This window comes from Archocentrus centrarchus, chromosome 16, assembly GCF_007364275.1.
Source record: "Archocentrus centrarchus isolate MPI-CPG fArcCen1 chromosome 16, fArcCen1, whole genome shotgun sequence".
Classification (NCBI taxonomy): domain Eukaryota; kingdom Metazoa; phylum Chordata; class Actinopteri; order Cichliformes; family Cichlidae; genus Archocentrus; species Archocentrus centrarchus.
This window is the reverse complement of record NC_044361.1, coordinates 29,926,803-29,993,146: the sequence shown is the minus strand read 5'-3', so window position 1 is coordinate 29,993,146 and position 66,344 is coordinate 29,926,803. Positions and strand designations below refer to the sequence as shown.

The 66,344-nt window shown below is 41.6% G+C and overlaps 2 protein-coding genes across 2 annotated transcripts; one reads left to right on the top strand and one right to left on the bottom strand.

Moving 5' to 3' along the window:
• The first annotated feature begins 15,622 nt into the window (after positions 1 to 15,622).
• Positions 15,623 to 28,337, top strand: sh3d21 (SH3 domain containing 21). Its single transcript, XM_030748875.1, has 17 exons — positions 15,623 to 15,827; positions 16,437 to 16,594; positions 16,706 to 16,763; positions 17,914 to 18,020; positions 18,736 to 18,826; positions 18,916 to 18,977; positions 19,059 to 19,098; positions 19,540 to 19,634; positions 19,964 to 20,065; positions 20,413 to 20,464; positions 22,678 to 22,734; positions 22,832 to 22,949; positions 23,766 to 23,934; positions 25,353 to 25,427; positions 25,567 to 25,718; positions 27,321 to 27,384; positions 27,525 to 28,337. The coding sequence occupies exons 1-17, from the start codon at positions 15,824 to 15,826 to the stop codon at positions 27,552 to 27,554; spliced, it is 1,434 nt and encodes a 477-aa protein (XP_030604735.1). The 5' UTR covers positions 15,623 to 15,823; the 3' UTR covers positions 27,555 to 28,337.
• Positions 28,338 to 31,427: 3,090 nt separating this feature from the next.
• eva1ba (eva-1 homolog Ba (C. elegans)) lies at positions 31,428 to 47,418 on the bottom strand. Its single transcript, XM_030750761.1, has 4 exons — positions 47,149 to 47,418; positions 35,046 to 35,206; positions 33,428 to 33,522; positions 31,428 to 33,347 (listed from the first exon to the last, which is right to left on the bottom strand). Exons 3-4 carry the CDS (start codon positions 33,492 to 33,494, stop codon positions 32,920 to 32,922), a joined length of 495 nt encoding a protein of 164 aa, XP_030606621.1. The 5' UTR covers positions 33,495 to 33,522; positions 35,046 to 35,206; positions 47,149 to 47,418; the 3' UTR covers positions 31,428 to 32,919.
• Positions 47,419 to 66,344: the final 18,926 nt, after the last annotated feature.

Genomic DNA, 66,344 nt, shown 5'->3' with positions numbered 1-66,344 from the left:
AGACACGAAGGGAAGGAAAAAATGTGGTTGAAAAAAGTGTACGAGCAATAGGGATAACCGCACCCTGGAGAGGACTGTGAAACAAAACCCATTCAAAAATGTGGGGGAGATTCACAACGAGTGGACTGCAGCTGTAGTCAGTGCTTCAAGAACCACCATGCACAGACGTATGCAGACATGGGTTTCAGCTGTTGCAGTCCCTGTGTCAAGCCACTGTTGAATAAGAGACGGCGTCAGAAGTGTCTCGCCTGGGCTAAAGACAAAAAGGACTGGACTGCTGCTGAGTGCTCCAAAGTTATGTTCTCTGATCAAAGTCAATTTTGCATTTCCTTTGGAAATCAAGGTCCCAGAGTCTGGAGGAAGAGAGGAGAGGCACAGAATCCATGTTGCTTGAGGTCCAGCGTAAAGTTTCCTTAGTCAGTGATGGTTTGGGGTGCCATGTCATCTGCTGGTGTTGGTCCATTGTGTTTTCTGAGGTCCAAGGTCAATGCAGCCGTCTACCATGAAGTTTTAGAGCACTTCATGCTTCCTGCTGCTAACCGACTTCATGGAGATGCAGATTTCATTTTCCAACAGGACTTGGCACCTGCACACAGTGCCAAAGCTACCAGTACCTACTTTAAGGACCGTGGTATCCCTGTTCTTAATTGGCCAGCAAACCCATCTGACTTTAACCCCAAAGAAAATCTATGGGGTACTGTAGAGAGGAAGATGTGATATGCCAGACCCAACAATTTAGAAGAGCCACTATCAGAGAAACCTGGGCTCTCAGAACACCTGAGCAGTGCCACAGACTGATTGACTCCATGCCACGCCGCATTGCTGCAGTAATCCAGGCAAACGGAGTCCCAAGTAAGTATTGACATCTGTACATGCTCATACTTTTCATGTTCCAGCACACTTTTCAGTTGGACAACATTTCTGAAAATCCTTTTTTTGTATTGGTCTTAAGTAATATTCTAATTTTCTGAGATACTGAATTTGGGGTTTTCATTAGTTGTCAGTTATAATCATCAAAATTAAAAGAAATAAACATTTGAAATCTATCAGTCTGTGTGTAATGAATGAATATAATATACAAGTTTCACTTTTTAAATGGAATTACTGAAATAAATCAACTTTTTTATGATATTCTAATTTTATGACCAGCACCTGTAATGAAGCATCTTAATGTGTTAAACCTGCAGCTTCAGGGACGGGACCACGTGATTACACACATGTATGATGCAGTGAAAGCTTTCAAGTAAAGTTGCACCTGCAAGAGGCGCAGATGCAAAAAGGGAATTTATGCCATTTTCAATGTTGCCATCCATCCATCCATCCATTCTCTTCTGCATATCCAGGGCCGGATCACAGGGGCAGCAACCTAAGCAGAGAAGCTCAGGCTTCCCTCTCTCCAGCCACCTCCATCAGCTCATCCGGGGGGACCCCAAGGCGTTCCCAGGTCAGCCGAGAGATATAATCTCTCCAGCGTATCCTGGGTCTACCCCGGGGCCTCCTCCTGGTGGGACATGCCCAGAACACTTCACCCAAGAGGCACCCAGGAGGCATCCTAGTCAGATGCCCGAGCCACCTCAACTGGCTCCTCTCGATGTGGAGGAGAAGCGGCTCTACTCTGAGCCCCTCCCGAATGGCCGCATTCCTCACCCTGTGTCTAAGAGAGAGGCCAGCCACCCTTTGAAGGAAACTCATTTTTGCCACTTGTATTTGCGACCTTATTCTTTCGGTCACTACCCAAAGCTCGTGACCATAGGTGAGGGTAGGAACGTAGATTGACCAGTAATTTGACAGCTTCGCTTTTACACTCAGCTCCCTCTTCACCACAACAGACTGGTGCAGCTTCCACATCACTGCAGATGCAGCCCCAATCCATCTGTCGATCTCCCGTTCCTTTCTCCGGTCACTCGTGAACAAGACCCCAAGATACTTGAACTCCTCCACCTGGGGCAGGAATTCATCCCTGAGCCGGAGAGGGCACTCCACCCTTTTTTGGCTGAGGACCATGGCCTCAGACTTAGAGGTACTGATTGTCATGCCAGCCGCTTTGTAAACAGTATGTATAAAATATAAAGAAAAATTAAATGTATAAAAAATATACAGAATTAAAATGTATTGAAAATACAAAAAATAAGAGGATGTATAAAAATATATACCGTATTTTTCGGACTATACGTCGCTCCGGAGTATAGGTCGCACCAGCCAAAAAATGCATAATAAAGAAGAAAAAAACATATATAGGTCGCACTGGACTATAAGTCGCACTTTTTTTTTTTTTGGGGGGGGGGGGGGTGATAGAATCCGAGACTCAGAGCAGAAATTCCATCTTGAACGGCAATTTAAAATAATAATGGATTAAAGAACAGGACGAACACGGTTACGCCTACGTTATGCTAACGTAGCACATTCAGCTACATGACGCACAACGAACACGTGTTCGGTATGTTAACGTAACATTAAGTTATTCAGATAACCATAGCATAAAGAACATACTAACAAGTTAACCAAACCATCAATCCATTGAATTCTTCATCCTCGGTGTCACTTCTAAACAATTCCGTACACTCCGTAGACGAAGCGCCGCTTCCTCTTCTGTGTCGCATTAGTCAGACTCGTCGTCAGCTGCAGTTCCAATTATTCCAGCCTTTCTGAATCCCAACAGGATGGTTTGTCACTGAAGCCCATGTTTTCTTGATCCATCCAATGACTTCCAGGAAAGTTGGGTGGCGCATTCTCCCAGTTGCCGTTAAGCTGTGCTCTCCATCCATCATCCACTGCGCCCACAGGTTACGCAAGACTGCCTTAAAGCTGCAGTTCACGGAGATGTCAAGTGGCTGGAGTATTTTGGTTCATGTGTTATAAATGTCACATATACGTCGCTCCGGAGTATAGGTCGCACCCCCAGCCAAACTATGAAAAAAAGTGCGACTTATACTCCGGAAAATACGGTACATTGTAAAAAATAAAATAAGTGTATACATATAATAATGAAGATGGTGAGTATTGCACTTGGTGAATGAATATTGCACTAGTGAATGAATATTGGATATTACACAATAGGAGTGATAGCTATTGTTCAGTATGAATAATATAATATTGCACAGAGATGTGGGTATTGCATAGTTAGAGTGGGTGAGTGTGTGAGTTCAAGGTGGTGATTGCTCTGGTGAAGAAACTGTTCTTGAGTCTGTCTGTTCTGGCTTTGATGCACCTGTAGCACCTGCCAGAGAGCAGCAGGTCAAACCGTTCAAAGCCAGGGTGGGAGCTGTCCTTAATGATGTTCCTGGCTCTGCTGATGCAGCAGGAGGTGTAGATGTCCATCAGGGAGGGGAGAGGGCAGCCAATGATTCTCTGTGCTGTCTTGACTACCCTCTGAAGCCTCACCCCTTCTGCCTCAGTGCAGTTGCCGTACCATACTGTGATACAGTACGTCAGCAGGGTCTCAATGGATGAGCAGTACAAGGTCAGCAGCAGGTTTGAGTCCAGGTTGTTCTTCCTGAGGACCCTCAGGAAGTGAAGTTGCTGCTGAGCCTTCTTGATAACAGCTGTGATGTTATCTGACCAAGAGAGATCAGCAGAGATGAGGACACCAAGAAACCTGAAGGTGTGGACCCTCTCCACATGCTCACCATTGATGTAGAAGGGAGCTGGGTCAGTCCTGTGCTTCCTGAAGTCGATGATGATTTCTTTTGTTTTAATGGTGTTCAGTGCCAGGTTGTTCTCTGAACACCAGGCTGTCAACTTCAGGACCTCCTCTTTGTAGGCTGCTTCATCTCCCGTTGAGATGAGTCCGACCACTGTGGTGTCTTCATCAAATTTGATAATAAGGAAGAAGCCTTCCGCCACCTGGCTCCGCCTAGAAATTCTGTCCATAAAAATTATGAACAGAATCAGTGACAAAGGGCAGCCCTGGCGGAGTCCAACACCCACAGGAAACGAGTCCGACTTATTGCCAGCTATATGGACCAAGCTTTCACTACAGTTGTACAGGGACTGAATGGCCGGCAACAACGGACCAGACACCCCATACTCCCACAGGATACCCCAAGGGACATGGTCAAATGCCTTTTCCAAGTCCACAAAGCACATGTAGACTGGTTGGGCAAACTCTCACGCACACTCGAATATCCTCAAGAGGATTAAGAGCTGGTCCAGCGTTCCACGACCAGGACAAAAACCGCATTGTTCCCCTTGGATCCGAGATTCAACTAACAGGTGGACCCTCCTTTCCAGCACCCTGGCATAGACCTTACTGGGGAGGCTGAGGAGTGTGATCCACCGAAAGTTGGAGCACACCCTCCGATCTCTCTTCTTGAAGATGGGGACCACCACCCCAGTCTGCCAATCCAGTGGCACCGCCCCAGATCTCCACGTGATGTTGAAGAGGTGTGTCAACCAAGACAGCCCTACGACATCCAAAGCCTTCAGGAACCCGAATCTTGTCCACTCCAGGGGCCCTGCCACCAAGGAATTGTTTAACCACCTCAGTGACCTCACCCCCAGTGATGGGCAAGTCATCCCCCTTGTCCCCAGACTCTTCTTCCACCTCAGAAGGTGTGTCTGTGGGATTCAGGAGATCTTCAAAGTATTCCTTCCACCGTCCGACTATAGCCTCAGTTGAAGTCAGCAGGACCCAACACGCACTATAGACCGTGTGAGTGGAGAACAGTTTTCCCCTCCTGAATTGCCTGACGGTTTGCCAGAATCGCTTCAATGCCATCCGAAAGTCTTTCCATAGCCTCACCATACTCCTCCCACACCTGAGTATTTACTTCAGCCACTGCCTAAGCTGCGTTCTGCTTGGCCTGCCGATACCTGTCAGCTGCCTCCGGAGTCCCACAGGCTAACCAAGCCCGATAAGACTCCTTCTTCAGCTTGATGGCTCCCTTCACCTCCGGTGACCACCATCTGTTTCGGGGGTTAACACCACAACAGGCACCAACCACCTTGCAGCCACAGCTCTGAGCAGCAGCCTCAACAATGGAGGTGTGGAACATGGTCCGTTCAGACTCAATGTCCTCAGCCTCCCTCGGAATGCTGTTGAAGTTCTGCCGGAGGTGGGAGTTGAAGATCTTGTGGACTGGGGCTTCTGCCAGGCGTTCCCAGCACACCTTCACAACACGTTTAGGTGCGCCAGGTCTGTCCAGCATCTTCCCCCGCCTCCTGATCCAACCAGGTGGTGATCAGTTAACAGCTCAACTCCTCTCTTCACCCAAGTGTCGAGAACATACGGCCACAGATCTGATGATACGATTACAAAATCGATCATCGACCTGCGACCTAGGGTGTCCTGGTGCCATGTGTACTTATGGATATCCTTATGTTCGAACATGGTGTTCATTATGGACAAACTGTGGTTTGTACAGAAGTCTAATAACAAGACACCATTCGTATTCATATCGGGCAAGCCGTTCCTCCCAATCATGCCCCTCCAGGTCTCACTGTCATTGCCCACGTGAGCATTGAAGTCTCCCAGCAAGATGATGGAGTCACCGGATGGAGCACTCTCAAGCACCCTGCCTAGTGACTCCAAAAAGGGTGGGTACTCTGAACTGTCATTTGGCGCATAAGCGCAAACAACAGTCAGGACCCGTTCCCTGGCCCAAAGGCGCAGGGAAACAACCCTCTCAGCCACCAGTGAAAACTCCAACGTGCAGGCAGCAAGCCGGGGGGATACGAGGATACCCACCCCAGCTTGTCGCCTCTCACTGAGGGCAACTCTAGACTGGAACAGAGTCCAGCCCCTCTGCAGGAGACTGGATCCGGAGCCCAGGCCATGTGTTGAGGTGCTTCGGGCTGCACTCGGCCGGGCACCACGGGCTAATGCCCAGCCACCAGACGCTCTCCCTCAAGCTCCCTCCCCAGGCCTTACTCCAGGGTGGGGCCCTGGTAACCCTATCCTGGGCAGGGTAAACTGTTTCCTTGTTGTTATTTCCACAAGGAGTCTTATGAACCACTCTTTGTCTGGACCCTCACCCAGGACCAATTTGCCATGGGAGACCATACCTGTGGGATAAGCCCCCGGACAGCATAGCTCCTGGGATCACTGGGACACACAAACCCCTCCACCACGATAAGGTGGCGATTCACGATTAAATGTTGCCCAAAAAAAAAAAAAAAAAAATCAGATCAGGTCTGCTCCTGTGTTTTTTGCAGAGAAAATGGAGACACTGCACAGTTAACACAATGTTTTTCTGACTTTGACGCGCAGAAATTAACATCGCAGCTTTTACCTGGAAAAAAATTGCAAATTTTCATCAGCTTGAAATATTCTCATTTTCCCTGATGTTATTTTTGAAGAAAAATAAAATTTTATATTTTATTTACTGTGTTGATGACAACATTGCTGTTTTCTGGCCATTCAGGCCTCTTTCCCACCAACAGGGTTCCGGTGCCGGTGCCTTTATTTGAACCGTTAGGTGGGTTTTCCACCGCGGAAGCACTCGGTGCTCGGCCAAAAAACGGGTTCAACTCCGGCCCCGCAAACTAGCTGGTCTCGAACCAAGAACGCGTGATGAAAGCGGCAGAAGGGCGTGACTCTGCCATCTCAACATCAAGTTTTCTACCATATTACATGTGTATTACATGAGAAAAGTGAAGCGATTTTTATGGCTGAGAATTAGGTTGGGCTCTAAGGCTGAACTTGCTGCTTTGTATCAGTTCATATCACAGATAAAAGGACACAAAGTGTGTACTTGTCGTCTTGCTCTAATTGCTGTCTGTGTTTACCTCTGTGCTGCACACAGATGCTACAGTAGTTTGGTTTGGACCTTAAAACGTATTTGCAGCACAAGAAAGGGGAGTGTGTTCTCCCACGTTTGTGCGCTTCGGCTTCCGTGTCCAGACGAGGACCCGCCCACACTCATACGTAAAGGAGCAGTTCACAGAAAAGCAGTGGGAATGCGGGCCCATTCTTAAGCGTTTCGCCGGTTAATTGGGAACAGCACGAGCACTGGCACGCGAACCGGCTCCTCGGCGGTGGGAAAGTAGCACCAGATTCATATTGCTGATTAAAATAGTTTTAGTTTTAGATATTCACTAAATGTTAATTCCTGTTCAGCCTGTGACTTAGATCGATTTTTCAAATTTGGCCTGTCCTGTGATTGAGTTTGACACCCCTGCTATAAAAGGTTACGTTTTCAGTGAAAACACAGCTTGTTGTGAGTGAACCACACTTTGCACTTGATTTTAATAATGCTCTTGGTAAGAGCATCAGCTTGTCTGATTTGGTTACAACCTTTTTTTTTTTTTGACTGAAGGCCATGATCACCTGCTTCAATCAAAGCAATTAAATCCCTGTGAGTCCCTGTAAGGTGAATATCAACAGAGGCTAAAGCCACAGAACCTGTGCGCTTCCCATACAGGTTCTCTCTATTTCTGAGTTATATATATTTCTATATAACACTCAGGGCAGTGACCCCCAAACTCCAGCAGATTCCTGAAATGATATCCAAGATCTCTGTGCAGAAGAATGCAATCCTGGAAACAGCTAAGATATTGAGCAGGACCCTCAAGCTCTCAGGCCTCTGGTAGAGGACCCAAGCTTGGAGGGCAAAAAGACCTTCAGTTTGCTCAATATTAAACTGTGAAGTTTTATTCATTTTATTTCATTTGTAGCTTAAAAGAAAGCAACCCAAAAATCCTGACCAGATGCAGTGGCTGACACATGCACCCAGACTGCTGAAGTTCCTGTATGAACTGAACAACTCTGAAAATCCCAGGAAAAGTTGAGTTTATTTTCTCCAAGGCTGAACATACAGACTGAAGGCTGCATTCAGGACTTTGTCACACTGGTATATGGAGAGAGTTACCAAGAACACACGTGTGCACATCTTGAGCACAGCAGAGAAAAAGGTGAGCATTGAGAGGGATTTTTTGAACCAAGGACTTTAAGTGTTGTCATTGCTGAGAATTTTTTTTTAATAGAAAATGGACACAAAAACTCCAAGCATGGACACATGGTGTCAAAGTCCTGTCAGCCTGAGAGGGCTGTGGCTATCCATCTGTCCTGCTCTATTAACGGAAGTATCCATTAATTGTACAAAAAATATGCTGTAAGTAGATAGAATTTTCCATTTTAGAGATGATGGCAATGTCCTTAAATAGTAAGGATATACTGTAAATCTACAGAATTTTTCGTTTTACCATTTATGGAAAAGTTCGTGAACTTTCTGTAAAAACACGGAAAATGTCCTGGCAGAAAATAACCAGGACATTTTCTGTTTTTTGTTTTTTTTTACAGAATTTATTTTTTTTTTTTTACAGTGTACAGTCTATAGGCATGGTTCCTGATGATGGCTCAGAAGGGCAAAATGACCCTAAGAAATACCCCAGCGCTCCTCACAGGCAGTGACAGGGTTCACTTAAAGACATACATTAATAATCTCCAGATCTTTTCAACTTTAGGAGGTTTCACAGGGAGTTTTTCGCTCACTGTTCAGACATTTTTCCATTTTCACAAGTGGCAAATTAACTGTTAGAGACAAGTGATGGGCTTAGAGCTTGTTTCTGCTCTCACCAAGTTAGACTCAGTTTTGGGAGAAGAATAGCAGAAGTGCAGCGTTACTTCCATTCAGTGGAAATAACGTAAACAACTATTGCTTAAACAGTTCCATAAATAAAATCAGAGACCAGCACTGCTTTCTCTATCGTTGCGCCTAAAGTGTAAAATAACTTCCCTTTGCATGTTAGAGAGGCCCCTTCACTTTCCACTTTTAAAGTTCGCCTTAAAGCCCATTTTTTTCTTTGGCTTTTGACCCCAATGAGACCTAGTTTTAAACTATGTTTTTGTTTTGTTTTCTTTTTGTATATTTTAATGTACAGCATTTTGTGTCAGCTGTGGTTGTTTTAAAGTGCTTTTATAAATAAAGATGATATGGTATGGTACCACAGATATTCACTTATGACATGTAATGTAATGTTTTCATGAATTGTATTTATTCTGTAGTAAGCAACTTCCCTACCCCCTTCATCCAATTCCACTTCAAATTCTGCTCCAATACTTCAAAATGTCAGTACTGATGACCAGATTGCAGAAATAAAACACTTTTTCATATTTGACAAGACAATAAAGCACAACAAAAACCAGAATGTATTAATAATTTGGACCTTTATTTGATGGTAAATTTTTTTTATGCCAGGTTAGACATTTAAAAAAAAAAGAAGTATACTTCAGTTGTTGATTTTGCTTTGATGCCATAATGGATATTCTTAAGATTCAGTTCAGTTTAAGATTATTCATATAGCATCAAATCACAAGTCTCCTCATGGTTCTTAACACTGTAAGATAAAGACTGTACAGTATTAGCAGGAAAACCCCAACAATTAGACGATCCGGTAGACTTAAAAAATGATGTCCAAGTGGCTCAGAAGAGTGTCGCCAAAAGATGAATCTTCTGTTGTAAATGCAGCATTTAAGAGTATTTCTGGAGAGCCAAACTCCCTGATAAGCAGTTTAGTCATGGCCTTGGCAAACACATCCATGTTTGTTTCAAGGATTCTCAGAGATTCCGCGCTTGGGACTTTGTCCAGCACTGTGTCTGTAAGTAAGCTGATGATGGCTAGGCTCTTTTCTCTATTCTGAGCATTTTTTGTGCTTTTCTTGCATTTTTTTGAAGGCCTTCAGAAACAGATTGTCACTGAGGTCATAGGCAATTCTCTCAGAAGGTGACACTGAAATTTCTGAGGGTTCCTTTTCTGGGTTTTCAGAGGTTGATGGCTGACTGTGACCCTCTGTAGGCCTTGTGTGAGTGATTGGTGCAGTCTCAGATCTTGTTTCTACAGACAGGTCCTGCTCTATTGCACTCACACAGGAGGTGGGCTCATTTCTGGGAGCACAAGTTGGACTTGACTGTGGGAATGATGTAGACAGTTTGTTGCTTTCTTCTTCCTCTGTTGTCATCATCGCTCTTACGATCACATTTTGGATCTCTTCCACAGCACCAGAAATTTTGTCACTTTGTACAGTTTCATCTAATGTTTCATTCTCCAACCACAGAAGAATCTTATGCAAGAACCTTTCCACTGAGTCTTCTACCGACACATAGAGGACCTCAGGAAAAAAGGGGAAGTTTCACGTTGGAGTTCTAGAGATGACAGAGTCTGAGAGATTTCTTCCCAGTAGCATCATGGGGATGGGATATGCATGAAGCATCTGGAGGTGGTCATCAGTCAACTCCCTTGAAAATGTCTTGATTTCCACTGCACTTATATTTTCCAGGGGTTTTCTGATAATGCCAAGGTGTTCTTTCAGGGTTAAATTATAAAACAGCTGATTAAGGTCAGGTTTAATGGTGTTGAAATCAATTGGCGAACACCTTTTAAATTTCATTTTCATAACTGGTGTGTTTAAAGTGCTACAGGAAGACTTGGGAGACTCTAGACAAGGAAGTTCTGGGACTGCACCTGGTTAATAAAAATCTACATTTTCATTAGAGTCTGGCCTTTGCAATTTGTCTGGTTCTTCAAGGCAGATGAAGAACCTGTAGTTTATCATCATTTGGTGTTTCATCTCTCAGACTAGTTTTTCAAATTCCTTTTTGACACATTTGAAGAAGTGCTCTTTGCATACTTTTTCTGTTTTGTGAGTGGGGCGCATGAGGCCAAAAAGTCTCTCACCTTTTTGATCAGTAACCCAACATCAAAATCAGGTTTGGGTGAGCTAAATTTCTCACTATGTTCAGTGTCAGGATGCTGGAGATTATCAATTATTGCATTTATAATATCGGCTGCAACTGTTTGTGCTGGCTGGAGACTTTCAGCTTTCTCCTCAGTTTTAATGCACTGCTCTAGAGCAATTTCGTGTCATTTTCAACCTTAATGATCTCTGGTTCTGCACTCCATTTGGTGAGAGCCAAACTCACCTCACTGACTGTTGCTTTCTCAGAGATCTTGGATTTAAGGGTCTCCTTGCTTGAATGAGGACTGGGTACAGCCCCCTTTCTCAAGCACAGGCAGCTCATTTTTCCTGCAGATCTTTTCAGATATGAGGCAACATGAAAAACCATGCGTCGAAGCTTTTTAATGTCCATCACTTTTACGCTGACATAAACAACAGGATCTAGCCATAATTTGGGGTTTTCTATGAGCAGAGACACAGCTGAGTTGACTTTATTTAAGATTTCCTCCTCAATCATCTGTGTCAGCTCCTCAGCACTGTCACATCTTTCGTGGGGGGATGCTGAGAGCGCTGGCTGAGAAAGAGTCTCCCAGTGATAAGCTTATGTTTCCCAAGGCTATTCTGATATCTGTTTGGGACTCTTCATCTGCCATCCGGCACTGAACAGCTGGAAGTGCAGTTTTCAGGATGCCTGCAGAAACCGACTGAATGATTTCAGTAATCATATCAGCGAACATAGTTTGGAGATCAGAGTCTCAATCTCCTTTTTTAATTATGCCTCACTGTAGTGCAGAGAGCTTAACAAAATACGTGTTGATAGTGGGGATAATAGCGTCTGGTGTAATAACAACAGGGCTTTCAGGCTGGGAGTCAGTCATTGTGGTTGTTTTTGTTTCACTATTAGTTGCTACACTGAAAATCAGGTTTGTGTGAAGCGTGTGAAGACTGCGGTCTGTACATCTCACTTACGAAGGCTTTGTAGCAGAAACATAAATGCCTGTAAGTGGTCTACTTATAAACTTCTAAAGGGCGTACTGTGATGTCATACCTTTGATGCGTCGCCTATCGCATCACTTTACCACGAACAAACCAGCTGCCACATTTTAAGAGACAGTGTGTGCACACGCGCCCACGTTATTTTTAAGAAATAAGGCTCCAGGAACATATTTTTCCCCCTCAATCAAGATGTGTTCCTTTATTGTTCTTGTGAATTTTGCTGTACCCCACTTCTCCATTCATGATTCACAGTTCTGAAGATATACATACACACACACACACACACACACACATATATATATATATATATATATATATATATATATATATATATATATATATATATATATATATATATGAACAGCAATAGGGAGCAGTACCCTCCATGGAAATGACGAATAGAGGCTAAGATCAAGGTGGGAAGGAGGGAAGTTAGCCAGCTCTCAGAGTTGCAGAAAGGTGTAATGAAGAAAGCGGTGCCTAAGAAGTACGATAGGCTGTCCATACCTGTGGCCTTAGAGACTGCCAAGTAAAGACTCACAGCCTTGGCTAACCACCTAAAGAGGTATACCAGAGAGATAGAAGCCAGGAAAATAAACCGAATGTTCTCCACCGAACTATCCAAGGTATATTCTCAGTGGCAGGGGAACAATATGAGAACAGCACCGCCACCAAGGCTGGAGACGGAGCAATACTGGGAGGGCATATGGGAGAAGGATGCGTCACAGTGGCTCAGTGGCTAGTGGATCTAAGAGCAGACCACAGCAACCTCCTTGAACAGGCCCCAGTAACCATCACAGTGGCAGACATCCAAGAAAGAGTCTCACATTTGGAGAGCTGGACAGCACCAGGCTCTGATATGATTCACACCTACTGGCTAAAGAAGCTAACTGCACTCCATGAGCGCTTGGCAGCACAAATAAACCAGCTGCTAGAGGCTAAGACACACCCAGAATGACTGATCCCCAAGGACCCCCAGAAGGGACCAATTCCATCCAACTACCGGCCAATAACCTGCCTCAGTACAACATGGAAACTCCTGTCAGGCATCACAGCAGCTAAGATGAGTAGGTATGTGGCACAATAGATGAGCGAGGCCCAGAAAGGGATAAGCAGAGAGACCAGGGGAGCAAAACACCAGTTACTAGTAGATAGAGCAGTCACTCGAGACTGTAAGACACGACTGACCAACCTGTGCACCACCTGGATTGACTACAAGAAAGCCTATGACTTGATGCCACACATGGATCCTGGAATGCCTAGAACTGTATAAGATCAACAGGACCCTAAGAGCCTTCATCAAGAACTCAATGGGAATTGGAGAATAACACTAGAGGCCAACTTTAAGCCAATTGCACAAGTCCCCATCAAGTGCGGGATTTACCAAGGAGATGCTCTGTCCCCACTGCATAGGCTTGAATCTCCTTAGCCAGATCATCAACAAGACTGGATACGGATAGCAACTACGGAATGGAGCAAACATCAGCCACCTCCTCTACATGGATGATATCAAGCTGTATGCTAAGAGTGAACGAGATATTGATTCACTGATCCACACCACCAGGATCTACAGCAATGATACCGGAATGTCATTCGGACTGGAGAAGTGTAGTCAGATGGTAACTAAGAGAGGAAAAATAGTCAGAACTGAGGGGATTGCACTACCAGAAGGCAATATTGCAGACATTGAGGACAGCTACAAGTACCTTGGAATCCCACAGGCAAATGGGAACCATAAAGAGGCCGCTAGGAAAGCTGCAACCTCCAAGTGACGCAGAGAGTAAGGCAAGTCCTGAAGAGTCAGCTGAATGGGAAGAACAAGATCCGGGCTATCAACACCTATGCCCTGCCAGTTGTCAGATACCCTGCTGGGATAATAAGCTGGCCAAAGGAGGGGATAGAAGCCACTGATGTTAAGACAAGAAAGCTCCTTACCGTGCATGGAGGGTTTCACCCCAAATCCAGCACCGTGAGACTGTACGCTAAGCAGGAGGAAGGTGGCCGAGGACTAGTGAGTGTCAGAACCACTGTCCTAGATGAAACAGTGAAGATCTGTGAATACGTCAGGAAGATGGCCACAAAGGATCATGTGCTTAGTAAGAACCTTAGGCAGCAGAAACCTGAGAAAGAAGAGGACGAAGAGCAGGAACCATCATGGAAGGACAGGCCTCTGCATGGCATGTACCACCAACAGATAGAAGACGTGGCTGACATAGAAAAATCCTACCAAGGGCTGGACAAAGCTGGACTGACAGACAGCACAGAGGCACTAATCATGGCAGCACGAGAGCAAGCTCTGAGCACAAGATCAATAGAGGCTGGGATGTACCACACCAGGCAGGACCCCAGGTGCAGGCTGTGCAGAGATGCCCCTGAGACAATCCAGCACATAACAGCAGGGTGCAAGATGCTAGCAGGCAGAGTATACATGGAACACCATAACCAAGTGGCCTGCATAGTATACAGGAACATCTATGCCGAGTATGACCTGGAAGTCCCGAGATCAAAATGGGACACGCCCCCAAGGGTGATTGAGAATAAAAGAGCTAAGATCCTGTGAGACTTTCAGATACAGACAGACAAACTTATGATGGCTAACCAACCAGACATCGTAGTGGTGGACAAACAAAGGAAGAAGGTCGTGGTGATAGACGTTGCAATACCAAGTGACGGCAACATCAAGAAGAAGGACCACAAGAAGCTTGACAAATACCAAGGTCTCAGAGAGGAGCTGTCAAGGATGTGGAAGATGAAGGTGACAGTGGTCCCTGTGGTAATTGGAGCACTCGGGGCAGTCACCCCCAAACTGGGAGACTGGCTCCAGCAGATTCCTGGAACAACATCCGAGATCTCTGTCCAGAAGAGCACAATACTGGGAACAGCTAAGATACTGTGCAGGACCCTCAAGCGCCCAGGCCTCTGGTAGAGGACCTGAGCATGGAGGGCAAAAAGACCGCCCGTAGGGCTGAGCTGGGATTTGATTTTTTTTTTTTTATACACACACACACATACATGCATATCAACTTAATACATACGTGCATATGAACCAAATGATATAAAAATAAACCAATATAAAATAAACAGCATGTGGAGTAAAGGTAGAGGTAGTGACACATGTTGCCACATCAGTGACTTGTGCAAATGACAACAGCAACAGCAGCGTGAATTTGTGCAAAAACAGCAGCATGAGTGTGTGTAAGGATTGATAGGGAGAACAGTGCAGCTACACAGCTTCACCAGAATTCAACAGCCTTACAGCTTCAGAGAAGAAACTGTTCCTCAGTCTGGTGGTCCTGCTTTTGATGCTCCTCAGCCTCCTGTCTGAGGGGTGGGGAACAAAAATTGTGTGCTGGGTGTTTGGGTTCCTTTAGAGTGCTGAGGACGATGGGGGAGGAGGAGACATCATGGATCCTCACAGATCGCAGCCTGTTTTTCAGGAAGTTTCGGACCCAGTTGCAGAGGGGAGGGCTCAGTCCAAGTGTGAGCAGTTTGTGCACCAGATTCTGTGGAATGATGGTCTTGAAGGCTGATGTGAAGTATACAAAGAGCATACGGACATAGCAGTCCTTACACACCAGGTGGGTGAGGGCAGTGTGAACACCACAGAGGAGATGGCGTCCCATTCATACGAATGCATGAGTGTGTCCAAACGTTTGACTGGCACACAAACAAACAAACACCATTACTACAAACACGTTTGTGGTTGTGATTTAAGTTTGATTTGGTTTGATTTCTGGGAAGGTCTGTTTGAGACTACAGGGAGGGACAGTACAACTGAGAATGCAGCTGACTGGGAGCAAAATGCACTTGTGTTGCTTATGAATGCTAACTTCTGTAATCTAATACTTTGCTTGCTGCAGATTTTATAATTATACTGCCATCCCAATAGGTTCCACTAATGAGCTTTGTTCTGTCAGTAGAAACCTGTCTTACCTGTTCCACTGGCTTATTTTCTCTCTCCTCCTCCTTCTCTCTCTCTCTCTCTATCTGACACACTCTGACTCCTTGCGGTTGATTTACCATGACAAGCCTCAGAAAGAGTTGCTCAATGTTAATGTTTGACAAGTAGGAAGAAGGTCGTCGGCTGCTGTATCAAACAGCATTAGGCACACAGCCACACGCTTTCAGTTCTCCTTCTACTCAAGAGTTTGTTTGCTGCTTTGTGAAGGAATTACACATTCAAATCCAAGGGAGATCGAATGAAAGACAACCATGGGTGAGTCAGCATTATCATTTTTTCTTAATATACAGAGGTCATTTCTGAACATTTTGATTGGCAGTTGCCTTTTTGCTGGGAATTGTTGGCGATGGTAAAGAAAAGCTGCCAAGTGTTGACAAAAGTTAATGGATTTGTGTCTGCTAGAAATGCTATTCCAAGAATCCAAGTATTGTAACTGACATGTACAGACATGCAAAAATATGAAGCTGCACTCCATGGATACTTGCATTTAAACAGTCTAGCTTCACACAGAATGTACAGGCAAGATTTGTGTTTCCTAAACAATCTGGGAAAACCTATTTTTTATATATATCCGACAGACCACTGGCACACTTTCAGTGCTTTTAAGGATCTCTGAAGTTCTCTTTATGCTGCAGGAAAGTAGTGAAGTCATGGATAGTTGTTCCATTTCTTAGCAATCAGAGAAAACTGTACAACTTAACAATAATAGTCTACATTCCAGTTCATATTTGTTTCTGACTTCCTCTACTGCTTTGAGGTTTGTCTTCCTTTTTAAAATGTCAGGAGACATCACTTGTGAGACAAGTTGCACCAGCCTTTGTGCAAAGAATCTAATTTTCTGCCCCATTTATGGATGCACTGTAGAAGTGCTGGTGCTGATCGACTTTGAGAGCAACTCGGATGACGAGCTCACTGTGAGAGAGGGGGATGTGGTCAAAAACGTCACCAAGGCCAGTGAGGAAGGATGGCTGCAGGGAGAGCTGAGAGGGAAAAAAGGCATCTTCCCTGCCAACTTTGTTAAGGTCAGTCAAGTCAACTGTCCACACTGTTGTACTGTTTACTATGCATTTGTGTGTGTTCATGTATATTGTGTGCAACATGTAAAATATGATTTGTTTGGCTTTTAACTGCAGGAGGTCCCAGTCTATTTGAGAGGTGACAGCAAGAGGGAACCACGAAGCATTAGAACAAGTAAAATACCAAGTTTGAATTCTCAGCACTTTCTGTTCTTCATTGTCATGACCTTACAAAGCATGAAAGGAGTGGCGGACACTTTGATCAGACAGTGTATAAGGCAGTTTTTAAATACTATTTAAAACCGACACCCAACAGAATTATGAAAGGATTTTGTGTTCCAAAAATTAGTAAGTAGAAAAGTACTGAATAAATGCAAAATTTCAGACCTTTTGCTTCAATTTTCCACATTAAAATATGAGCCAACTGTTTTTTGTAAAACATAATTCAATTCAATTTTATTTATGTAGCGCCAAATCACAAACAGTTGCCTCAGGGTGCTTTATATTGTAAGGTAAAGACTCTACAATAATTACAGAGAAAACCCAACAGTCAAAATGACCCCCCTATGAGCAAGCACCTGGCGAAAGTGGGAAGGAAAAACTCCCTTTTAACAGGAAGAAGAACCAGGCTCAGGGAGGGGCAGCAATCTGCCATGACCTGTTGAGGCTGAGGGGGGAGACAGGAAAAAAAAAGACACACTGTGGAAGACAGCCAGAGATTAATAATAACAAATGATTAAATGCAGAGTGGGGTATAACAAAACAAAACAAAAATACAGCTGATCTTAAGTGTAGGAAAGAACTTCTATAACACTGATTTGACTAATGCTTGAACTTTTATGTGTAAAAGATCCAAAGTTAACTGCCCTAATGCAGTGTCAGTCACTGATTACATTACATTTTATACTTTAAATAAATTTCCTCTTAAAAAATTGCTCTTGCTATAAAATGAGTCCCTCGTTACAGCTTAAACATGTTCTTGCCAAAATAAACCATAAAAACAGTTATTGCAATAATAAAAGAAGTGCATAAAATTAGTGTGCTGCGTGCACCCAACAAAGCCGTGCATATATTTACTACATCCTTGCAATGCAAAGTATAACTAATTATGCTGTAGAAATAAAACTGACTTTGAGGGAACAGACATGTTCAAAACATGAATAATTGCTCCAAGCTATGAACTCTTAGCACGTTCCTGTTGAAACTTGACAACAGTACTTTCTAGCCCATACACATTGTTAACGAGCTCTAGCTTTGTTCATTAGAATTACAAGTACATTATGAACTTTGCCTGTTGAGACAGGGGGCAATTTTTTGTTTTTCAGCAAAGAAGAAACAGACAAGACAATGTGAGGTAGTGTTTGCCTACAGTCCCACGAATGAAGATGAACTGAAGCTGGTTGTTGGTGAGACTATAGATGTCATTAGAGAGGTATGGCTTTAACACTTACATTTGAACACTAATAACCAAATGGTGACTCAGCTGTCTTTGTTAGCAGTAGATTAATGGTTTAAAATAACTAGGCTATGGCATGTCATTTTTCTTGTCACTTCCTGAAGCTGCGCTATAGTCAATACCTAAGAATGATGGGTAAATTAAGTTTTGATTGATGCAAATTGAGTCGACAGCAAATGGGAAGTACATCTTTACTGAAATACATGTAAACTGATCAGACTGGTTCTGAGAGCCCTGAGAATATCTTTAGCCTGACTCCTTAAACAGGCTGATCAAGTGTCTGGAATGTATGCAGAACAATATTTAGTGTAAACTTTAAAGTAAAATGCAACTTTTTACTCCTTATCTCACATATTCTTGGCTCATCCAGACTGATGAGGTTTTGCGATGGCGAGGACGGAAAATCTGCCACTTGTCTGTCAGTCCACAGTTCATAAGAACTGCTACTTCTCCGAGAGTATTGGTCAGATGTTAATGAGCCAATTAATTTGTCTCGCATATGACTATTTGAGAGCTGTCTTGACTTCTCAGTAGATTTTAGTTTTTCTCATTAGTTTGTTGAATACAGCCAACCAATAACAACAGAGAATGTATAACTTCCATTCTGTAGTTTATACATCATGATAATGTGTGAATTATGATGGATCACGAGTTACTACACCACTTATGTTCTGTACAATTTGCACGGTAGATTGAAGATGGATGGTGGATGGGACTGAAAAATGGCAAAGTGGGGGCATTTCCATCAAACTTTGTCAAGGAAATTTTTGTATCTCTTAAAGGTTAGTGACAAATTCATCAATAGATTATTTTGTTGTTCCATTTTTTCATGTACATCGTAAATGAACATTAAGATTTTTCTTCTAATCAGACGGAAAGCACAATGAGGTCAAGACAAGACCCAAACTCACTGATGCTGTGTTCAATAAGGAGGTCTGTAATACTGGAATAACGTTTCTACAAGATGTATGAGCTGTTTTCCTTTCACTTAATCCTGTCTTTATTCCCATGAAGATATCTCAGAGAGCAAGTGTGAGGAACAAAGCAAAGAAACGTAAGTTCACAGTTTACAACTGAGCTTTTACTTTCTCACAAATACGTACAGCAAAATAATGCGCTAAGGGGATTCCCTGATGTTAGACACCAGTTCTGTTTTTGAACAGCATTTTAAAAACCAATAGATAAGTATATTTATGCCTTGACAATGCCATGAGACAAGCAGTAAATCCTGTACTTTACCTCTGTGGTTTATGGGTGGGGTCAAACCAAAATACTTAACAGCATTATGTCTTGTTAAACCAAAGCACAGAGACATTAAAGGGAGAGCTCTTCCAGGGTTAAAGGTTTATAACTTATCTCAAGTCATTACAACCTCTTGGCTGTTCTTTGATTTAGCATTGCTACACAGTGGATAGGATTAGTCATCACTGTTGAAACCTCCTTTTCCATCACAAAGTTAATAATCACGTTATCTCTTAAAACCATATCTCCTCAGCTGTGGAGTGTTGCAAAGTCATGTTTGACTACAAGGCCAAAGCAGAGGATGAGCTGGAACTGAAAAAAGGAGACGTTGTTGTGATACTGAGCAAGGTTCGAATACGTGTCTTTATTTACTGGCATTTTTTTCCTCAGCTGTTCCATGGCGTCATTCTAATAAATTCCACTTGTTAATTTGCTTTCTTACAAGGTATCATATGGTTCTTCCAGACAAACCAGTTGTCTTGCTTTCAAGACTCACTAGGCTTAAAGACAGAAATGTGGCACTTGTCCAGACATGCTAAGAAAAAAATTTTTGTTTCATGATAACAAGTCATCCTCTGCTCGACATTTTGGTGACCTTTTGTTCAGAGATTTCAGATCCCTAAGGACAGAAGCTTGTTTCAGCCTCTTTGAAATGACTCTTTAATCTCCATCTGAAGGAAACAACAGATGAAGGCTGGTGGGAGGGACAGCTAAACGGGCGCTGCGGCTTCTTTCCCGATAACTTTGTCATGGTGATTCCACCGATAGACGGCTTGCAAGTGAGTTGGCTAAAGCACAGTCTCAGACATAACCCTGTTGGACTGGAGTTGACTGCTGCACTGTACTGCAATGAAACCGTGGACATGCTTCAGAGTAAATAATGCTATTCGTACATGTTATCATTTTGAAATGCCCTTAAATCTAAAGCATGTCTATTTATGGAATATGGAATTTGTGTTACTTGAGCAAGTCTGCAAGCAGTATTCAGTGACTCAGTGCAGTTTTTAAACATCCTCTGTTTTTGCCGTTACTCACTGAAATTTCCCTTTGTGGAAAGAGTGTGTAGAATAGTAGACATGGAGTACTGGCAAACTTGTGAGTTTTCCATCTGTCTCTCCTCCTGTAGACAGGGACCATAAGCCAACCACCTACACGCGCCAACAGCAAGAAGCTCTCAGGTAAGAGAACAGCATGAATGTTTCACTGATCAAATACAGAAGCCCAGTGGCTGAAGCTCTTGGAAAGCAAAGTGTGGAGCTTGACTTTTTGTGATGCAGCAGTGTTAAACCTGGCAGTGAGTGGACACTTTATTCTGTGAAGAATTGAGCATGTCAGCATTGGTGCAGTGTGGCAGCATTTTAATTCAGTAAAATACTACAGTTTTATTTGTTTTAAACGTTTTCTGTAGTGGTCTATGAAAGCAAATTTTACTGCATGAGAAAACAAGACAAGACCTAGACAAGAATCTATTTTCCTAAATAGCCTGGAGTCACATGAGGTGCACGAACAGGCTCCTGACACAGTATTACCTGAGATTACATGCATTTCTCATAATGATGTATCAGAAGCAAACAGTGCATACCCTAGTTACAGTCACAGTAGATATGAGAAGTTTTTATCTTGTGACCACACAAAGGAGGTTAAACAGTTAAACACTCCGCCCTGAGGTGCACGCTGAACAAAACTGAAATGATGCAACTCAGGGAAAACTCATATCAGAAAAATGCAAAAGTGCAGCAAATTCTCACAACCTGGAATTTTCTTCCCCCTCCTTTTTTTCCTTTAGTGTTTTTGCAAGAAAGATAAAGTCAGTGATTAATCACAGCAGTTACTTACTGAAGTTTTAATATTTTCTGTTGACAGTTTTTTTCTGTATAATTTAGAATTTCTAAACTAATGTTGGTATTGGTGTTGCATCTGAACAGCTGTTTTTGCTCAAACGGTGTAAAGAAACAATGCCCATTAAAGCACCCTTTGAAATACAGAAGGCAGAAGTTTAATCTACCCATCACACATAGTAGGACATGGTTCATGCAAATTTTTGAACAATCAAAAGAGTCTTTTTAACTACTTTAAACTTGGTGGTAAATTCAAAATACGCACCCTCACTAAAACTTAAAAATGCCAGGTGAAAACAATGTCAAAGGAAGTTACACCAGAACTATGCCAATTGAAATGCAGACTCACACCAAATTGCACTCATTATTTCCACATAGTATCACTTGCAAGATTTTCACAGGAAGTCTAAGACTGTAGTAAGATGGGGGATGGTTATAAACTAGTCATGTGACAGAGCTCAGGAGTCTTGGAGGAAACAAGGGGGGTGGGAGACGGAGGAGAGCTCTGTCACAGATTTCCACTACAAGCAACAAACAGCACTTGAGCTTCTTCTGCTCTGTGGATGGTTTATTTATGAGGGAATGTTGCACAATGCGTTGCATAACACTCAAGGTAGGTTTCCTCTGTTTTCATTCGGTCAGTTAGTCATGTCTGAGCTGGATGTTGAGCCTAAAGCAACATTTTTTTTTTTTTTTTTTGCCCCCTTACTTGAGGGCTTTGCATAGGAGCAGTTTTACTTCTTAGATGGTACTCATTTAGCAGGCCAGCAGGCCTGTAAGCTGAAAATAAGCACTTGACTTGCATGACAAATAGAGATGTGTCACATTACTTTTAGTTCCCAGGAGATTCAAAGATTAACCATCTATTCTCTCTAGTCTTCTTAGGGGCTATATTTTTCACATGAGTTGAGCCAGAGTGCTGGTCCATGATAAATTTGTTAAGACCCTGGGAACTGTAACTACAGTGCAGCTGAACACAGATGTGACCTGATTCAATTCAATCTTATTTGTATAGCGCCAAATCACAACAAACAGTCGCCTCAAGGCACGATTTGCTCTGCTCACTGATCTGCTCTAGTGATGTGGCTAACTTTGCCATTACATGCAACTGCTCGTAAACTTGACATTTTGGCACCATTGGCATTTTTCTACAGCACATTAAACCACGATGCTGTTTGGACAGTGTTGTAGTTCCTGGCAAAACAATAATGAATTTTTATCAAGTGCTGTGAACATCGTAATCACAATCGATACCATGTATCAGTTTATATCAGGAGAAGCCTGGTTAGAAATGTGAAAACTAACATTTATTAAAGAGGGGTGGGTTTGCTGAGCGTGTATGTCGTGCACGGTGCCAGTGTGGTCCATATTCACTCTGCAGCTCTAGAGAGCCTTCAGAGAAACTGTTAAAATGGCTGGTAAATATTTTTTTTTCTGATAAAAATCACAATGTAGGACATCACTGCTTGTGTCTGTGTAGCTAGTGTTGTGGCCATGACTAAATAAAGTGCTCTGAGTATTTTAAATGAAGCTCAGTTATGCTCTTTTTTCAGTAAATACAGAGGCCCCAGCAATGGAGAAAGGCAGTCCAGCAACAGCAAAGGCAAAAGGTAGAGATGGCAGAAGTTTTTATTTTTGTAACATTAGGACTAATTAATCTAAAAAAGAAACCCTTTTGCAGACTAATGTGATGACCTTGCTTTACAGATGATAAACCAGAGCCTAAAGACCTAAGAACAAACCTTCCAACCAAAGTCAAACTTCCACCCATCATCAAACCCAGTCCACCTCCAGTCAAAGATAAACCTAACAAGGTTTTACCAAAGTGAGTTATACGGAAGCATCTGCGATGTTCTCGCTCCATGTGAAACCACTTTCTGGTGACCTGACCTGAATAGTTATTCATATGCAACATTTCTAAAGCAAAAAAAGGCCTTCAGAAAATGTCAGGAACACTTTCTCCTCTCTGGTCTGGCACCAACAGTGAAGCCTTTAGATGTTAAAGGCTTTTGGTTGTAGCCACCAGTTGCTATGGTTCCCTTAAAGAAGAATGCCAGGATGCCTGACATTTAGTGGCTCAGTGGAAATTCTGGGATGAGTCAGATCAGGCTGAAACAGACGAGAGCAGCCCATTTCCTGTTTCCTGAGTAAATGCTCACAAACAGCCCGTGCACACACAAAACTGAGAAAACAAAAACAGAGCAGTCTTGAGGAGGCTGGTAATGGAGAATAAAGTTTTGAAAAAGTGTTTCCATGCAAATACGCCTTTTCCAACTTCTTTAAAACTCCTTCTTAATGTTTATATAAGCTTATCCCACCGGACCTTTAGAGATTTTTCAAAAACAACACCAGATAAAACCAGTGTTTAAAAGGTTATAAAACCTAAGTAGTGACTCTGCATACCTACAGAACTGCTTCTGTAGATGTGCAGAGCTGCCGTGCTCTGCACCTGCATCCGTCTGAGTTCAGGAAACCAGAAACCACATATAAACTTTGCTCACACCAGTATTTGTTCAGTAAAAACAATCAGGATATATTTATTTTTGAGAAATTCAGATCATTCTGCATTCTGTGTCCCAATTTTAATGGAATTCACACAAAGGCTCTCAATTTAATTCTTACAATACATTTTTATTTTCAGTAAACCCAACGGTGATGTGGCTCCCGTTTCACTGAAACCACCGGAGGAGAAGGAGGCCGACCAGTTTGATGGATTGGATCTACTGACTGAAAAGCTGAGTCATCCAACAGCAAACAGAGCCAAACCTCCACAGAGGAGACCACCGACAGGACTGGCAATAGCAGCACAAGTATGTCCGTATCAGTGACCAATACTGATCAATGTTGACACACAACTTTGCACAGCACCTGCAGACAGGCACTAGCAGCTGAGCCAGTTGATGTTTACAACACTAAGTACTTTATGAGGAGTTTTGAGAAGTCAGAAATTCTTAGTATTAAAGTATTAAACAGTTATCATAAATATTAACCTGACACAACAAGCAAAACCCAAGCTAGTGCACTCCTACTGTCTGTGTTGGTCCCAAGCCTGGATAAACAAGAGGATTGCTTCAGAAAGCAGATTCGGCATCCAATCTTTGCCAAATCAAACACGTGTGCATAGTTCAGCTGTGGTGACCTCTGTGGAAATAAGGGCACAGTCAAAAGTACCTTTATGAACAAAAATAGAGCCAAGTCATCAGAAGTACAGCATTACCTCAGACAACCTAAAAATAATGCTGTCTTTGTTTTTGGCACCACCTATGAGAGAAGTATTTGTCATGTGCATCCCTTACAATGACACACACACAATGACACACACACACACACACACACCGTACGTTAACCAATATTTCTGCAGATCAACCTGAGGTTAGCAACTTTCTATTTAAACTTTTTGAGTCAGTTATAGTACTTAGATTTGTGCACAAAGTGTTTGTACAACAATGTTTAGATAGGCGTTATGTAATCCTGCCAGACCCAAAGTTTATGAGCTGTAATAAAAGTCTTACTAAATGTTATGAGGCCCCTTTCACACACGTATTGCAGCCCTGTGTAGGTGCACGTGAGAATACAAAAGTCTGCTGTAATTTGAGAGGACAATAAACAGTCTGTACTCTGCCACCTCCCTCGTATAAAGTCCATGCTGTGCCGAGCTGCACTGGTTTGTGCAAATGTGACATCGGTGCAGGTAACTGTTACTGTGTGGGTGTCATGGGTTGTCTCCTGCAAGCTTTTCATCTTTAGTGTTTCCTTAAGTGAGAATGGGTCTGAAAGGGGCCACCTTCTATTGTGTGCTACACATGTGAAGCAAACCTGAACAATGTTCTAAACTGGCATTATCAGAAGACAATTTTATGGAAAAGTGATCAAGGTGTTCATTGATGCCAGCACATTCAGGTTTCGTTAGATTAACGGAACTGAGTGCACATCTAAACGTGGCTATAGACAGTTTTTATGGACTGCCCTCATGCTCAATTTACACTGTTCAGGGCTGACTTCTGGATTATAACAATTTGGAAAAATGAAGGAATTAAAAAAAAAAAAAGCAAAATAATCTAGCTTGCAAAATTGGTTCAATTAAGCAGTATTACTCTGTTCAATCAGTATTAGCCCAGTTGTTAATACTGGAAAGTCACAGAACCAGAATTCTTAAGGTGTGCTGTGAGGAATGATTATTAGCAACGATTGGCATTTAAACTTGGCTGTTCCCCTTGTGCATTCCCAGAGCGCCACGGACCAGACAGATGCAGAACCATCACCAAAGAAGCTCCAAACTGAGACAGATGCTGATTTGCAAAAGGTTTGTAACAGCAGTTGTTCGGGGTGGAATACAGTTACAGTGTTTATTCATTGTGTGGTGACACCGGAACTAGTTCAGGAAATTTGTCCTGCATAGGATAACGTGCAGTATGTATTTGACCCGATTTAAATCATTGCAGACCACAAAGCCTGATCATCGACCCAAGACACCACCCAAAGTACTCATAGACAACAAAACTGTGACCTTTAAAGAGGAGCCAACTGTGGAAAGCCTGCAGGCTGAGATCAAAGAGCTGAAAATGGCTCTGGAGCTACTTGAGAAACGACATGAGTGAGTATAACTAATTTCTTATGTAGCCATATTGAAAACCTGTAAAAATTATTCAGTTTATGAAGGGTTAAAAAAAAAAAAAAGAAGGTATTTTTTTGGTAAAAATATGAAACAAAAACATTACTATAAAGAAGACCTTCCCAACATTTAAGCTGTCTTTAACAAAAAAAGCCCAAAAAATTGCAGTTACCACAAGCACACAAAGGAAGTGACTCATTCAAACCTAAGAAACAACTGATGTTCCATCATAGAAAAAAAAACCCTCTCAGAAGTGTTAATCGTTTTCACCTTGTGATCTGAAATATCGATAAACATGAGCCATGTTCTGCAGAACTGTAGACATTTAATTTCCTGATCAGTCAACTTTTATTTTGTTGTTCCCAAGCTAGTGGCTGAATTTTTTTCACAGTATCATTAAGACTTTTAACAGTATATGTTAATTAGCAAATATGCCAATCCTAACAGGACTAATCATTGTAGCATAATCATTTACAGGCGTGTGAAGACTTTGGAAATCAGCGTTTGTGTAACCAACTTTGTAAATGTATAACAAGAGTCTCTAAATGTATGTATTAAGGATCAGTGTGTGTATAATGCACACATATATGTGCAAATGCCTTTACAGATATTATTAGATGAAGCTAAAAATTTCAATCCAGCAGCCTCTCATTTGCCGTGGCAGACCTACAAAGGCATGAAATCTTAAACTGCTTTACATGCATGTTCATGTGTTTTCAGTAGGTAGTGTAAATGGTATTGTCAAGGTTTGTAAAAATATAACCAAAGTATTTTATTGCTGAGACGAATGTGGCTAAGTAAACACTTGAGAAAGTCATAAATCTGTGCAGTTTGGCAGCTGCATCTGTGGGGGGAAAAAAAATCTCTAAACATTTGCATATCAGAAGACAGATTTTTTTTTTTTGAGAGATGTTTACAGCTCTCATTACATAAACAGCTGCTATACCCATTCACAAATCAGCCTTTGCACATTTACACACACACACACACACACACACACACACACACACACACACACACACACACACACACACACACACAAACACACACACACACACACACACACACACAGCCAGTACAATAAGCCATACCTGAGGCTCTAGAAACCGCAGAGGTATACCAAAGAGAGAGAAGCCAGGAAAATAAACCAGATGCTCTCCAGTAGACCATCTAAGGTGCAGTGGCAGAACAACAATATGAGAACAGCCACATTAACCCCTGCCCAGCCCCTGGAGAAGGTGCAATAGAAGGATGCAACACATAACAGTAATGCTCAGTGGCTAGTGGCTCTAAGAGCAGACCGCAGCAGTCTCCCTGAACAGAATCCAGTAACCATCACAGTGGTAGAAATCCAAGAAAGAATCTCAAATATAAAGAGTTGGACAGCACCAGGCCCACACACACAACTGTAATAGTAATAGTAAATGAAATTCCTTCCTGTATTACAAAATTAACATTCTAAATATATCTGTATTGTCATCTTACTCGTTTAACTTGACAGGCACTGTACAGTGTTGTTGACCTATTTAGACTTACCAGCATCTACAACCTCCTCTTTTTGTTTTCTTTGTCTCTTTTAACAAGGCGAGACATGCAGGAAGTGAAAGAAGAACTGAAGGAGGAAAGAAACAAAAGACTGGCATTGCAGGTCTGTCCTGTTAATACTCACTGCCTGCTACAGTTGGGTGGTAAAAAATAAAAATAAAGAAGTTGTGGTTCCAATATTATGAGTTTGGTACAAATAATTGTTTAAAAGGGTTCTTATGTTGTTGTGTTTGTTTCTTACAGGAGGAAGTGTGCAGTTTGAAGATGAAATAATAATCCTCCCACAGACTGTGACTGAGCTGCTTGTCTGACACTGTGCCATGCAGGCCCTTGGACTGCAAATTTCAGAAAAGGAATTTTTTTTTTTCTGGCAGTGAGAAGGGGGGGAAAAAAAGCTTCCCGCAGATGTGATGGCTAAAGAGTATAGCTGGACTTAAGATCAAGCTACGCCTGTAATGGTGCGATAGTATGAGATCCTCCATAAAATGTTTAAATAGCATGCTGTTTGATATTGGATTCCAGGTGCTCAGCTGAATATTCCTGGAAGCAAATTACCGTTTTACATTTTTCTTTTTTTCAACCGTCACCTTTATTACTTTTATTGTGGATTATAGGTGAGGCTATTTTTAAAGTCAGGAATTGTAATATATGCAGCTGTACATAAGAGGAAATATTATTAAGTCTTTTACAAAAAGTTAAAATACAATTTACGCAATCATGAGGGTCTTTTTGTTTTTTTTTACCTGAATGTCAAGTGAAATACTACTGTCCAAATCTTAGGCTGCCATGCCGGTGAATTTACGGAATGTAATGTAATGCTGCAAATATCCACTAGGGGGCCCTGTTTGTCTATTTTTCTGCACAAGGTGTTAGGTTTTCTGGAACTGACGGAAGTGGCCTGGCAATAGTAACCTCACATTGGAGAAGAAGAAAAAAAACAACTATATTTTTCATTCAGAATAGTAATTGTGATAACATTTAAAATTTAAACCAATGGCTCATGTTAATGGATAGTGCCTTAAGAGAAAAAAAGAAATAAAACAGTGATTAAATGCACCAGGAGCTTGTGGTCATTTTATGTCAGAGAAAGACTGACTCACTCTCAAAACACAGAAAATAGTGACTCATCAGTGGATGCAGAAAACGTGGGAGGAAAATTATTGAGAAAATCTTGCAGCCATCACACAAAGAGCTTTTTAACAATATGGTAATGGTTGTGGCTCCAAATGGCGATGGAGATGGTGGCGGTGGCATGTTCCTGCTGTGTAGGACATATCTGAACAACACCTGGAGCTAATTAGGAATCAGGCTGTTCTGAGACTTTCATGGAAACATAGCATTAAAAACAAACATAAAAAAAAAAACTATGTTGAATTATTAATGACATTCCCTTTTGGACAAACATTGAAGTACATGTAAAGAAAGAAAAACAATGAAAGGGTCTGTTGAGAGTGCAGAAAATTTTAAAGGACATCCAAAAAATGTACCCTGTATATACCTGTAATTACAGGGCTGTACTCTGCAAGTAAATTTAAGTTTTGCATAATTTCCGAGTAATTTAGCTGAAAAACCAACGTTTCCCCGATCGTACATCGTAAGTATGCTGTACCTTTCTCCAGCCTGCCTGCACACTCTCTTTACCTCTTGTGGACTGTCCATTCCTTTGGATGTCCTGTAGGTGTCTTCAACTGAAATTACTTACATGTAAGTTAGGTTAAGCCACTGTGTTCCCCTAATATATATAATAAGAGATAGAGTTAGCTCTAAAAGATTTAAATATTTCATTAAGGATGGTTTCTGCTTACACTACAGATACACCAGAAAAGTGCAATATCTGTACAAATATTTTATTCCTTAGTCTTAGATGTGAGAACTCAGAACAGTGTAAAGTAACACTGGTGGAATGTAAAATAAGTAAAATCTGTTGGGAGTACTGAAAAACAAGTAGTGCAAAGTCTTTCAGAGCCCAGAGGTCAGACACACACACACACACACAAAAACTCCCCCTACATTAAATTTAGAAATAATGAAACGTGTCCTGAATTGACAAAGAACAGTTTGCTGCTGTCAAAGAAAACCAGACAGATGCAGAAACAAATCTGGATTTCTCCAGCTGGGCATTAGCTTAGCTTAAAGGGAACATTCTATTCTCATTTTCAGCTCAGCTATTTTTACTTTGGGACAGAGTAGCTTTGCTCAATAAAAAAATGTTTTTTATTTATTTCATGATGCCTGTTCTATAGCCCCTCAGTTGGGCCACTGCCTGAAACAACAGTAACAGTAGCTCCAGCAGTTTCTCCAACCTTTCTCATTAGAAAGCTAACTTTCTAATGAGTGGCCGGCTTCCAGAAGCCGAGTGAGCACCACCTCTTCATCCCAACGAGCAATCTGCAAACCTATTAAAATAACAGCACATGATGTCACTTTTAATGGCATATACATGTAGATATATTTTCTTAAATTTTAAACTTTGAAATCAAATATGATTGATCGTGGATCATAGATCATCATGGAGATCTCTCTGCATGATTCAGTGGTTCAGATTTATGGCTTTCCCAAACTGGATTTCCATCATGTTGATGTTCACTTTCGCTTTACTGATGAATTGTTTTCTTTACTGCATAATAACCAAAAGCAAAAATATGTTGCATCTAATTACACTGAGGAAAATGAAAGTGAGACTTCAAAATATTCAGCTGTGGCTCCAGTAAAAAATATTTTTTGGACTAATCATTTTGAGGCAGACCTCATTCATAGGAGGTTTATGCTAATCAAATTGCACACAATTACCTCTACTAATTTTGCAAAGCCACTGACCACATGAGAGGCTTCTCCAAGACTTCAACACAGAGGACACCATCTGACAACAGAGGCCTTAAGGCAAACCTGAGCCCTGTCTGGTCTTGCTGCACACTTTCTTCTTTCATGACAAGACCACCAGTAGTTCTTCATCTGCCTCACTCTTGAAACAACACCTCCACGCCAGCCTCACAGTACAAGAATGCAAAAAAAGATGCTTTTGGATCCAGGATGCCCAGCAAAAGGAATGTTGTTGCCTTACACTGATGTCTATTTTAGTACATACTTATCCTCTCTATGGATTTACAGATGTGTCAAGAATTCATGCTTCCATTTATTGTAAATCACCAAACCACTTAAAAAGAGCATCTTGTGATAACACAAACATGCGACCATTGTGGACAATTCATCAATGTTCTGTAAGTCTTTACTGGCAAGCAAATATTGTTCCAAGCTACAAACTCACATGGAACAGATTTATTACACTAAGACGCAGAGTTGATATTGGACATCTAAGCTCTGAAATTCAGAGCAGCTGAGCTGTGGGAGTGACGATAACTCAAGACCACATTAGAAACGGAGCCTGAAACGGACACAGCAGTCATTATGTGAAATGTCTGGGGCCATTACCCAGCAAGACACCACAGATGGAATTAGGCTGTCAAGTAAGCACCTTGTGTGCATATGAGCCAGGCTAATGGTTTGTGAGGCCATCCCTAAACAAAACACCTCCAATCACAACTTTTCATGTAATACATTTTAGTCAAGAAAAAAAATGGGCAATGAGTGCAGCAGGAGTTGGCAAATGCATTAAATTCAATTTATTTTTCTCTAATAACTGGCTGCCTACTTTGTGTCTAATTAAACTATATCCCTAGCAGTGACCCAAGCTTGGAGTGGGCCAATGAGGAACCTCTCGAACACAGGAGGCCACCAAAATAATTCATCCATTAACACTACAGTTTTTTTTTTTTTTTTGACTAAATCTGCACCAAAAGCACTAAAGAATCATAATGTGCATAGCAGACGAGAAAAACAACAAGAAAAAAAATTTCAGCCATTGTAGGAAGGCAGAACAGGAGAAGTTAGAAGTCAGCATTTTAGAGAAACAATAAATTGACAGCACATAAAAACTCATCAACAACAATTAGCCGATATTAGCACCATAAGATAGTAGAAGGCGAGCCGAAAAGCAGGTTAAAAGCTCTGTGCTGGACTAGCAAGCTAGCATGCTCAGAATGCAACCTAATGTCAATCTTACATATATGCAATAATGCAGAGTTAAAAGTGTAAAACAAACAGGTCACCTAAGTCAAAATGAGTCATCTTTCAGGGACGATAATATTCTCTAACAAATTTATGTCTGCTCATGGAGCACCTGAACAAGAGCTTTATTCCAACCTTGGAGTAAAGGTAGCAAAGTTAGCATGAGTTAGAATAAGCAGCTAGTAGGTTACTTGGCTTTGTGGAGTGAAGCACTGAGGTGTTCTAGTTCCCAGCTTTCATCAGCAGGTGAACGAAAAGTGGTTAAAGTGGTGGACACCAGATATGACCAAGAACCGAGGTGAACAGTCAGCAGCAACAAGAACCGTGCTGCAAGCAACAATGTGAGGGGCCTTTCTCCCACCTTTCTTTCTTTAGTCCCAGTTTCTGAATCCTTCACAGATCTGATTACACCAGGTTTTAAAAAGCAGCAAACATCACAAGATTGTTTGTGATGAAATCATTTTATTTTCACACTGTATTTCTTTAACGTTTAAGGCACATAAGAGATACTGAGAAATGAAAGTGGCAAAGGGTGACCTTTTCATTAATCAAGCTAGACAAATTATTCTTTCTTTCTTTCTTTCTTTCTTTCTTTCTTTCTTTCTTTCTTTCTTTCTTTCTTTCTTTCTTTCTTTCTTTCTTTCTTTCTTTCTTTCTTTCTTTCTTTCTTTCTTTCTTTCTTTCTTTCTTTCTTTCTTTCTTTCTTTCTTTCAATTATCTTGATTATATAGCCAAGGCCCAAAGGTACTGTGTTTGTTTAAAGAAAAAAAAAAAAACAGCAGTAAAATTATTCAGCCATATACTTTAAGTAATTTCCTTCACTGGAATCATCCCTGAAAACACAAGGCACCAGTTGTTTTTACATGATACTGCATTTGTGTACTCATACTGTGAAGGGGCATAGCACTGAATATCATGTTACAATCCAGTGTTCTTCTGGAAAAACCTGGAGGTCTGACATCCATGTGGATTGTACTTTGAAATGTACTACCCCACTCCACAGCCATCCCCACTGAACACACCCCAGGAACCCTTAGAGATCTAATATCTATTCATCCACATGTCACAGTTGTTTTAGCGGTAAAGGAGGAACAGCCACAATATTAGGTAAGTGGTTTCATTTTGAGGCTGATAAGAATTGTTACTGGAAATAATCTTTATTGCAACAAACAGTTCTCTGTCCTTATTAATGCTTTCATTTTTCATTTATGACATATGCAAATATGGTTTTCATTTCTGCAGTTAAGCAACAAACATTTGAATAGACCGATTACTTCAAGTGTCCATCATCCCCCACATCCACTCCACACCGTTTCCATATGAATTATTCAGTCTTTAAGACCTCTGTTGGTTTCATGTAATCAGTCGAATTTATCATTGCTACATAAGAAGTGCAGTATCTCATAAGTCTGCTCTGTCAGAGCTAAGTATTATCAGATGTGATGTCATCACTATTTTTCAGTCACTTTGTATCTAATGCAGGCTCTCAGGCTTCAGGGATACCAGGCCCACCCCAGAGTCTATGTTTCACCTTCACAGGGCTCACACTGTTTCCCTTGCGGCCTCATATTTCTTAGTAGTAATGCACTCTTCCAATAGTTCCTGTTCCTGACCCCAGGATATCAGGCTGGCCATTTCTCCAGATCTCACGGATGATGCGTTCCCTCTCCTCCAGTCGCTGTGCGCGCTCCAGCTCCTCGGCTGAAGTAAACACATTCACGCTCAGTGTCCCGTCTGACTGGCTGGTGTGATTTCCAACAGAGATTTCTGTGGAGGGCAACGGGACGGTTGCCTCTACATCGTCCACTTCTTCATCGTCATCATCGTCATCACTCTCCTCATCCTCCTCGTTGATGTCCTTCAAGTGTTTTTTCTCAGGAGTGGAGGGGGCAATGTTGGTGCGTGGCTTACAGGAGATCCGAATAATGAGTAGGCAGAGTGTGAGTATCAAGCCAAAACACACTCCAAGCACAAAGTAAAGGCCAAAGCTTTCTGGATTTGCTAAGGAAAGGACAGAAATGAACCGCATCAGATAGAGTTAAACGTTGTTACAAAAGAGAGGCTCATTTACAGTGACTTACCTTTGATGTGTGCATAGGCAGCTATGCTGTTACTTAGGAGGTCCATTTCCTTTTTCTTCACATCCATGGTGACTTAGTTTGGTTTTTCTATACACCTGCAGCAAAAATATGACACACCATATTCAGTCTGACTGCCATAAAATACAACAAGACACTTAATCAGTTCTCTTCCAGGTGCTTAAAATCTTTGAAATATTTGCCAAACTCCTTTTCCTCCAGTGTAATATTCTGTGTAGCGGCTGGATGTCAAACCCACTGACCACAACATTCTTCATATGCCCAGTGGGTGGGATGAGGCCTTCGAGTCTCCAACAAAAGCTCCTCTGTGTCTCTCTTAAGTACTGGCTTCATCTGGGATCATCATAATGCATTTGGCACATGGCACTTTGCCTCGGCCATTCTCTCTGAACCATGACAACCCTATATAAATGAGGTCAAGAGTCAATTTTCCAAGTAGTCACAAAGGACTCCTGCCTGTCAGATGGGACTGTCAGATCAATTTGTAAAGCTCAGAGGAAACGACCAGTGCATGGTTGATATTTTTGTAATGTTTAGCCATTGTTTCCTTGACATTTAAGCCGTCTGTCCTCTTGTAACCTGTCAGTCTGATAAGCCCTGTTGTGCTTCTTCCACTCCTATGTGCAGCCATAACTCCTGTGACTACCCAAGGAAGTATTTCTTAAAGTAAAACTAGTGGAGCCATGCATGAAATGAAATACAAGAACAGTTCTTTTTCATTCTCCTTTGCTGTTTTTTTTTTTTTTCCCTAGCAGGTCCCAAGTGTGACCTCCATACTACTCCTTCAGTCAGTCGATTAAATTTTTTTTCTTCGGGAGCAAAAAAGCTGGTTCTCATCTGAAAGAAAACATTTAATAGATTTGCCTGAATGAAGGCAAATCTATTAAACGTATCTGGGTCATATTGTTCGTCTGAGTGTTCCTCTATTTTTCTTTGTTAACCTTTCCATCTCCCCTCCTCCGCCGCCTCCATCCTGCATCCCCCTCTTGCTGACTCTGGCTTTTCTCCTCTGCTTTGCCATTTTGTCAACAATTTCCACCTCGCCTGGCATCATGGTGTTGCACCAAGAAACACATAAGAGTGCTCATGGCAACAGAAAAAGACCGATTCAAAACAAAAAAGGCCTTTCATCCTTCCTACCCATGTTAGCATCATTCCTCTGCAGCATGTGCTTTGTGTTGCGGCTGACTGTGGAAGAAAAACATTCTGTTCATGAGAAATGATGACGAGCTCTGAAAGCATCTCCCTCTAACCTGTGTGCACTCTTCTCTAAGTTAAACCACATGTCACTGTGCTTATACAGATCATATGGGCATTTTCAAATTGCAGAAACCACATGTTTATGTTTGCGTTTACCTCTAAATTGCATCCAGTGATAATCTCAATGCGTGGTCTCTGACATGATGTGACTACTTCAGTAATTTATGTAGCATTTGTGCTTATTTGTTAATGGAGATTTGAGTCAAATTCAAGCATAAAACCACACATGTGTAAACCATATGGATTATGGCCCACTAATGAACCTTAAAGCGCAGCAAACATTCTCCTGTAAAAGCAGAAGTAAACAGAAAGTGGAGTGCAGATGAAGTATAAAACTTACCACAAAATAAAACTATGGGGCTTCACTTCCAGCTCATATTGTTCAGAGAAGTTGGAGAACAGATGCAAAATTATCAGACTCCTCTAAACTCTTCTCTCCCTTGCTGTTGGATCACAGCTTGTGATCTTTGGTCTTCAGGCTAAATAGTTCATTTGGCCACCCTAAAAAAAAAAAGAGCAAATACACACACAGACACGTCAACCTATGTTAGAGCCAAACTCAGTGAGGCGTCAGCAATGCAAACAATGACATCCCTATTGCAGGTTACATGGTCCAGCAAGAGACTCGAGGCAGGCTTTTTAATTTTTTAGTGGCTGAGTTGTGCCCGCATAGTGAAAAGGCACGGGTATGGCCAAGATCTATATTGTAGTAAGATAAAAGCAATGCAAACTGACACTTTACAGTTAAACTTACTCTCCGGGTGGGGACACAATTTTTCTATTTTCGTGTCTAAATACATTTGATTGTGGGAACTAAAATAGTTTGTAATATGAACTAAATTCAGAAGCCCTCACTTAGTGGGACTTTGTTCTATGATTGGAAGAAACTCCACATTATGACTTGTTAAGTGGAACTGTCCATTTCTGTCATCACAACTGGACCCAATATGCTAATGTGATATGTTGAAGCTAATTAACCTAACTTGTGAATCTACAAACAAACTGACAAAATGGGTACTTACAGGTTAAAAAAAAAAAAAAAAAAAGTTCCAAAAACCATAGGGTCACCTTGTAACTGTGTAGGGGAAAACACCTACTAAAAGTACAGTTGTCATTCATCCATTTCTGTCCTCTTATAATCAATAGTAAAATACAAGTGAGGGTTTTCTGCCCTCCAGCAGCAAGGACCTGTAATGCCACTCTCCCATTGCAGCCTTGTGCAAATATGATGAAACAGAAAACTCTGAACTTTGAACAAGTGACAAAGGAGAGATCTCTAGCACCCCGAACAAAAACAATCAATTTTCTACACTTACTAAAAGCCCTAGAACTTCCCAGGGCTTAGTGGTTTACATGCCAGGTGGAGAACTGAGTGCTGTGAAAATGCTGAGCTGTGGAGTTTTTTTTTTTGTTTTTTTTTAGGAGAAAGATCCTCTGCCAACAGCAGTTGGTTTAGCAGAGCCTCTGTGCTTTCCAGGGCAGATTTTGATCTTGCTGACTCTTGGCAGATCCTATGTACTCTACACAGTGCCTAACTGAAACAGCACTTGGGGGCCAAGTGACAGAGTGGTCACTATGGGAAAATGCTTTCCAGGCTGAGCAGCTTGAGCCGTACAGGAGGCAGAAGATGGGTCTTTTGTATCTGCTCCATGCTGCAGGGAGACCAGCGTACTGTCTTCCAGGCAAGCTTCCTTTCTTTTTTTAAAATAAATAAACAAATAATGAACAAGTTCATCTCCTCCCTCCTGCAGAGTCAAATCCCACTCTACTAATGGAATCTATTCACCGTTATCCAAGCCAAGCTGAAAAGCATGGCTTTTAAATGAAATATTTTGTTTTTGTCCCAGGGGTAATAAAGTAAACGGCTCGAATGACTACAATCCCTTTTTAAGCCAAGGTGAAAGCTAATCACTGGGCACCTACAGAACAGTAACTGGCCCCTTCTTACACTGGTATGCACCAAAACTGAGCTTCCTGGCATCTGTTATGGTGTTTAATAACTGGAGACCTGTTTAAAGCCTATCTAAACAATAATTATACTGCCCTGTTGTTTTGTTGTGTTTTTGTTTTAGCCAAACAAGGAAATTATTAACAGACCTACTCCTCTGCAGCAACATGCACTATCTTGTGACTCAGCCCTCAGTCATGTTCTCCAAGTGACCCAGTCTGTTTTTCTTTGCAGATCTTGCACTACCCTTGAAAGGTGACCTCAATTATAAGAAAGAGTCATGCAACTGGGATTTGATGTATCATTTCTTTCCATCATGTTTTACTCAAACAGTTGTTAAATTTTTAACTGTGTGCTCTTGTGTGTTTGGTGGGAGGGTTTTAGAACAGAGAAGTGCAGTTTTCTTTGAAATTCTGTCCTGTTTTACCTTCTTCAGCTTCTGCCCAGTGCACCTTTAACAAATAACTTTAATGTGACTGTGTGAGCTTAAGTAATTTGTGGATTAAATGCAGTGAAAGTTATTCATTTTCATTCAGTTCAGTTTCATTTATATAACACCAAGTCACAACATCAGTTGCCTGAAGGCACTTTATGTAGTAAGTTAAAGAGCCTAAAATAATACAGAGAAAACTACAACAGTCAAAACAACCCTCTATGGGCAAGCACTTGGTGACAGAGGGAAGGGAAAACTCCCTTTTAACAGGAAGAAACCTCCAGCAGAAAGTTTTAAGCCTAATCTTAAAAAATAGAGAGGGTGAGAACCTCAGTTTTATCTGAATTTAGAAGCAGGAAATTAGAGGTCATCCAGGCCTTTATGTCTTTAAGACATGCCTGCAGTTTAACTAATTGATGTGTGTCATCTGGCTTCATGGATAGATAAAGCTGCGTATCATCTACACAGCAATAAAAATGTATGCTGCGCTTTTTAATAATACTGCCTAAGGGAAGCATGAATAGTGTAAACAGAATTGGTCCTAGCACAGAACCCTGTGGAACTCCATAATTAACCTTACTGTGGGAAGAAGACTCCCCATTTACATGAACAAATTGGAGTCTGTAAGATAGACACGATGCAAACCACTGCAGCGCAGTACCTTTAATACCTACGGCATGCTCCAATCTCTGTAATAAAATATTATGGTCAACAGCACGCTGCACTGGGTCTAGCAGGACAAGCACAGAGATGAGTCCACTGTCAGAGGCCGTAAGAAGATCATGTGTAACCTTCTCAAATGCTGTTTCTGTACTGGGATGAATTCTGAAACCTGACTGAAACTCTTCAAATAAACCCTCTGCAGATGATCAGTTAGCTGTTTTACAACTACGCTTTCAAGAATCTTTGAGAGGAAAGTAAAGTTAGAGATTGGCCTATAATTAGCTACGACATCTAAAACAGAGATTTCCAATGATCAGGCCAAACAAGCTGCCGTACATGCATTTGCACCACTTCTAAGCTCCTGTGACATTAATTTTTCATCCATTTTTTTCCTGGTAGTCTGTCATTTGAACTTTTCTAGCCTCATATCCTCAAGTCAGAGACTTAGGCCCCCCCCCCCTTCCAAAGTCTTCTTCATGTCTCTGAGTATTAAATATTTGCTTAAACCAACCTGACATAATTTTTACCATGTGGGAAACTTGCTTGCACATTTTCTGTCATGTCAAATCAAAACAATTATTATTCCAGTCGCAAATGAGAAAGGCAGCTACTAAATTAGCATTTATCTCCGTGTCTGCATGTGTTTGTCAGTCAGCAATGACTTATTTGTGTCAGATCATTGCAGAAGCCAACATAAACACATCATGATGTTGTTATGGCCTGAGAAGAGGTCAGGGACTATTTTTGACCTGGGCTTTGTTTGCTTTGGTTTGGAAGGAGGAGCTGAGCGGAGGACCAACTACGAACTGTTATGTGGTGTGATATTTTTGCTGTTGTGGCGATAACCACGACTGCTCTTCCTTCCCACAAGGTTTATCCCTTTCCACAGGGAAAACATCCAGGGCAAAGCCTTTCCTCCACATCACTGCCATTGTCTTAGATAAGTATGTTAAGACAGAATGACTGAGCTGTTTACTGTACACAGATGTCAGCTGAACGATTTATCAGGCTTCTAAGGTGGGCAGCCCTCCAGAACAAAAGTTTGTCACAGAATAGAAGCGTTTTTCACCCTGGATGCTTCACCAGTAACAGTTGTTTCATAAACCATCCAACCACATTACTCCTCTTCCACAATGAAGAAGTCACCGAGTCATAACCCTTCAGTGGAATTTATGCAGGGAGTCAAGCCACATTTGATTTATACACAGAACATAAAAAGGTCAGATTACACAAGAAAGACAGTCTGTGTTATTTCTCCATTGCAATGACACACGCTGAAATGCGCAAGTAAAGAAATATTTTTAATACCTCGAATTTCTGTGCAGCTGCAGTTATTCCTAGGACAACAGACAGTGTGTATGTGGTTTGCCTGGGATGAAAACTCACAAAATGAAACTAGCCAGATTTAGATGCACACGCTGACTGTTTCTAATGATTAAGATCACAGAAGCTGCCATTAGGATTTATAGCATCTTATTTTGATCTTAATTATGTTAATTAAAGCATTTATACTTTTATTCTGTAGTTGCTACTGAAAAGAAAAAGAAAAAAAAACTCCGGACTTAATGATGCACAGCTTCAAACAGACTTATTATTTTCAGAGAACATTCTGAAACTGTGCAAGTTTCTGCAAAAAAACTTACTAATAGTTTGGTCTTGGCTCTGCTGTTCTCTTACTCATGAGCAAATTCTCTCAGCACCTTCAAAGTGCCAAAAAATGTGAAACTGTATCACAAAAATATCTTGTGGACGTATGTACATGCCATTTATCAAGACACCTGTAATAGAGCCAGCGAACCGTCTCCAAGCACTCAAACATAATGGAATTTCAAGTTCTCTGCAAATCAGCAGAAGTGCAGTAGATTACTTTCCACTCGATAAACAGAAACATTGTCCAAACCAAGATCTCTGTTGAGTGTGTCTGTGAAAGCATTCATGAATGTCCACAGGGTGAAGGTAATTTCTTCTGGAACCACTAGCAAGTTTTCTTCAGATGGAGGAAGGTTGCAATGGGCTGAATTTCTGGAGAAAGTAAGAGTGCATTTTTTCCCAGTTCCTCTTGATATCAACATCTTGGATTTAAAGCTGTACTTGCTGTCAGTTCTGCTACCCTCTCGTGAAGGCCTGCCAGGAAGGTTGTTCCATTTGGAAACAAGAAAATCCATCAGGACAACCACAGAAAACCAGGTGAGGCTGAGAAATGGGTTAGAGAGTATGAGAGTATTTAATGAAGTCGAGTATTTATCAGCAAATAAAGCTACATTTGTGCTAGATAGTATATAATGAAATACTGAGAGGACAGATATATGACATTTTTAACCACTTATACAGTTCAGGGTGAGAGGGCTAGAGTCTATCCCAGTTGTCATGGGGAAAGAGGCAGGGTACGCTGTTGACAGGTTGCCAATCTCGCATATGGCTAACACAGAGAGACAGACAATCATTCATGCTCACAGTCACACTAGTTTAGAACAGCCAGTTAACCTAACATGCTTGTCTTTGAACTGTGGTAGGAAGCTGGAATACCCAAGGAGAACCCACGAATTGAAGGCACAGGGAGAGCATGCAAATTTCACACAGAGGGGCCCCAGCTGTCCAGCAGATTTGAATGACCACCCCATTTAAGAATCCTGAAAATGATGCCAGTAAAGCTCACCAGGTTAGGCAGGGGATCCATATATTGCAGAGGCCTGGGTTTGAATCCATCCCGAGGCTAGTTAGTGCAGCTGTCCCCCTGCTCTTTCTTCCAGGTTTCCACTGCCTTATCTAAATAAAGGTTAAAAAGCCCCCCCAAACAATATTTAAAAAAAAAAAATAAGAAAGATAAATAGATATCTGTATGGGTATCTATTCAGGAGACCTCTATGGGCCAATTCTGCATTAAAAAGTGCTTTACCTGCGCGTGCCCCAAATGAGCCAATTATCCGCTCCATATCAGCTGAACTGGGAAGCATAAAATCCAGTCATGTTGTTCCACTGACACGTGCACACAGTTGAGGGATATCATAGTTTAAAATGAGTGGTGGTAGGCATATCTGATCTTTTTTTTTTTTTTTTTTGGCACACTTAAGTTAGTTATCTTGGCATTTGTTTAGAAGTTTAGGTCAGCTGATCCAGAGACAATGTTAGCATTTGAAATTGAGCCCTAAATTTAACCTTATTGTTGTGTTATTTTGGGCATGTTAAGCAGAATTATAACATACTGTAAAAGGGAAAAATGCTTCTTAAAAGCTTATTTTGGAGCCAAGTCACCCAGTATCTGAATGCACTCATTTTTTTTTTAACCCTTGAAGTTACTGTTATGGCTCTTTCCCCGTAACCCAAAGTAAGTGCTCAGAAGATGACAGAAGATGAATGGTAAGTACTTTGATATGTAAATAAGAATATGCAAAAGCTTCTGGCTGCAGCTGACAGTGGAAAAGTTAAAGTGTAGCTGCTGCCTTGTTCTGGCTCTTTTGCCCATTTAGAATCACACTGATCACAAACGCAGATGAAGTTTTCTCTCTTATCACAAATCAGCAGGTTTTCAAACTTCCCATGAATTTAAGTGCCTAGGGGACTTCAAACCACATTTGCAGGTGAAGACTGTGTGTATCATCCAATGTGAATAAGAGGTCCCTGAGTGCAGTTTGTCTCATTAGTTCCAGTTTCCAAGGTCAGCAGTTATTTTCAACCTCAGATCAAGAAACTCCCAGGAGTTTCACATTAAAGGATTAAAAGATGTCGAAAACTCCAACCTATGTAACACTGTCTGTTGGTAAAAACCCCATTCAACCCCAGTCATAAAACCCCATTCGGAGCTGTGCAGCCTAACTACAGTGCAGTGCCAACTGTAAAGAAAAACAGCAATAGTGAATTTAAAAGCCAGGGCTTGCTTAGCTTTTATTGCTTCATCTTGAGTGGGTCTTAAAGGGGAATACATTTAAGTCTGAACTTATGTTGTTTGTGCAGCATTCAAACATTTTTGCTCCATTCTGGGGCCGTGAATGTGTTTTGGTGAAGCTGAAAAAGACTTTTGATTTTTATACCTTGTTGGATTAGGCTCTGGGCACATACTTTATTTGACATAGACTCAATGAACAACAGCTTTTCTTTCAAGGACAAAAACCTTTCCACGAGTAAACATGGACTCATCCAAACACAGCATTGTTAGCCATTATTTGACTACAGATATTTTACAGCAGTTGGGTTATAAATTCAGTGTGCCAATGTGGTGCCAACTAGGCTCAGAGCAAAGCATCTCTTGTCCCAATTAATTCCTTTTCATCCTTCTGTAGTAAAAAAAATGAATCTCAGTGCACTGCTCGCCCTGTGAAGAGCATGCTTTGTGGGTTATGGCAGGTAATAGGAGGATAATAGAGATGCAGGACGGAGCTTGGGGTTAGAGCAAGTGGTTAATAGCACCCAGATGTGTTCCTGATGTGAGGCAGAGACAGAATGCTTTACTATGTAAATCAAGTAGTGATTTCCCATGCTCCCTCCTCATACTGACGTCATCAAGGTATAAGTCAAATAGCTCATGGCAGTAGGAATCCAATTTTGAATAACAGCTGTGTGTTTGCTCAGAAACTTTATTTATGTAGGCATGTGTGTACAGTATTTCTCTGTGTGCTGACTGTTACAAGTTGTCTGTGTATGTTCCTGGATGCTGACATTGATTCATTGGAGCATTCTTCTATGATTCCCTAAATTACTGTGGGTTTTAGATCTGCATAAATTTAAAGCTCCAAAAATAGAGACATGATCTCACCCTTTTCATCAAACTTGGCCACCATCCAACAGCAAGCCAGCACCACATACTGTATCAATTACTTGGGCCCTACGGATTACTCTGTGACACAAAACACGTGTTTGCCCGCTCCATTATTGGGCCCTTAGTGCTCGCGCTAGGCTGCCCACAAATATGGTGCAATTCCAGTAGATTTAGGAAGTTTAGAAGTGTTGCTGTGACAGGACTGTGCTTGTGCAGTGAAATTGAAGGCTGCTTGTTTGGTTTCAGAACTTTTAAGGGCTTTTGAGGTAGAGGCTTCTACTGACCTCTACTAGCAACCAGTAGCAATTAGAAAAACAGCACTGTCATCTGTTATGGTAACGCTTAAATCATGATGGCATCATATTTTTACAATAGAGATGCAGAGGTAGTCCTTAGAGCACAGACCATAACATATCTCAAAAGTGATCATTTATCGCACCAGATGATGCTCTGGTGCGATGAGTTCTCATTTTCTGGGTTTATTTAAAGTATGACCAAAAAAAAAAAAAAAAAGGTGATCTGGCTTTTGCTGGCAGTGCTTTGCTGTCATTTGTACTCATTTTATAGGACCTCTTAGGCTGTAAATATTACTTAACACTGAATACTGCCTTCAGAATGGGGCTAAATAATGTTCAGTCAGCTCTTTTCATTGTTTCAAACAACAAATGTGCCAAATATTGCAGCATAAGCAAAATAAGCCCACTACATTTGTGCACGCTCAAGCACATTTTTACGTGTCTTTTCCTGCACCCCCCCCCCCCCCTCTTCTTCCAGTATGTGTGTGTCCAGCTGAAAGTATGTCTCAGCATACGTGCATCCAAGATAGGAGTGTAAGCTTAGGTAAACCCACTTGACTTAACATGTCAAACATGAAATCTAAAGAGCAGACTGTCTGGGCCAGTGAGGCTCCTACTAGAAGACAATAAGCCCTGAGTCCTGGAAGGCATCAACACTTGGTGGAAGCTTTGCTAAACAAAGTTTGTGAGACACCTCATTCATCAAACTCCTATTTGTCATTGACTTTAAATATCTTTTAGTTAGTTATTAGTTCATGACCATATAATATAATTGGAAAGAAAACCACTGTTTAATATGCAGTAATTAAAGCTGTATAAATGCATGAGTGTGTAATAAAAAGGCATAAAGGTAAAACCAGCTGCTGTGTGATGGAGGATGTGTTTTGTTTTTAGTTAATGAAATATTAGATGAGAAGGGCTTTCAGTGATAAACACTTATCATGTGCCCAAATTTTCATTCCTGTTAACAACAGTTAGGGGCTATGATAAACCATCAGCACTAACAGTTAAGGAGAACGCCTGCTGTTTAAATGGAGCACTTTGTTGTGGGGCTGGGTGTTGTTCAGAGAGATCTGCTGATGATCATCTGAGCTTGCATGACTTCATGCCGTAGCTTAAATATGCCCCATGAAACCATTATCACAGCATCTTCACTGTAAATAAACACATTTTTCACCAAGTAGTTTTTTTTTTTTTTTTTCCCTCCAGTTATCATCTGTGCTGTGACCTCAGGACAAACATGCATCCAGACATACAGAGCAAAAGATTATAAATTTAGCTTCAAACCTAACACAGATGAAAATAAGAGAATAAATGCAAAATGTATTTAAAATGATGCACAAACAGCTACAGTATTTCCAGTTGATGGCAAGGTCACAATGAAGAGTCGGAACAAGCTGAGAGTAGTCAAAGGGAAAATGTGCGTTAAGGGGTTTATTCGTGTTTGTGGAAGTTTTGTCATTTACTCTGTTTGACGTTCCCATCTTTTGTAGACTGCAAGCTACAGAACATTGGTGCATACACTATATTGTTAAAAGTATCCACTCACCCATCCAAATCACTGAATTCAGGTCTTGCAATCACTTCCATGGCCACAGGTGTATAAAATCAAGCACATATGCATGCAGACTGCTTCTACAAACATTTGTGAAAGAATGGGTTGCTTTCAGGACTGAATTCCAGTGTGGTACTGTGATAGGATGCCACCTGTGCCACAAGTTCACTTGTGAAATTTCCTCACTACTAAATATTCCACAGTAATTTGTTAGCGGTATTATAACAAAGTGGAAGCAACTGGCAACAACAGCAACTCAGCCACAAAGTGGTAGGCTATGTAAAATCACAGAGTGGGGTCAGGGGATGCTGAGGTGCATTGCGCACAGAGGTTGCCAACTTTCTGCAAAGTCAATCGCAATCAGATGCACTGGTGTAAAGCATGCTGCCACCGGACTCTTGACTGGATTCTGGGATTCTTTGGAATGATGAATCACGTTTTTTCTGTCTGGCAATCTGATGGACGAGTCTGGGTTTGGTGGTTGCCAGGAGAACAATACCTGTCTGTCTCCATTGTGCCAAGTGTAAAGTTTGGTGGAGGGGGGGTTATGGTGTGGGGTTGCTTTCAGGAGATGGGCTTGGCCCCTTAGTTCCAGTGAAAGGAGCTCTTAATGCTTCAGCATACCAAGACATTTTGGACAATTTCATTGTCCCAACTTTGTGGAAACAATTTGTCCTGTTAACATGACTGCACACCAGTGCACAAAGCAAGGTCCATAAAGACATGGACGAGCGAGTTTGGTGTGGAAGAACTTGACTGGCCAATACAGGGTCCAGATCTCAACCCAATAGAAAACCTTTGGGATGAATTAGAGCGGAGACTATGAACCCTTCTTGTCCAACATCACCATCTGAGCTCACAAATGCTCTTTTGGAAGAATGGTCAAAAAGTCCCATAAACACTCCTAAACCTTGTGGAAAGCTTTCCCAGAAGAGCTGAAGGTGTTATAGCTGCAAAGGGTGAACCGACATCATATCAAACTCTATGGATTAAGGATGGGATGTCACTCAAATTCATACGAGTGTGAAGGCAGACAAAAAAATACATTTGGTAATATAGTGTAAGAGACACACTAGATGAATATATATTTGCTGAACTTGTGCACTGATGGAAGAATAGCTCATTGTTCTTACTGCAGTCTTTAATATAATAGTTGTCTCCCTGAGTCACACACTGTGAACATGAAGCTTGCAGTAATTGCGCTACACATGGGACTGGGAGAATGTTAACTGGGATGCTTTTGTGATATCAATGTATTGTTCACATTAGATAAGACAACACTGCTGTACAATGAAGCTCATTTTAAGCCCTGCTAAATCACCTAAATGCATGTATAGAAACTCTCACATTATCACTCTCCAGGGCTTCTACAGTATTGCATCATTATGTGCTATTTGTTCCTGTGTAAGCATTAATTTAAAACAGCATTTATAAGCAACTGCCCATTTTAGCCCCTCTCTTGCAGGGGGTATGTTTATTGATGCTATCCATGTGGGCTAAGTTCTCTTGGCTCATCCTGACTTTGTGTAGATTGAAACTTTCTGCAAATAGATTGGTGCCATGGGAGTTTAGACAAGCAAATCAAATCAGAGTCTGACCTTTCACCTCTGAGTAAACAGAGTGAGTTAACAACTATCTTCAGGACAGATAAGACAGGCCAACTGACAAGTGAGTCAATGGGGTCTCGAAAAAAGAAATGCGTACTAGCATGAATAGCTTGGCGAGGTCATACAGAAGTCAACTCTTTATAGACAGGCTGCAAGGGGTCATTTAACTCTGTTAGATGCTCATCCTATGGAAGGTTATCTGATTGACTGTAGGAGGCTACAGTGCAAACGGTCCATTCAGATAGTGTCAATGAAAAGACAGTGGAGAGCAACCCAGCCCTGTCCAGCCTGCACCCATCAGCTCTCTTCTCTCTGATAAGAAGTGCTAACCGCAAACATCCGCCAGAAAGATAGAACTAGTGGAAATGAAGCGTATGGTCAGCTGCCATTGAACATGATCTTTTCTAAGAGCTTATGTAAAACAAAACGAGAGAAAAAACTGACAGATAAATAGAGCCATGTGCGCCATGTCTGCACTTTAAATCCCTGCTCTCAAAATTCTTTGACATGTCTTGCCTCTCTTGTTGTATGTATCCGCTCTTTGTGGCCTCAAAAACACAAAACAGCAACAGGATGTTTGCCTTAATTCAAACTTTTATTAGGCAACTATCTAATTACTCCAAGTTTAGAAAATAATATGCTGCAGCTCTTCTGTCCTGTCTGAGTTAGTGCTGTATCAGCTCTTCTTGGATGCCGGTTCATCTATTACAAGCTGAAAACACTTTAGCTCAGCTGTGTTGCACCGACACTGTTTGGATAGATGAGCATTAGGCTTAGTTCAAAAGAGCGGGCTTTTCTATAAGAATTTTTTTTTTTTTTAATGTAAAAACATGTCATCATAATGAATATGTTCACTGCTGTTACCAGAACTCATTCACTTCACTTGAGCGACTCTAAAACTTCAACCATAGTTAATTAAAACAGAAAAAAAAATACAGATAAGCTCCTTTTGCTTGTAAAAACTTACCAGAGTTGCTGTGATGAAAACCAGATATCAGACTTTATAGCACATGGAAGTTTTCCCAAAACCAAGCACCTCCCCAAAACTAAAGTTTTAATAAGCAGCAAAGAGTTCAAATCTCACACCCCCGCTAATACAGGAAAGAGTTAATTTAAAAATATGGTGTTCGTGGTTCACAGGGGTTTCTATGATAGTGCACATATGCTGAAGCAAAATGTTAAACTCACCCGTCACTCATGAGAGAAGCTGTTCAGTCCACACAGAAAGCTTCAACAAACTGTAAATCTTAGTCTTCTTTCCCTCCAAACTTTGAAAAAAAAAAAAAAAATAGCAGAGCATTACAAGCAGCCTTGACTGTTGCTCTGTTGCTGCTGTGGTCAAGTCCTGAAGAGAGTGTGTGTCTGCCTGAGTATGTGTACAGGGTCTGGGGAAGAGGTGGTAACTTCCTCTGAAAGTTGGAGACGGAGTGAGTAACAGAGTTCTCTCTCTCCCGGCTCCAGCCTACAAGCAGGAAAAGCTGTCACACTATCCCTCGTTCAGATGGAAAAAAAAAAAGAGGAACAGCCTAAAAAGGGCACGCTCCAGGAAGAGGGGAGGGAGAAAAGCTGTGGTGTGTTTTGTGTAGTGTGGTGTAGTGTGGTGCAGTGTGGTAAAGGTGTGTGGGTGCACAGGGGGGGGGGGTTCCCTCTGTTGCTAAGGAAAGAAGTGAAACGCCACTCCAGGAAAATTAGCTCAAGATTTTCCGTGCCGAGTCCAGTTTGATACAACAACAACACCAGCAAAGATGTCACATTGTGTATGTATTGCTGCTGTATGGCTTTGTATTTTTACACTCACTCATCTAAATTTGTTATGGATGATGTGGATATAGCTTTGGGAAATGCTACATTACAAATTTTACTCTTCTCTCCTTCTAAAATTTGAGAAAAGCACATTTTCTTAATAGTGGAGGAGATCAGTTCTACTCTAAAGTGTGCTCATATGAAACTCGCAGCAGCCAGTTGGTTTTGTGTAGTTTAAGACTCTGTCTTGTCTGAAATTGACATTTAAACATGTCAAGTTACATTATTACAGAGAGTATGTGCTGGAATTGTTTGTTGCAGTGACTTCTTGTTGTCGTCAACATCTCAAAAAAATAGCCAAGAAAATATAAGGTGTTGCAATTTTTATACATATTAAATGAAACATGCTAATTAGTTACCTTTAGAAGTGCTGGCAGATCCAGGATTCCTAATTCCCCTTGTTTACAGTGTTAGTGTTCATTGAAGCTCCGGCTCAGTTATATTTAATGGACATGAGAATGCCATATTTTTTATACTAGAAAGGAAGTAAGTGCATCTCTGAGGAGGTTAAAGTCTGCTTTGCAAATGTAGTTATTAATACATTTGATATACTGATGAGAAATTATGTGCCTCAGTGCATGCATTTGGTACCACTGTGCATACAATGTGATGACAAAGCTTTTAAGTTTAATGTTGCTTTGTAGTTCAAAATTGGTGAATTTCATTTGTAACTTACGGGAGTCGTGTTCCTTCCGGTACGAGAGAGTGAAGCTTTAATGAGAAGACCATATTGGTAAAAGCAGCCTCACAGAAAACATGGTAAACACCTAATCACAATAATGTGAGTGCTAACTGCTACGCTGAAAGCGTTGACATGCTAATTGCGAACAGCTGCGAGATACATGAAAAAAGTATCTTCACAACGGATTGCATCAGTGATCGACTGAGTTAACACTGCCAATAATACTGTTTTTTTTTCCAGTGTTTGATTTCTGCATGTCATGCACAGTATGTTTGCATTCTCATGCACTGAACTTGTGCTTGTCATATTTACAGTGTAACTACCAACATTTCCTCTGCCATATTCCGTCTCGGTGGGCTCAACCATAAATGATCCTGGCCACTAAGCTCTGTGTTGACTAAGTTTTATTGAAGCCATACGATTGCAGAGGCATAGTGACATTTTTCAATAGTGTTGCCCATAGTCGTCATGGAAAAATAAGGAAGAAAAGCTGAGAACAGTGAAATCAAGTGCTCATTTCATCCTTCCAGAAGGTCAATCTCAGAGCTGAGCTGTTATTGTGCTACACCCTGCTGGGGTTTGAAAGAACATCCTGGTCTACATCCCACATACTTCACTCATTAACCCACCAGCTAACCTGAGCAGTTTGCAGGCTACAAAATCTAAGTATGCACTCACTTAAGTTGAAACTGCATTCAATTTTGCACCCAACGGGCTTTCGGGATCATCGTTCCAAATCAAACATCCTCCCACCACCACTTTCTCAAGTTACTACTTTCCCCTCTTCTCTTTGGATGCAAACAAAACAAAAGAAAGTGGAAGGCATCTTTCCAATAATCCACCCAGTCATCTCCATCGATGAAGGAGGTGCTGAAGGAGGATGTGTAGGGCCTTTTGTGGAAAGCAAAGAGTCCCTTCATGCCAGAATTTAAATGTTTCTCTGTGCTGCATCAGTGATCACATTCCTCCCTGAATCTCCTCATGGCTGGCAGATGTCCACCTGTCCCTGGGGCTGATTTACATGCCAGTACCGGGTTAGTCTGAGGAGAGTGGATATGTTAAGAGCAGGAGAATGGAGATAAAAACAGGAAGAAACGGAAGAAGAAAGGAGACAAAAGAGGAGCAGGTGAAAATGACTTAAAGATAAATGAGAGCGGTCTAATTACAGGGCATGGATGGCTTTTAAGGTAGACTTTTCCTGGATCATGTCAAACAAACCCAAGCCTTCCCATGAGGCACTCAGTATAAATACACAGCATATCAAGATAACCTGTTGTGGAGCTGGAAACGGGGTGGGGGGGTGGCTAATGATTAGTGAGGAAGGAAGAGGGATGAAGCACAAAGTGTGTAAAGACTGTAGTGGTGGTGGGGAGAGTTAAACAAGATAGCACTTGCTCACAAAGCTTACTGCCAGGATAAGGTGAGGCCGCATGCTCCAGACAGGTTTCATAGTAACAAAAGCTAACTACAGTATTTAGCCTAGATTAATATTTGCAGTACACTTCGTGAGAGAGCCACCACACCCACTCATTTTCCAAAGGTTGCCATGCAGGGCCTTTGTTGGTGATCCGCACCGCAGCGAGGCTGTGTGAATGAACAAGAGATGGAAACCTCTGATGAAAGGCTTGAGTTTGGGTGGCTGAGACCACAGCACAGCACAGCAAGACGAATAAGGACAAGAAGTACTTATATTGTTTGCACTTCTGACATCTGCAATTTTCTTAAAATGTAAATGCAACACAACCTATTTGGGGAAAAGCGCTGATCCCCCCCCCCCCCCCCCCCCCCCTTCAAGTAACGCAATAATGTGATTATGGTCATGAAAGAATAATAAACCTTTGTCTTCCTGTGAGAGAGAGAGCGAGAGAGAGAAAACACCACCCCTATGACTCAACAGTACACTGAAATTAATATCCAGGGAGGGTGCCCTGAGAGAATCAGCATCATTCTTTCTTTAATCAAAAACATACAAAGACATCAAACTGCAAAGACACATCATAACGAACTGTCAAGTAACACTGAGACAGCCATCCGTTTGAGTGAAGACAAAAAGTGAAAAGAGGCGGAACTTCTTTTTTGTCATTTTTAAATGCATCCTCGGGCTTGTCAAGGTACAGACACCTTGCCTTTCACAAACTGCTCATTAAAACATTCTTGGCTAACCTGGATTAATTTAATCAAGAGATATTCCTTCAGGTGCTTTCCACACCTTTTCCAGTGCATGAAAACACATGCTTCTGTCTTTGGCCCCCATGCCCCTCCATAAAAAAAAGCACACTAGAGGCATCTGCTTGCAGTGGCTTCTTTATGGGACAGATGGGATCCTGAGCAGGCAGCTCCTGTGCACAGGGTTTGTTTTGTCATAAGTCTGATCTCTCTCCTGCTGTGATTTTTCCACTCTCTGTTCATAAATAATACATCACATGAACATATGTGAGCACTAGAACACATGAACAGAGATATACAGGTACATATTGATGACTCAGTATTTCTCCATAATAACAAACAGATGGGTCAGTTCATAAAAATGACCAAATCATACTGTTTTAACTCTACAGATAATACAGAGAGCTTTGGTCAGCAGTGCTCTCGTGGATGCTCAGTGACACCAAGAAGTGGAACAGCCAAAATTTTCTATGCATATTTTATATTTTACATTTTCCAGTACGGATATTTTTATGAGCTGTTTTTACTGGAAATCTTTAAATTATAAAAAGACCTTAACTGTTAAGAATGTGGGGTGTAGATTATTTATACAATAGGCACACTGCTGAAAATATATGTTGCTTTTGAATTTTTAAAAATATTGTACAGGATAAATCTTAGAATAAGCTTTTAGAAACATGGCAAAGAAAAGGATGCAATACCTCACTTCCAGCACACCCATAGAGTGCTGAATAGAAAGGATATTAAGGAAGAGGTCTGTTTGGTATTAGGCTGGAAGCTGAGGACAGGAAATGATCCGGGGTTGCACAAATGCAGTCTACGCACATAATGCACAGCAGTCCCAAGTTCCTAGTGCTTACACACACCCCCACGCATGTCACTGGACACAGAGGGGTTGACAGAGGTTAAATGAGTGGGGAAGGAACACAAGGATTCCAAAAGCTGAGGGGAGAGATTACTTAAACATCTTAACATCTTGGCAACTTGACAGTTGCATAGTTTCCCTTCCTCCCCAAATCCTCTCCAACTTTTTCACTGTCTCTCCCTTAAGTTTACAAGAATGAGTTCCCAAAACATGAAGTTCTGCTCTCACGATGATGATCATGGTGCTTTTAAATAAAATAAAATAAAATTAAAAAAAAAACAACTAAATAAAACAACAGAAATTAGTTTAATTATTTAATCAAAATCGTGAGAACTTTTCCTGCAAAAAGAGAAAACCATATTATCTTTGTCATGGCAGAATGTTGCAGTTTTAATGAAGATTAATAACCCATGCAAGTCTGCAGTTATTTGTGTGTGAAAGTGATAATGTAGAAATCTAAGCCTTGCCTAATATTACACATGGGACAGCAGGGACAGCAGTGTTGTTTGATAACCACTTCAGACCAGACTTACAAATATTGGGCACAGACAGAACAGTTATTGGATAATAGTTTCTTTTAAGAACAAATACCAAAACCCCACAGTGGGTAGGTGTGGGGCTTATCCCAGCAAGCCCCAGGTGGGTGTGCCCATAGAGGGCCTACAGCAGTTTTGCCCTCTGGGGTTCCTATATGGGTTTTCTATATCTGAAAACCCAGATGGAGCCCATGTTGGCTAGCCCAGGTGGGGGCCATAGCAGTTTTGACCTTTTGGGTCCTCATGATGATCTGTGGGCAACCTGTAGTGGGCTTGTCCATAGAAAACCCATAGGGGTCCCACAGGGTGAAACTGCTGTGGGCCAAGTGTGAGCACACTGACTTGGGGCCCATGCAGGACAAGTGTGGGTTTGCTCTGTCTACACAGCCCCACAGTTCGCCCACATCTACCCACACTTATCCGCATAAGCAACTCACCGTGGACCATGTGGGTCTGCTCACCATGGCCCCACACAGGCCCCAAGGGGGTTGCTTATTCATTTCAGCTTTCATGTATGTTTAGCAAATCGACACTATAGATATGTACTGACATACTGGTAGTATTGATTCTGCTTGTGTTCTGCTGTGTCAGTGGCAGGGAGAACGCTGTGAATCTGTCAGATATGTTCAGAACATACAAGTAGGAGTGATTTGTCTGATTTAAACTGCTTTCTGTGGATAAACTTGTGTAAATGAGGGAAGTTTACACAAAGATTTTTCATATATTTTTTTTTAATTTTTTAAATATTTTTAAAGTGTCACTTTCACTGAGATACATTTGTTAGCAATCTATTGGTTCCATGAGAGGGATGAGGGATGTGTTTTGGAGTTGGATGCCTTTAAGCACATTATTCTGTTCCTCCAGTGTGACTTCCCAGATCTGCTTCTTTATGCTATTTTAATGCTATTTTAGGTATAATTCCCTACTTAGTTTACTTAAATTGAGAAACAACTTGAAACCATTTCATAGGTACATGCATTGATTCAAAAGCACTGTCATTCCTCTTAAACAATGCTCCCATTTGTGTAGCTGTGCACATCTGAACAACATTATAAAGAGTGTGTAACAGGCCACACAGCTCTTTTATAAACCAGCCATACTTTGCATATTTAAGAATAGCTCTTTGTGTGCATGGAAGTATGTACTATGCGGAAACTATGTGACTGACCAACCTCCACAGAAGTGTTCGATGCAGAGGCAAAATGGGTATAACTCTGCAGTGGATCACTCTGAGAGCAGTGAGAGCAACATCTAGTAGGAGAGGAAAAGCTGCAGTCCAAGATAATGAATAATTATTTCCACCTCCATCCATCTCAAGCAGCAAGCAGCACCCCTCCTAGCAACACCAAAACTCCCCATCTGTTTACACATGAGACATAATGATGGGCTTTCTTATGCAGAGAACTGTAAAAGATGCTAAGTATATGCCCCAAAATAAGTATGAACAATGCTGCACTGTGTTTATGGCTTCCTTCAGAGAATTATTAAAAACGTGATTGATGCCACACAGCCACTGAAACACTAGTTTCTGTTTTGAGAAGGAGAGTGAAAACACTAGAGCACAGTTCACATTCTGCTACATATATATATAATGACCAACAAAAAAATCTTAAACATTCTTAAACAAAGGCCAAAAAGAGATGAACGAATGAATTTCTTTGTATTCCTCAGAGATGAAGAACAAACTTATTGTTAAGGCTTAGAAAAAAGTGACAAATCCAACAGCTTGACTTTTATGTATTCAGTCCATCCTTTGCAAAACTCCACTTTTTAAAAATTTCATATGTCACACGAAACTTTTCAGTTGCTCAGTTGGATGTCACTTCAATGAAAAGTTCAGCAGCCAAGAAAGGACAATTCGAGCCAGCACATTTCAAAGATTGCAGCTGTTTATATAGAACAGCAGAGGTTTTGGAGCATACCCACGGCCACCAACACTTACACACTATCAAATTTGAGGCTGACACTAAAAACAGCAAAAGTAATCATTATGGTTTGATAAAGGCATCAGTCCCAGAGCAGGCTGGAGCCAGTTTGCTTGTCTTTTCTGCACACACACACACACACACACACACAGACAGTGTAACAGATGCAGAGAAAAGGAGAGAACTGTCGTTGACTGTCAAAATGTCAGTGTTGTTGTTTGGTTGCCTCACTCAAAAAATTCTACTTTGACAGCTTAAGCCAACCATCTCTGGCCCAAACGCTACCTTTGCCCTGACCTTCTGCCCTGCATCGACTCCACGTTAGCTCCAGCATTACAAAACAGTCACTTTCCAAACACTTTGATGAATGAATTCTTACGAAAAAACAAACACAATCATTAATTTCACAGTGCCATGACTGAAAGAAAAACAGTCTTCAGCATTTGTCTACTCTCTTCACATTGACTGTTTACCTGCATACAAACAAAGCCTGCTCAACAGCGATTTGGTCAATATAACTTAGACAACAAGCAGGTTACAAACAGTCATTTCTGGTACCAAATGTCTGGTCCTGTTGCCCTTTGCCTACAGATTCAGCCATTTTTAATGAAGATTTATATATATATATATATATATATATATATATATATATATAGAGAGAGAGAGAGAGAGAGAGAGAGAACTGTTTGTTTGCAAATGTCCCTTCTCAGTGTAATATTACACTGCTCACTGTTTTCACAGGTTAGGAATTGACTACTTTTCCAAATAGAAAATTTTTTGAAATAGCCCTCAAAAGCAAAATAATCTCTTTTCAGGCCATCCCTCCCATCCTCACTTATTTCCATAAACAAGAACACTACACACTGAACACCACACATGTTGCAGGTAGAGGATCCAAGTGGAGTGTAGGTGCCTCAGGGCTTTTCAGAGGTACCAATTTAGTTTACAATGTGGGCCAGTTTACAAGAATGCCATTTTCAGCCAGTTTTAACTGTTTATGATTCACATTGGACACGGATTCCGATAATATCTTGAACCATAAAAGTTTAGAAGTCACTTATTTGTTAATGAAGATGGGAATGATTTGCTGATGTTAGGAAATACAATATTAATCATCAAAAATCACTTTTGAATGTCAAACTAGTGCGTTGAACTGTCTTACACATTTAACAATTCCCTGTAAATGAGATGTTAACACATTTCTTATATCTGCTTAACAGTTGTGCAAATGAAACTGAATGTTTCTTCAGTATTAAGTTTTTTGCAAGTGGTTTTTTTTTTTTTTTTGGCATCTTATCTTTTAATGGATGGGTGCTGTGTATTCCCAAACTTAATTTTGAGTAGTGGATTTTATTAAGTGATTAAAATAATTAAGGAACACTTTTTAATAAGAGTACAGCATGAAGTCAGTTAAACATCTGGGATGTTGACCTGGTCAGTGAAGTAGCAGAGGGAGGTGTTAATAAGTTTCACCTGCTTTGGTTTAATGAAATTCATAGCAGGTGAACTAGAGGGGCAACAGTGAGACAACCCTGGAACAGGAATAGTTTTACAAGTGGAAGCCACTGGCATTTTTGACCTCCTCATCTTTTTTGATTTTTTACTAGTTCTGCATTTAGCTAGGGTCAGTCACTACTGGTTGCCAGGGTTATAATAGTTTTGGATTTTACATTATAGTTTAGTTTTAGTTAGTTTTACTTTTTTTTTCTCTAATTCAGTTAGTTTTAATTAGTTTTCAGAGTGGTTTTGCTCGTTTTTATTAGTTTTTATTTTTGGTTCCATGCTTAGTTTTAGTTAGTTTCAGTATTAGTTTTAGTATTTTCATACCTGATCAGGTGCAAGATTCAAGGCGCAAAAGTGACTATTGTGTAATGAAAACTTGACAAAAGATACAGTTTAAAGAAATATAGTCAACCAACTGTTCACAAGACATGCTAAATGTGTGTAATATTAAGGACACACATGAACATCAGCAAGGAGAAACAAAGAAAAACATGAACTCCCAAACTCAATAAATTCTACAATAAACTTCACAATAAACTTCAGCATCAGTGCAGCAGATTAATAACGCCTACATGTGGTGTTAAACAAAAACAAACTCTTTGAAGGAGTCAAAGGTCAAATCCAGCTGCATCCTGATGTTCTCACCACCTGAAGCTGCTTCTGTTTTGGAGCTAGCTTGGTTAGATGCTGCTAATTAAACCTGCAGGGTCTTTGTATATAACCTACGGAAGTGTCCGACCTCATGTCCGCATTTATGCTTGTGTAGCTGGATTGTGTGTGTTAATTACCTTGTGGTCGTGTGCAGGTGTTTGTACTCAAAGAACCTCCATACGGGACTCTGCCGCTTTCTCTGCAGACCGCAGCCATTACTTTGCGGACCAGCGCGGTGAGCGCACGCACATGCGCACTCACACAGTTGTCCTGTGGCGCTCCCAGCTTAAACTCGGAGAGCGGAAACAATGATTTCATATCAATCCACAAGGCTTAAAAACCCCCCCAAAAAAACAAGTAAATGAAAGTCAGTTTATCGATAATTTCAGTTAGTTTTAGTTAGTTTTGTAAACTCACAATTCAGTTTTAATTAGTTATCGTTTTTTCCTTTTAATTATAGTTTTTATTTATTTCAGTTAACGACAATGTTTTTTCAATTTCAGTTTTCGTTATTTCGTTCGTTTTCGTTAACTATAATAACCCTGCTGGTTGCATGAGGTGATGATACGTGCCATTGCCAGAAGGTTTGTTGTGTTTCCCAGCACAATCTCAGGAGCACAGAAGAGATTCCAGGAGAGCTGGATCATCTTTAACTGATAAGCAGAACCGGTATCTGCACCTTTGTGTGAGGAGGAATAGGATAAGCACAGAGAGAACCGTGCAAAATGACCTCCAGCATGCCACTAGTATGAATGTCTGTGACCTAACAATCACAAACAGACTTCATGAGGGTGGCCTGAGGGCCCTGTGCTCACTGCCCAGCACCTTGGAGCCCAACTGGCATTTGCCAGAATACCAGAACTGGCAAGTCCACCACTGGTGTACCGTGCTTTGACAGCAGGTTCATCCTGAGCACATGTGACAGACAATAAAGCGTCTGAAGAAGAAGAAGTCATGGAGAATGTTATGCTGCCTGTAACACTGTTCAGCATGACTGGTTTGGTGGAGGGTCAGTGATAGTCTGGGGAGGCATATCCATGGAGGGATGCGCAGACCTAAACAAGCGAGGCAACCAGTGCTATTTGGTATTAGGATGACATCCTTGGACCCAGACCCTACACTGGTGCAGTTGGTCTTGAGTACCTCCTGGTGCATGACAATGCCCAGCCTCATGTAGCAAGAGTAATGTAGGCAGGTGATCTCATTTGGAGCATGCCCCAATGTTGTCAGACACATGGGAGCCATGTAAACTACTGAATGTTGGCAAAAATGGACTAGCCTGCCACATCATTTTCACTTTGATTTTTGGGGTGTCTTGGAATTCAGCCCTCTGTAGGTTGATAATTTTAATTTACATCAAACAATGTGGCTTCATTTCATCTCTAACACATTACCCAGTTCATATCAGTAGAGATATGCAGCTGGATTTTTTCCCCATTGAGCTCTGATGTGTTTTCAAAGTGTCCCTTCAATTTTTTTCAGCAGTGTACATACTGCATCTATAGTCACAAATCTCAACTTATAATAATGGTGCTGCAAATAATTCTGTAGTCTTAGCATTACAAACAGAGAAGCCATCTTTTTCTGTTACTGGTAAATCACAATACCATCCATCCATCCATCCATCCATCCATTGTCTTAACTGCTTATCGAGTTAGTGTTGTGGGAGGTTGGTGTCTATCCCAATAAAGGAAAAAATTCCTATCAGGTACATAAAATTCAATGCCCCCATTGCTAATAACACTGTCACAAAATTACCATTGGCACAAACAAATTTACACCATCTCTGTTTTGTGTTTGTCTGTGGATTCTTTCACCATACATGTAATCATGTCCTAACATTTTGATCAACTGTGTTTGTATTTTACTTGGAATTCAAAGAACGGTGGTTCTGTTAAGTACTAAGATATTCTTTGAAAAAGAAGGGGGGGGGGTCTAGTTTGGCTTCAAAATTAAAGAGCCACTTGTTTAAGCACAATGATCGATCTCAAGCCTCTGCCCCAAATCCATGTAAGTTTGCTATCTGTTCATTCTGGAAAGAATCTGTGAAGTTGTCAAAGTGACAGGATGATGTTGAACTAATTACACAAGCTGATTACTTACTTGGATTTTGTTTTTCACTTGTAAGAAAACTTCGAACATTTCATTTTTTTTATGTATACAAGGAGACCCTACCAGGGGAGCAACCGCTCTTTGTCTGGGTGAGGGGCCAGACAAAGAGCAGTTCAGAAGACCCCCATGGAATTACCAACGAGGGAACTGTTAACCCTGCCCGGGATAGGGTTACCAGAAGTGAAGGGAGCCATCAAGCTGAAGAAGGAGTCTTAGCAGGCTTGGTTAGCCTGTGGGACTCCAGAGGCAGCTGACAGGTATCGGCAGGCCAAGCGGAACATGGCTCGGGCAGTGGCTGAAGCAAAAACTGAGGTGTGGGAGGAGTTTGGTGAGGCTATGGAAAAAGACTTTCAGATGGCATCGAAGTGATTTTGGCAAACTATCAGGCAATTCGGGAGGGGAAAGCCATGCTCCACTCACATGGTCTATAGTGCGGGTTGGGTGCTGCTGACTTCAACTGAGGCTATAGTCGGACGGTGGAAGGAATACTTCGAAGACCTCCTGAATCCCAAAGACACAACTTCTGAGGTGGAAGAAGAGTCTGGGGACAAGGGGGATGACTTGCCCATCACTGGGGGTGAGGTCACTAAGGTGGTTAAACAACTCCTTGGTGGTAGGGCCCCTGGGGTGGAGTTCCTGAAGGCTTTGCATGTCATAGGGCTGTCTTGGTTGACACATCTCTGCAACATCGAGTGGAGATCTGGGGCAGTGCCACTGGATTGGCAGACCAGGGTGGTGATCTCCATCTTGAAGAAGGGAGGCTGGAGGGTGTGCTCCAACTTTCGGTGGACCACACTCCTCAGCCTCCCCGGTAAAGTCTATGCCAGGGTGCTGGAAAGGAGGGTCCGCCCGTTAGTCGAACCTTGGATCCAAGGGGAACAATGCGGTTTTTGTCCTGGTCATGGAACGCTGGACCAGCTCTTTATCCTCTCGAGGATATTCGAGTGTGCATGGGAGTTTGCCCATCCAGTGTGCTTTGTGGACTTGGAGAAGGCATTCGACCATGTCCCTTGGGGTATCCTGTGGGAGGTCCTGCGGGAGTATGGGGTGTCTGGTCCGTTGTTGCGGGCATTCAGTCCCTGTACAACCGCAGTGAGAGCTTGGTCCGGATAGCTGGTAATAAGTTTCCTGTGGGTGTTGGACTCTGTCAGGGCTGCCCTTTGTCACAGATTCTGTTCATCATTATTACGGACAGAATTTCCAAGCATAGCCAGGTGGTGGAAGGCTTCATCCTTGGTGGCCTCAGAATCTCATCTCTGCTCTTTGGGAATGATGCGGTCCTGTTGGCTTCTGCAGGTGGTGGCCTCATGCTCACAGTGGAATGGTTCGCAGCCGATTGTGAAGCGGCTGGCATGAGAATCAGCACCTCTAAGTCTGAGGCCATGGTCCTCAGCCGGAAAAGGGTGGAGTGCCTTCTCCGGCTCAGGGATGAGTTCCTGCCCCAAGTGGTGGAGTTCAAGTATCTCAGGTCTTGTTCATGAGTGACGGGAGAAGGGAACAGGAGATCAACAAGCAGATCGGGGCTGCATCTGCGCTGATGCGGACGCTGCACCAGTCAATTTACCAGTCGATCTACGTTCCTACCCTCACCTATGGTCACGAGTTTTGAGTAGTGACTGAAAGAATAAGATCGCGAATACAAGTGGCAGAAATGAGCTTCCTCCGAAGGGTGGCTGGCCCTCTCTCTTAGAGATAGGGTGAGGAGTACGGCCATTTGGGAGGGGCTCAGAGTAGAGCTGCTTATCCTCCACATCTAGAGAAGTCAATTGAGGTGGCTCGGCATCTGACTAGGATGCCTCCTGGGCGCCTCTTAGGTGAGGTGTTCCGGGCATGTCCCACAGGGAGGAGGCCCTGGGGTAGACCCAGGACATGCTGGAGAGATTATATCTCTTGGCTGGCCTGGGACCGCCTTGAGGTCCCTCAGGATGAGCTGGTGTATAGAATATAGAATATAGCCAAAGGAAAACAGACCATGGCCATAAAAACAGACAATATTTTTACCCTCATGCCATGTTCCTTCCTCAATCAAACTACCGGGTGCCAAATAAATCCACAGGGTGCTTTCCCCTTTAAAGAATCATGAGATATATCTCAAAACCACAGTTTTACCAAAGAATGGTAAAAACTTCACAGCCATCCCCGATACAGATAGCCACTCCTACATTTGCATGCACTTGTATTCACATGCACAGTGACAGACAGATTTCTAGAGTTGAGCATGAACTAGCATGAACTGGGCTAAAAATATAGGTCCTCACTGGGAACAAGCTAAAATGAAACATCAAGCTGAAATGTGGCAAAGGCTGTTTTTCACTGTAAACCACAAGCAATTGTGCAGCCTTTGGAGAATAGTACTCCTAAAAGCTTGAAAGCCTGTATATAATGAAACAGCAACAGTTAAAAAAAAAGAGGTCAACAAATGATGTGTTTCCATCCGGCCTCTCTTACAGTGAAAGGCCACACATACACACACAGAAAATGCATGTAAAAGGAGAAACATAAGCATGTATTTATGTCTAAATGATGGAGGTCAAAGTCATTAGATGTTGTCTCTTTTTTCTCCCTCTCATTAGGGTGGCGCTCGGAGGAGTGTGCTAGAGTATAATCGAGATAATGACCCAGTTCCACAGCTGTTGAAAGCGACTGTGGAGCTGGGCCAGGTTGAAAGTCATCATGCTGAAAGTCAGAGTGCAGGTTTGCTTGACAGCACATTTTGAGAACAGGATCCAACAGGTCAAAAGAGCCAGACAACAGGGCAGATGTAAAAAGTGGAGTTGTTGTGCCTCTGCAAACCTTGCTGTCAGTGCATGTATGGAAGTATAGTTTTACTCTGGCAAAGCGACCTGAGTATACTGAGAAAGGGGACAAAAATCAGTTGAATTTTAACTAAATAAGTTGCAAGTGGCAGTTTCCACAACGCATTATAAGAGCCAACTCAATGGCTCTGAAAGGTTTACACTGAAAAATAGATTTTTAGAAGACTCTTGTCTTTTAGTGTAAATTAGAAGAAGCAGGCAGGCTGTGTTCTTCTGCACTCACGCACACCAACATCACATAATTATAGCAGTCCACACCCAAATCCTTTAGTACACACAGCTCACTTTTTTATGCCTGTGAATCATTCAGGCATCTGCTTCCTGTTTGCCCCCATCCCAGAAGCTTAAGCCCCATGTAAGCGTTCAACACCACTGCACTCCCTTTCCTCTGTCCCTCCATCCTGCTGTCCCCCTCTGCTGAGAACTGTTGACTCATGGTTGACTAAATCAACAGTGTTGGAACAGAGGCATCCATCTGGACCATGTTCACTGCTGTGGACTGCTGGTCATTTACCTCTTTGCCGGAACAATCCCCTGCAGTTACAGTCAACCCACACTGACACTTGTGATAACAAGCTGAGCTGCTTTTCATTTAAAAAGCGCAAGCACTTTGACAGTGTTGCACAGTTGGTGGAGCAAAATCATGTCAAAATGTGAATGAACAGCTTGTAATTACGCCAGACTAAGTTTGTCACAAACACGAGGGTCTTAGGGAAGCAGACGTAATTTCCATCCTCTGTTCTCAGAAAACGTCTTTAGCCTGCAGATAAGTGTGACCTTTCTCTCTTCAAGCTGAAATAAAAGAAAAAAAACAGGAAATTAGTTTGGTTGCAAGCCAGATACTGCATGCCAGAGCATAGGAGTTGTCAAAAATGCCCATGTGTCTTCAGTGAATGCATTCACACCTTTTCAGATAACAGCTAAAGTACTTAATGATTTACTCATCCTTATGACAAGCTGGAGCAAGAGCTGACATGTACAGGACATATCTCATCTTTCTGACCACAGTCAACCCGTATCAAAGCCCCCCTCTTACTGTAATCTATCTCTTCCTTCAGGCACAACCGAGAATATATAACTGTCACTCAAAACGTGGAGCTGCTGAGTTCTTTGTTCTTACCATGGTAGCAGTAGTATCAAACACAGATACAGTGCTGGGAAAAAAGTATTTGTCCCTTCCTGATTTCTTTTTTTTTTTTTTTTTTTATGTATTTGTCACACTCGCATGTTTCAGACTACCAAATACATTTTACATTTAACAGCTAGGGCAATGATCTGAAACACATCAGAAAGAAAGAAAGAAAGAAAGAAAGAAAGAAAGAAAGAAAGAAAGAAAGAAAGAAAGAAAGAAAGAAAGAAAGAAAGAAAGAAAGAAAGAAAGAATATAATATAATATTAAAAACTGATGATCTGAAACATGTGTCACAAATATGCAAAAATTAGATTTCAAAAAGAGGGCAAATACTTTTTCACAGCACTGCATGTCAAAGAAGGGTGATACATATGATATAACTGTACCAAAAGTATTCACTTGTCTGCCTTCACACTCAGTGACATCCCATTTTTAATCCATAGGGTTTAATATGATGTTGGCCCACCCTTTGCAGCTATAACACCTTCAACTCTTCTGGGAAGACTTTCCACAAGCGTTTATGGGAATTTTTGAAGCATTCTTCCAGAAGCACATTTGTGAGGTCAGACACTGATGATGGGCGAGAAGGCCTGGCTCACAGTCTCCGCTCTAATTCATCCCAAAGGTGTTCTGTCGGGTTGAGGTTAGGACTCTGTGCAGGCCAGTCAAGTTCTTCCACACCAAACTCGCTCATCCATGTCTTTATGGGCTTGCTTTGTGCACTGGTTCTGTCATGTTGGAACAGGGACATCCACCAACTGTTCCCACAAAGTTGGGAGCATGAAAATGTCTTGGTATGCTGAAGCATTAAGAGTTCCTTTCACTGGAACTAAGGGGCTGAATCCAACTCCTGAAAAATAATCCCACAACATAATGCCCCCTCCACCAAACTTTACACTTGGCACAATGCAGTCAGACAAGTACCGTTCATCTGGCAACCACCAAACCCAGACTCGTCCATTAGATTGCCAGACAGAAATGCATGATTTGTCACTCAGAGAACACGTCTAGTCCAGTGGCAGCGTGCTTTACACCACTGTATCCAACGCTTTTCCTTGCACTTGGTGATGTAAGGCTTGGATGCAGCTGTTGGACCATGGGAACCCATTCCACAAAGCTCTTTACACACTGTTCTTGAGCTAATCTGAAGGCCACATGAAGTTTGGAGGTCTGTGGCGACTGACTCTGCAGAAAGTTAGCGACCTCTGGACACTATGCTCCTCAGGATCCACTGACCCCACTCTGCGATTTTATGTGGCCTACTTCACTTCAATGCTAAGTAACTGTTGTTCCAAATTGTTACCCACCCTTGTTATAATAGCACAAACACGTCACTGTGGAATATATAGTAGTGAGGAAGTTTCACAACTGGGTTGTTGCACAGGTGGCATCCTATCACGGTACCACGCTGGAATTCACTGAGCTCCTGAGAGCGACCCATTCTTTCACAAATGATTGTAGAAGCAGTCTGCATGCCTAGGTGCTTGTTTTTATACAACTGTGGCTATGGAAGTGACCACAACACTCTAATTCAATGATTTGGATGGGTGAGGGAATACTTATGGCAGTATAGTGTTTAAAAAATAAATGAGCTGCAGTTTTTTTTTCAGGGTAAAATGTGTGGAACCATTCTAAAATCCAGCCCAAAAAAAAAAAAAAAAAAAATTCTACCCTGACAATTTCTGTTAAAATGTTTTTCTCAGTTGTTATTTATATAAAGAGAGGCTTCCCGCACCTGAAATATATGAGCACCTTGAAGATATAATGCATAACTCCTGCCTGTCTTTGTGTGTATATATCTGTAAGTAGACGTGTGATAATAAATGGACTATGTGTGTGCATGTGTGCTGCATGCATTCTTCAGCTCTCCCTTGACAGGGGTATGCAAAAACATGACTCCCTTGGAGTGGAAACCATCTGCCTCACTTGTAATCAGCTTGTGCAGTGTCAGGGTGTTTATATTAAAGCTGCATGCCACAAAGAGGGAAAAAAAAGCGGGCAAGACTTCATAAATCAGTTTTCTGTTCAGTCCCCCAGAGTTTATGTGGTCTCAGCATAGTGTGATGCTTATCACTGTTGAAATGACTGACCTGCAAGCTGGGAAACTACCAAATTGCTTTGCTTGCATGCAAAAGCTGCACAATTTACTAGCTGTCCTTTGATTTCGTGTCATGTGGATGATACTAAATGCAGTTTGAGTAAACTTAAAACGTTAGAATGTTTATTAGATCGACCTTTAATCTTGATTGACATGCAAAAAAAAAACAAAAAAAAAAAAAAAAAATTATTGTTTTTCGTCTTTATATGCTGAACCTGACACCATCAACACACATGCACAAGAATATCTGCTTTTTCAGGCTCCACTGGGTGAAATGTAATAAACATCTCCTCAGAGAGAATGAAATTCCAGGGCTGCAGCTGTGGCGTTTGACTACAAAGCAAGCAGATCAAGACTGCCTGGCCCCCTGAGTTCACCTCTCACACAGCACGTAGTCTCCTACCAGACCTCTTCTGGATCCAATCTGAAGAGCTGCAGCATTAGCTGTAACATGAGGATATAGCCAACGTACGGGAAATTAAATTGATGGAGTAAAAAGTTTGTCTTCTGTCCAAGAAAAATGACTATACATTCATCAGTCCTCTACATGGATTCCAAGCCAAACAGTTCTCTCTGATTACACTGAGTATTAATTAAAAATAAAGAGCTGACATTTAATACAGTATTTGCAGAATTCTTGCATTTCACTTCCTTTTCCACTTTCAAACATTCCTCTGATTCAGAAACACAAGCTTAAAATTAAAGTTGTGTTCTTTGTCAGCATCACTTCATATTTTCAGCATTTTTAGCTGAGGTTGACTCACCATCATATTGTCATATTCAGTGTCCAGAAATAGCATCAGCAGCTAAGTTTGGCTGGACAGTACATTACAGAGGGTAATGTTTAGCCTGGAGGCTCTGTGAGGGCAGATGAAAATTCTGAGGAGCTTGACTGCTGAGTTCACCCCAGGACAGACTGAGAGGAGAAAATAAACTATTACAGCCTCAAAAAGTATTCGCTGGGAGCAACTGGACCATTTTGTGTGTGTGTGTGGTGTGTGGTGTGTGTGTGTGTGTGTGTGTGTGTGTGTGTGTGTGTGTGTGTGTGTGTGTGTGTGTTGTGTGAGACTGAGGGCGAGATAAAGAAAAAGAGAAATGATGCATGCAAGTGTCTAGTTGGGAACAATAAACACAGCTTGAAACCTTGAATTCTAAGCCCGGGGCTTTTACAGCAGAAAACTCATCAAAATAAAACAAAAAAAAAATCTACTTATTTACCAGAACATCGTAAACTTTGTGGTAGAAACATGATGCTTGTGGAAGGCAGTTTAGCAATTCATATTCCCATACAAAATCAGCTAGCACTAGATGTGAATATTAAAAACAGGATCTAAATTACCTGTTTTCGTTTTTAAATGAACCTTCCCTACTTTCCCAGGACATTCCTCTTTTCTCATCTGCTATCTGAATCTCTGCTGCTGCTCCTGATGGTCCAGGTGTTTTGGAATAAAACTCTCTTAACCTGCAGCTGAGTTGTGTGCGAAGATGGAGGATTGAGATTGGCGAGAGCTTAATGGATAACAGCCAAGCCAATTTAAGCCAAGGGAATAGCTCACAACAAGAAGCCACTGTAAAACTGGGAACCAAAGTTTCATTGGGATGGGATGGAGGTCAGGTTCTTTCTGCACCATTAAAGCAAGGGAGGGCATTGTATCATAGCATGAGCTGCATTTCTACAAAGAGTTAATTTGGAGTGATAAAAAAAAAAAACATGAAGGGAAGGTCTGCAATAAACACGTTTAACTGTATCCCTAATTCAGGGGATCCTTTGAAGGATGCTATCTACTGTACCACAATGTGGCCTTTGTGGAACTAAGTCAAACTAAGAGTTAGTAAATGAGATTGTATCACCAGCTGCTAACACCTGTACACTGCAGGGCAAGTGGAACACAGCTGCTAATGTTTTGGGCCATGGCCAGGTGAAGTAGGCTTTGTCTGCTTTGTTTTATAGCGTGATTAAGCAAAAAAAATGTTGGGTTTTTTTTTATTTTTATTTTTTGGAACCATGGTGCTGTGTCTATCCAGTTATCAGCACACAGTTCAGATGCTGGCATCCACAGTGGTATAGGGGTGCATTACTGCTAATGGCACGATG

Coding starts and splice junctions, on each gene's coding strand:
- sh3d21 (XM_030748875.1), top strand. Junction 25,428..25,566: donor CAGATGCTGATTTGCAAAAG/GTTTGTAACAGC, acceptor AAATCATTGCAG/ACCACAAAGCCTGATCATCG. Junction 25,719..27,320: donor CTACTTGAGAAACGACATGA/GTGAGTATAACT, acceptor TCTTTTAACAAG/GCGAGACATGCAGGAAGTGA.
- eva1ba (XM_030750761.1), bottom strand. CDS start 33,494: ATGGATGTGAAGAAAAAGGAAATGGACCTCCTAAGTAACAGCATAGCT. Junction 33,348..33,427: donor TGCCTATGCACACATCAAAG/GTAAGTCACTGT, acceptor TCCTTTCCTTAG/CAAATCCAGAAAGCTTTGGC.